Source organism: Helianthus annuus, chromosome 9, assembly GCF_002127325.2.
Source record: "Helianthus annuus cultivar XRQ/B chromosome 9, HanXRQr2.0-SUNRISE, whole genome shotgun sequence".
NCBI lineage: Eukaryota > Viridiplantae > Streptophyta > Magnoliopsida > Asterales > Asteraceae > Helianthus > Helianthus annuus.
In genome coordinates this window covers 172,874,265-172,946,353 of record NC_035441.2, presented here as the reverse complement: position 1 = coordinate 172,946,353, position 72,089 = coordinate 172,874,265, and the positions used below count along the sequence as shown (strand labels likewise).

General features: G+C 37.5%; 4 protein-coding genes across 5 annotated transcripts; 1 reads left to right on the top strand and 3 right to left on the bottom strand.

The window, feature by feature from the left end:
* The first annotated feature begins 35,857 nt into the window (after positions 1 to 35,857).
* Positions 35,858 to 37,572, top strand: LOC110879619 (transcription factor MYBS1). The gene is made up of 2 exons (XM_022128118.2): positions 35,858 to 36,396; positions 36,810 to 37,572. Exons 1-2 carry the CDS (start codon positions 35,981 to 35,983, stop codon positions 37,267 to 37,269), a joined length of 876 nt encoding a protein of 291 aa, XP_021983810.1. The 5' UTR covers positions 35,858 to 35,980; the 3' UTR covers positions 37,270 to 37,572.
* Positions 37,573 to 37,681: 109 nt separating this feature from the next.
* On the bottom strand, positions 37,682 to 43,831 carry LOC110879618 (histone deacetylase 15). Its single transcript, XM_022128117.2, has 18 exons — positions 43,750 to 43,831; positions 43,166 to 43,302; positions 42,065 to 42,238; positions 41,808 to 41,922; positions 41,235 to 41,311; positions 41,043 to 41,118; positions 40,888 to 40,952; positions 40,736 to 40,791; positions 40,498 to 40,621; positions 40,287 to 40,412; positions 40,133 to 40,183; positions 39,968 to 40,036; positions 39,769 to 39,877; positions 39,604 to 39,683; positions 39,418 to 39,500; positions 39,267 to 39,312; positions 38,995 to 39,166; positions 37,682 to 37,942 (listed from the first exon to the last, which is right to left on the bottom strand). Exons 2-18 carry the CDS (start codon positions 43,298 to 43,300, stop codon positions 37,809 to 37,811), a joined length of 1,692 nt encoding a protein of 563 aa, XP_021983809.1. The 5' UTR covers positions 43,301 to 43,302; positions 43,750 to 43,831; the 3' UTR covers positions 37,682 to 37,808.
* A 3,680-nt stretch (positions 43,832 to 47,511) lies between these two features.
* On the bottom strand, positions 47,512 to 49,313 carry LOC110874957. Of its 2 annotated transcripts, none has more exons than XM_022123269.2 (5): positions 49,160 to 49,313; positions 48,906 to 49,068; positions 48,509 to 48,602; positions 48,227 to 48,426; positions 47,512 to 47,804 (listed from the first exon to the last, which is right to left on the bottom strand). In XM_022123269.2, exons 1-5 carry the CDS (start codon positions 49,217 to 49,219, stop codon positions 47,704 to 47,706), a joined length of 618 nt encoding a protein of 205 aa, XP_021978961.1. In that variant the 5' UTR covers positions 49,220 to 49,313; the 3' UTR covers positions 47,512 to 47,703. The 2 variants fall into 2 exon arrangements, with proteins under 2 accessions (XP_021978961.1, XP_021978962.1); XM_022123270.2 differs by having other exon boundaries at positions 48,248 to 48,426.
* An 822-nt stretch (positions 49,314 to 50,135) lies between these two features.
* LOC110879620 lies at positions 50,136 to 54,801 on the bottom strand. The gene is made up of 9 exons (XM_022128121.2): positions 54,524 to 54,801; positions 53,662 to 53,835; positions 52,458 to 52,869; positions 52,114 to 52,367; positions 51,915 to 51,983; positions 51,756 to 51,812; positions 51,610 to 51,662; positions 51,455 to 51,530; positions 50,136 to 51,358 (listed from the first exon to the last, which is right to left on the bottom strand). Exons 1-9 carry the CDS (start codon positions 54,565 to 54,567, stop codon positions 50,410 to 50,412), a joined length of 2,088 nt encoding a protein of 695 aa, XP_021983813.1. The 5' UTR covers positions 54,568 to 54,801; the 3' UTR covers positions 50,136 to 50,409.
* Positions 54,802 to 72,089: the final 17,288 nt, after the last annotated feature.

Here is a 72,089-nt window from a genome sequence, read left to right as displayed (position 1 = left end):
AACGGACCTCGGGGTGACTTAGTGCCCGACGCATAAATCCGCTAGGTTTGAGTCTTCCTACTTGCACTTCACACATATCAATGGCCTTGCAAACCATTGGTGATCTCTTTTTCCTTATTTGCTACATACCAGGATTTTTGATAAATACAAAGGTTTGTTAACTCACTTTCTCATGAACTCGCTCAACATTATTGTTGATTTTTCAACTTACATGTATTTCAGGGAATTAAAAGATCTGGCACGGTATGGCATGTTTTCCGCTGCATTAGTCACCGAGGTCATCCAGGGTTCGGGGAATGTGACTCTTTCCTGGACAAGTCACAGTCCTTGAATCATGTTTATGTTAAGATTGAATTTGTAATGTTTGGTGAACAAGTTTATGGTTGTTAGGGTGTTATCCCGTTAAGACAATGTTATGGTATTTTTATTTTAATGGATGATCTTGCATATTTTTAATTCATATAGCTTTGTTATGATTAAGCTATGGTATTAAGAAATCACACCAAATTAACCACGCTTCCGCAAAGCCAGGGTGTGACAGCTATATTTACTTTTAAAATATTTTCTTTTTTTTCCTTTGTGTCATCTACCTTTTGTTTTTTATAATTTTTTATTTTCTTAAATGATATTACCTTTATCAATTAATTAATATTTTTTTAATAATTTTCGTTCATTAACTAAAAAAAATTACTTAAGTACGCAATTGTGTTTATTTTCCCCATGGAGATTTCGATATAAAGATTGTTAAAAATGAAGTTGTATTCAAACTAGAGTATTTATTTTATATTGTTTTACAGTAAGATGATAAACTAAACTGATTCTAATGTTCTGCTTTCGAAACAATATGCTTCATTTTCAAATATCGTTTGTTTAATATTATCATTTGCCCCGTTTCGCTGCAACATGCAATACTAATAAAACCTAGTTTCTATTTAACCTGATTGGACTTATATAGCACCTAATCAATTTACAAGCTAGGTGTTTTTTTTCAAAACAAAGTTAGTTAAGTAAAAACAAAAGCAAAAGGCTTATATCCTAGATTCTAATCATATTATAGATATTGATGTGTAGTTAGGGGGTAGATTTATAAGTTGTGTGAGTTATATCATTAACTTTAGTTAATATTACTATCAATGATATAAGAAAGCTATTAAATAATGATATACTAAAGAGCAACTATAATAATATAATAAAAATAAGGAAATTGGAATTTAATCCCAACTATAACATATTGGGCCGATAACAATCCTAACTAAGAAAAATATATTGCGACAATCCGAGCTTTTAACCTATTTTCCATTAGCGATTCCACACTAATTAAAAGTTAACCCATATAATTTTTGCTGACGTGAACTATCACATAAGCAGTCCATGTCATCAAAATTTTGTGACATAAGTCGTCCGTGTCGTCAAAACTTTGACTTATCTCCCATATAAGTAGTTCATGCGCAACAAAACTTTTGACTTTTTGCCACATAAGCGGTCACGTCAACAAAAACTAACAGGGTTAACTTTTAGTTAGTATGAATAGCTAAGAGGAAAATAAGTTGAAAATTGAAACTGTCGGCAATATGTCAAAATTAAAATCTTTAAAATCGATTTTTTTTTTCTAAAAATAAGTATGTATCATCCTACCAAGATAATAAGGGAGGAAATAAAAAAAAATATATATATTTAAGAAAAAGAAATAAGAAAAGTAAGAAAAAGAGGGCTGGAAAAAATAAGAAAATATAAAGAATGTAAGGAAACAAGGTGTGGTAAAATAATAATTAACTTACACGAAATGAATCCAGAATCCTATACCCTAGGCTATAATACTGAAGGCTAATCAATGCTTCATCTTAACATTTGTTTCATGTAAATGAAAATATATTTAAGGGTAAATTACACTCTTCATTCTTTATTTTTTATTGAATTGAAGTGGATAACTTTTAATTTTAATAATTACAGATACAATCATGTATTTGAAAAAACTCATTATACCTTTCGTCCTTTAACGCTAATCAGGTTAAAATTTTGAGTTAAATCTAGTCAGATGAGGGTATTATGATCATTTCACGTTTTTATTTAAATGGAAAATGGCCTATAATAATCCCAGATAGACCTTATTGGCCATTAATAATCCCACCTCAGAATATTCCCCTCACCAGTCCCATATTTCACCTATTTTTCCTACAATGGTCCCCCGTTAAAAAACTTAACGGAGTTAAGCTTTTTTCCAAATTACAAACAGATTTTTTAGGTCTTTTGATTACAACGACGATACGAGTCCATTGATGTAAAACTTGTCTCGAAAAGGCGCTCCAAACGATGAAAACGGCGCTTCAATTCGGGTGTTTAAATTTCCAATTAACCAAAATCAAGTCACTTGGAGCACCATTTCGAAGTAAATTTTACATCAATGGACTTGTATCATCGTTCTGATTAAAAGCCCTAAAAAATCTGTTTGTAATTTGGAAAAAAGCTTAACTCCGTTAAGTTTTTTTAACGGGGGAACATTGTAGGAAAAATAGGTGAAAGGTGGGACTGGTAGGGGGAATATTCTGAGGTGAGATTATTAATGGCCAATAAGGACTAGGTGGGATTATTACAGGCCAATTTCCCTTATTTAAATGTTATTAATAAATAAACCTAAAAAATAACATATATACATACTACAGCTTATTTAATCCCCTTTAATCATTTCATCTCATCCCCCTAAAACCCTTATCTCCTCCACTCACTCACACCATGTCATCATCAGAAACCGCCACTAACGGTGTCCCAAACGCCTGCATCATCAACAGCAACAGCCTTAAGGGAATGGTGTTTCATCTTTGAACAGGGGTATCCCCCAAATTGAGATTTCTGAAGTGGGTTGTTCTGGATTAGGTGTAAAGGTTGAATCTTTATTAATTATTGCTTCTTGAACCATGAGTTTGAGCTCATTGAGTGAGAGTTTTTCCAGATGTGAAAGATCTTTGATCATGTTGCTTTCTTCTTTTAAAGAAACCATGGACTGTGGGATGTTGTTTGAGGTTTTTTTTCTAGGTTTTTTGTTAACTGTTCTGGTAGTGGGTGTGGTGGTGAAAAGATGGTTTCTTTGCTTGTTAAAATGAGTGGTAGTGAAAGTGGTGTTTCTTGGTCCATTTCTGGTGGTGGTGAGGCAGTCGCATCCGCATGCCGATCATCTGCGCTGCATCGATCTGTATACAGAGGGTAACCATGATTTCCGATTGAGAAATTTCAGAAAATCTATGGCTCTGATTGAGCATGTTTTAGAGAGAAAGGGGGTGTAGCTCCGATGATGGTGGTGGTGATGTCATAGGCGGTGCTGGCGATGTTTGTAGATCCAGAAAATCTAGGGCTCCGATTGTGGATGAGACCTTGAACCAAACGCCAACGGAGACACTGGTGGTGTTTGTAGATCCGGCGGTGGTGTTATGATTTAGAGAGAGGGGGGAGAGTGGTGGTCGTGTAGCTCTGATGATAGTGGTGGACTTAGGCGGTGGTTGAGTGGTTGTTTTATCAGAGAGAAATAGAGTGTTTAAAGGGATTAAATAAGATGTAGTATGTATATATGTTATTTTTTTTAGTTTTATTTATTAATAACATTTAAATAAAAACGTGAAATGACTATAATACCCTTATGTGACTAGATTTAACTCAAAATTTAACTTTGTTAGCGCTAATGGACGAAAGGTGTAATGAGTTTTTCAAATAAAGGACTGTGCCTGTAATTATTGAAGTTAAAGGATATCTACTGCAATCTAATACAAACATAAAGGACGAAAAGTGTAATTTACCCTATATTTAACGTATACTACTATACTCTATGTATATCCTTCTTTTCTTTTCTGAAAAACAGAGCCCCAAAATTTGATGACCTAAGAGGTCGCATTGTTTTACATAAAGGAAGGTTATATATAGTGTATGGATTAAATATATTTTCATTATCATAAAACAAATGTCACAATTGAGTAGTGGTAAGCCTTCGATATTACAGCTTAGCGTATATCATTTGATTCCTAAAAGTTAGGGTAGTTTGGCAACATTTGAATGGTTAAGTGCTAAACCAGTAAGAGGTCTGAATCATTAAGTGCTGAACCAGTAAGAGGTCTGAACCATTAAGAACCTGTATAATGATTAACCGTTCAGAGGCAAATGTCTGACCAATTCAGATTAGAGGTTTTACCCATTCAGAGTCTGTATAAATCTTAACCATTCAGAGGCAAATGTCTGAACCATTCAGACATCTGCTCGTGAAACAAACAGTCTGAACCATTAAGTGTTGAACCAGTAAGAAGTCTGAACCATTAAGAGCCTCGTTAAGAGGTAAACAAACAACCCCTTAATTTTTATTTCACCACACTTTTTTCCTTACTTTCTTTATATTTATTTTTTTCCAAGCTCCTTTTTTCTTACTTTTCTTATTTCTTTTTCTCATATTTTATTATTTTTAAGAAAAGTTGATTTTAATAATCACAACTTTAACATATTTGCCGACAACATTTCCAACTAAAGAAATGTTTTGTGACAGTCTCAATTTTTAACATATTCTCCTCTCAGCAATCTCATAGTAACTAAAAGTTAACCCAGTTAGTTTTTGCTGACGTGGGCCGCTTATGTGGCAAAAAAGTCTAAGTTTTGTTAACGTGGACTGGTTATGTGGCAAATAAGTCAAAGTTTTGATGACGTGGACTGCTTATGTGGCAAAAGTTTTGATGGTGTGGACTGCTTACATGATAGTTCACGTCAGCAAAAATTAACTAGGTTAAATTTTATGTCAACAAAAACTAACTGGATTAACTTTTAGTTAGTATAAGATCGCTGAGGGAAAATATGTTAAAAGTTGAGACTGTCACAAAATAATTCCTTAGTTAGGAGTGTTGCCGACCAATATGCTAAAGTTAAGATTTTTAAAATCCAATTCTCCTTATTTTGTATTATATTATATTATAGTTTATCTTTAGTATATTATTATTTAATAGCTTTGTTTTATAATAGATAGTATATTAACTAAAGTTAACTAGTATTAAGCACCCCCACGTTGCGGCGGGGGCGTGCACTAATGCGACACTAATGTCAGCGACCACCGACACTGAAGTTGCGGTGTTAATGCGAAGAAATTAAACCGAAAGATAAAACATAGAATAAACTAACTAAGTTGATTTAGGACTTGCGCGTTACGATGAACCCGCATCAATTTTTTCTCGTTTGGCAGGTTCATCGTAATCTATATATAATATATATCATTACCACTGTACAAACCATAATGCATACATTACAACAACCATTGCATCAATATGTTGCAAATTATATTTATACAAGATTTTGGCTAAATTAATTAGATTATTATAAATAATAATAATTTACAAATAAAACAACACAACTTTGAATTGATTAAACCGATTAAATATGGTAAGATAATGAAACCATTATTTGATTAGGTACAACCACTTAAGCACAATTTACAACCATACATGCATACAAAACAGATTGAATTTGGTAAGGTAATGAAACCATTATTATTTGATTAAGGTACAACCACTTAAGCACAACTTACAACCTATATTTGATTAAGGTACAACCAATAAAGCACAAGTTACAACCAAATATGCACACAAATGTTTCAATTTAATAGTATATAAATAAATGATGTAATTCACACACCTTATAAATCTACCCCTAACTACACATCAATATCCATAATTGAAGGGGTATGGTCCCAGATCTCGCGCCAGCATGGCCGCGAGTGACCATTACCCTCATCAAAAATCTCCACCGGCAAGAACTTATCTATGTCCGTGCGGGCACGCGCGAACACAGCGGTCGAATCCAATCGGTCAAGTGATGAGAAGAAGACTTACCTTGTGTACGAAAATGGGTGTACGCATAGCGATGCGGCCTAGCACCGCATCCTATGAACATTTTCGTCACGACAAGAGATCTGGACAATAGCAATAGTCACCACAAGCGGTGATGCGGCCTGGCACCGCATCCCGCAGTCTTCGCCAGATTGAGAACGCGGAAACAACGACAGTTACCGCAGGCAGCGATGCGGCGCAGTACTGCATCCTGCCCACGAGGCAAGTGGGACTGACACCACAGAGCAAGTGGCACCAATAACAGTCGCCTGTCAGCCCATACGTAAGCAACAGACTGACACCGCAGTAGGACGTGGCTTCACCTCCACAGCCGACAAAGCCTGACACACCTGCATAAGGGCGGCACGTCGTCAGTCTGACCACTCAACTACCCTCCTTCACTCCTCGGCTATAAATACCCATCCCAAACCAGGTTTGAGATATCGCTTCTCAACTCTCTCACTACTACTACTACTATCACACACTTTGCTTCACAAGCAAATAACTGATTCTGTCACACCCCGATTTCCACGTGTCTCACCGGTGGGCCCGGTGGGGGATTATCGTGACGTAGTTGGCAACAATATAGTCAAACCACACAATATATGAATGCACAGCGAAAGCATAAATATAAATATATTTCAACATTAACTGTAATATCAAAGTATCACCATTGTTGAAATAAAATCCATAGGGGATCGATAATAATAACAAAAGTATTGTTCAACAGACGAAGGCATCCTTAAGCTTGCGAGACTCTTTTAAGATGCTAAGGAGATATATCCAGCCAATTACGCATAGTACCTGCATTTAGTCTTTTTGGGAAAATACGTCAGTTTACACTGGTAAATACATTCAACCGACACTTTTGAAAAATGTTTATTAAAATTGATTTGAATGCACCAGGCACAAACTCTTTTATAACTTGGGAGAATTATTTAAATATATAATCTTGTGAACGAATTACATGTTCCTTATGCGTTCAGTATCCCGGATCAAGTCCGGGTTAAAGATTAATAGACACACCACAGCGATCTATTTATGCACTGACGAGTGTACGCCTACACTCCGCGCTTAGGTCGTGGCCATTTCGTAAAATGATGTCAGGGATATCCGGGACATGGTCATTAACCCCCCAAAGGCTTTTAAGTAACAAAACTGTTTAAACGAGCCGGTCAAATTTATTCAATTACCCACTTAACTGTGGAGAATTTGATGCCCGATCAAGCGGTATGCTATATACCGTAACCCAAGCCCGTAATACGGAAAATAAGTTAAAAGCATTTACCTTTGCAAGTATAAATCCTTAATCGAAATAAATTGCAGATAGCTTTTACTGGTCTCCTAATCTGGAACGAAGGTTTAAATATAACCTATTAGAATCCTAACGGGTCTTTAATTTAGCCGTAGCTTAGACCGGTCAGTTTCAACGGATAGTTACGGTTTAATCGCGTGAAAGGCGAAAACCGGGAATGGAATGTGATTTTGACCCAACAAGTTTGAAGACTTGTCTTATATGGGTATAATAATCACACTCTGGATTTTGGGGTCAAAACAATATGGTTTGACCTGTTTCGGCTAGTTTATGTAAACTAGTTACATAAGCCGAACCGTGCGCGCAAAAGGCGTAACGGGTAACCGTAAGAGTCCTACACTGTTTTCCTAAGTTAATATACTTTAAATAGGTTGTGGTATCAGTAGGATACCTTCCATAATGCCCGTAACGAGTTTAAGTTCATATTATGCCCCGTAGGGGTATTTCGGTCTTTTTAAAGATTATAAAAGAGGTTTCTGAGTTCTACAGGAAATCTGAGTTTCCCGAATAGTTTATAAAGTCTAAAATTCTTTATTTATTATTTAAAATCAGTAGCAACTGGAATCGGGTCAAAAGACCTTGTAGAACTCAAGTTGTGGCCGAAAATGGTATATTCGGTATTTACCGAACCGTTGCCATAACCGCAGGTTATGAGCAGGTTAAAAATAATTAAAAATCTTTAAAAATCCCAAAATATTATTTTACATCAGTGAGTAAAAGGTTTGGTGTCGAAATCCGGGTTTAGATAGGCGTTATGCTATTTGCGCTATTAAATTACTAAAGTTTCCGTAATTTGCGCTATTTACCATAACTCCTATTCTGGACCTCGGATTGACGTGAAATTTTAGGGACATGCTTAGAAATCAGTAACTAATTCTTTCACATGTCCGAAATTCTCGTTTTAAATCAAAAAGGGCGTTACGGTCAACTTTTAAGCATTTAACGGAAATGTGTAAAAGACTCGGACAAACAACGAACCTGTCACACCCCCAAAATCCACCTGCGGATAACACCCGCTTTGAGGGCGTGACTGACCAGGATCCAGCCACCAATTATACTAAGCATTGAATTAATAGTAGAAATATTTAATATCCAAAGTAGTTAACAACATCGTAGTTTAAGTTCGATAATTAGTTTAACAAAACAGCGGAAGCATAAACCAAAGTAGTTTTAAAGATAGTTCTTAGTTCAAAATAATTAACCCAACACACGGGTTTGACGAACACTACACATCCCCAAGCAGCAGCTCCTGAGTCACTGGTTACCTGCAAAGCATGCAGTAAGGGGTCAACAATAATGCTGAGTGAGTTCACTAGTTGTCCAGTTTTAGTTTACCAAAAACTTAAGTTGTTTAGATAAAGCATTTATAATCACGTTGTGGGGAGCTACCCCATCTGTAAGCTCACTAAACTGTAGATACCGAAACTGTTGACGGAATATAAATTCGTGCCCCGAGTCAATGTCTATCGTCATTGACCATGTTACAAGGTCTACTAGTTCACGCCCGATCTCCCCCGGTCACGGTGTGAGGTTGTCAAACCTAATAGCGCTATCAACTAATAACCCGTTCGCCCCGGCGATTAATCGATACTGTAAGCAGGGACTTAAGGTGATAGAGTTTCGTTTAGCATGGCTAGTTGTGATTTATAAATAGTATCCAAACGTATCTCCCCCGGAGATAGTAATTACCCATTCTGTTTTCTCCCGGAGTAATGGGTCAAAAGTATTTTTCCCAAAGTTGGTAGTTTGTTCGTGTCCCTCCGCGGGACGCATGCTTTTAGTGTGTGAACTCACCTTGGGTTGCTCGGCAGATTGGGTTACTTGTCAAACACGTTGGTCACCACGTCCTAACATGGTTACCGGTATAGGTCAGGTTTGGTGTACAAGCAATCACGTAAAAAAAATCTACACATAACTATCACGTTGCATGCATAAAAATATAGACAGTGGGTTATTGGGCCGGCCCTAGCATTTAAGCAGTCAAACAGTAACACGCAGATCAGTCAACAGGTAGCCCATATCAAGCATACTATGGCCCAATAACCAAAGTGGACAGCCCAGTCGCAACCAGATGGTCTCGAGTCGCAACCGTGTGGTCTCGAGTTGTCACGTTGTGGTTGCGAGTCGCAACCGTCGTAGTCTCGAGTCGCAATCGTGTGGTTTCGAGTTGTCACACTATGGTTGCGAGTCGCAACTGCGTGGTCTCGAGTTGTCATGCCATGGTTGCGAGTCGCAACGGTGCGGTTGCGAGTCGTAATGCTGTCTCTTTCATGTTCACGTGTAGATTCAGATACATCAGTCCACATTGTACTATGTAATCAGGCCCAAATCAAGTAATAGCCAATAAGGTTTTACTAACATTTTTCCTAATCTGACCATTAATAAAAATAGATCAAACTTTGCCATTTTTGAAATCTTCAAACCATATTCAAACAAGTTCATCACAAGTTCATAGTTTTTCTAGGGTTTTCATGTCAACATAGCCTTACATTTTGGACCGAAAATCACATATTTCATTAAGATCAACATGTAAGAATAAAGAAACATACAATATATATCCGAAATCTTAAGTTTAACATCATCATTGCAAGAAACAATGAAGCATAGTATGGTTAGCCATGAATACTCTTAAACTACCATTATCTATCCATCTTTAAGCATGTTAGCAAGTATTCATACATAAGGTTTAGCACACATAGTCCAACTTCTCAAATCACCCAAAAATCATGTATAACACTACTAACCAAGCATTTCTAGTTCATTTAACCCACATAAATCCTATGCACATAATAACAACACTAACCGGTTGAGAAGGAGGAGCCGAAAACAAAGAAAAGGAACCGAGAAAGTAGAGTATCCGAATGATGATGGTCTTGACCGAGATTCTTGTCCGAGATCCTTGAGCTTGAACCGAAAGTTGGAAGAGATGGGATGTTGTTGAAGGTTTCTAGTGAGAGAGAATAGAAGGAGTGTGTGGATGTGTTTGGTAACTAAAGAATGAAGAATGAGGGGGAGGTTGGGTTTATATACAAGGGAGCTCGGGTTGGGCTTGGGGGTTTCGGCCCAAACGGTTTCGGCTCAAGAGGCCCACTCGAGACCGAGTGGCCCACTCGCAACCGAGTGGTTGCGAGTCATGGTCTCGAGTCGTGGTCTCGGCTCTCATATATATATATATATTACATACGTATCACACATATCATGCACAAAGATCACGTTTTCATTTAATATCATATGTATACACAAAAATATTACAAGGTGTTCGTTCGGAAAAACCTAGAGTGTCACATTATCCCCAAGTTTTAAGAACTTTCATCCCGAAAGTTAAGGCAGCCACTGCCAAGCTAGCGTGTTTTAACGGGGTGTCACATCATCCCCCCGTTAGTTTGGAATTTCGTCCCGAAATTCAGTTGTAGCTTCAGTGCTGGGGGTTTCGTTTGGGAACAACTGGGGATACTTAGACTTCATCTGGTCTTCCCGCTCCCAGGTAAACTCTGGGCCACGCCGTGAGTTCCAACGAACTCGCACGAGAGGTATCTGGCTACGTTTGAGGGTTTTGATCTCTCGATCCGTGATCTCAATCGGTTCCTCAGTAAAGTGTAGCTGTTCATCAATAGTGAGTTCCTTGAAAGGAATTATGAGCGTTTCATCTGACAGGCACTTCTTCAGATTAGACACGTGAAAGACATTGTGCACTGCACTCAGCTCTGCAGGCAGGTTCAATCTATAAGCCACCTTACCGATTTTCTCGGTAATTTCAAATGGTCCAACATATCGTGGATTCAGCTTGCCTCGTTTACCGAAACGGACCACACCCTTCCAGGGTGAGACTTTAAGTAGAACCCGGTCCCCGACCTGGAATTCTAGTGGTTTCCTATGCTTGTCAGCGTAGCTTTTCTGACGGTCACGAGCTGCCGCCATGCGTTGCCTTATCTGGGAAATCTTTTCCGTTGTATCTACCACCAGTTCTGGGCCTGTGAGTTGACTATCACCGACTTCCGCCCAGCAGAGAGGTGATCGGCATTTACGACCGTACAATGCCTCAAAAGGTGCCGCCTGAATGCTAGTGTGGTAGCTGTTATTGTAGGAGAATTCCACCAGCGGTAGGTGCTTCTCCCAGTTTTTGCCAAAATCGATCACACATGCTCTAAGCATGTCTTCCAGGGTTTGGATGGTGCGCTCAGATTGTCCATCCGTTTGTGGGTGGTAAGCGGTGCTCATGTCCAAACGTGAGCCAAAGGATTTGTGCATAGCTTGCCACAATTCGGAAGTAAAACGAGCGTCTCGGTCGGAAATAATAGAAGTTGGCACCCCGTGCCTGGAGACTACTTCCTTTAAATAGATTTCTGCTAAGGTAGAAAACTTGTCTGTTTCCTTAATGGCCAGAAAGTGTGCAGACTTAGTCAATCGATCTACTATCACCCAAATAGTGTCATTCCCGCGTTGGGATCTTGGTAGCCCTGTAACAAAATCTATGGAAATCTGCTCCCATTTCCATTTCGGGATTTCGGGTTGTTGGAGTAGGCCTGCTGGTTTCTGATACTCAGTCTTGACTCTTGCGCAGGTCAAACATTTGCTAACGTATGCTGCTATGTGGGCTTTCATGCCAGGCCACCAGTAAGTGGTCCTTAAGTCGTGGTACATCTTATCTGAACCAGGATGTACTGAATAACGGGACTTATGGGCTTCGTCCATCACCAGTTCTCGTAGATCTCCGTAAAGTGGGACCCAAATGCGCCCTGCCACATAGTAGGCGCCGTCTTCTTTTTGCTCTAATCGTTGTCTCGATCCTCGCAGGGACTCAGCCCTGATGTTTTCCGGTTTTAGAGCTTCGGTCTGAGCATTTCGAATTTGGGTAGGGAGATTAGACTGGATGGTGAGTTGTAACGCTCGCACGCGCTTGGGAGTAGTGTGTTTTCGGCTGAGAGCGTCTGCCACGACATTGGCCTTGCCCGGATGGTACTTGATGGCGCATTCATAATCATTCAGAAGTTCGACCCATCGACGTTGTCGCATGTTTAATTCCTTTTGCTTGAAGATATGCTCGAGACTCCTGTGATCGGTGTAAATGGTGCACTTAGTACCGTACAGGTAATGTCTCCATATCTTAAGCGCAAAGATCACTGCTCCTAGTTCCAAGTCGTGCGTAGTGTAGTTCCTTTCGTGAGTCTTAAGTTGTCGAGAGGCGTAAGCAATAACTTTGTCGCGTTGCATTAACACACAACCGAGCCCATGGATGGATGCATCGCAGTAAACCACAAAGTCGTCAGTGCCTTCAGGCAACGAGAGAATAGGAGCACTACAGAGATTATTCTTTAGTGTCTGAAACGCGGTTTCCTGAGCTTCACCCCATTTATAAACCATACCCTTCTGAGTAAGAGCCGTGAGAGGCTGAGCGATCTTGGAGAATCCCATGATAAATCTTCGATAGTATCCCGCCAGTCCCAAGAATTGGCGGACTTCGGTCGGAGTCTTAGGGGTAGGCCAATTCTTTATAGAGTCGATCTTTGCAGGGTCGACGTGAATTCCATCCTTGTTAACCACGTGCCCAAGGAAATGGACTTCTCGAAGCCAGAAGTCGCATTTCGAGAACTTGGCATACAGTTGTTCATTGCGAAGGAGTTCGAGGATAAGGCGTAGGTGCTGTTCATGCTCTTCTTGACTTTTCGAGTAGATCAGGATGTCGTCTATAAACACGATCACGAATTTGTCGAGGTAAGGTTTGCACACCCGGTTCATGAGATCCATGAATACCGCAGGCGCGTTGGTCATTCCAAAGGGCATAACGAGAAATTCATAATGGCCATAACGAGTTCTGAATGCAGTTTTGGAGATGTCTTCATTACGGACCCTTAGCTGATGATAACCTGATCGCAGGTCAATCTTAGAATAGTAGCTCGATCCTTGCAACTGATCGAATAAGTCGTCGATTCGCGGGAGAGGGTAACGATTCTTGATGGTAACCTTGTTCAGCTCACGATAATCAATGCACATTCGGAATGTGCCATCCTTCTTCTTGACAAAGAGTACTGGTGCTCCCCAGGGTGATGAACTAGGGCGAATAAACCCTTTATCCAATAGTTCCTGTAGTTGAGTAGAGAGTTCCTTTAATTCTGCGGGGGCTAGTCGATAAGGTGCACGAGCTATTGGCTCTGCTCCGGGAGCTAGCTCGATTTGGAATTCGACCTGACGGTGGGGAGGGAGTCCAGGTAGTTCCTCAGGAAATACCTCGGGGTAGTCACGCACTACCGGAAAATCTTCAATCCTCTTTTCCTTTTCCTGCGTGTTGGTGACAAGTGCTAAGATAGCGGTGTGCCCTTTTCGTAAACACTTCTGGGCCTTCAAGAAAGAGATAACGCCGGAGATTTCTCCGCCTTTGCCACCTTGTACAATGAGGGGTTTGCCAGAACGACGGGGAATACGAACTGCTTTCTCTTGACAGAGGATCTCAGCGCGATGCTTGGATAACCAATCCATACCAATAACGACGTCGAAGCTTCCAAGAGTAACAGGGAAAAGATCGATACTAAATGTCTGACCAGACAACTCTAGTTTGTAGCCTTTGATAACATGTGAGGCCTCGATGTTTCTACCATTAGCTAACTCGACGATATGATGCGAACTTAGTAACGAAAGCGGGCGCTTAAGCTTCTTACTAATACGTAGGGACACATAACTAGCATCGGCTCCAGAATCAAATAATATAGAAACATAACGATCATCGAGTAGGAACTTACCTGCCACGACATTGGGGTCATTCCTTGCTTCTCCAGCTCCAATCACAAAAGCCCTTCCTCTAGCACCATTCCCAGCATTGTTGTTCTGATCGTTGTTTCCAGCTCCCTGATTGTTGTTGCGGTTCTGGTTCAGTTCAGGGCAATTCTTCTTAAAGTGCCCCTCAGCTCCACACTGGAAACAACCCTTGGCATTCCCGTGATGTTGTTGCTGCTGGTTCTGCCCCACGGGACGTGGACTCCTACAGTCCTTGGCCTCATGCCCCATTTTGTTACATCGCTGACACTGACCTTTCCCACACGGCCCGCTGTGATGTCGATTGCACTTGTTGCACTTGGGGTGGTTACCGCGATAGCCACCCTGTTGTTGAGTGCCCTTGTTGTTTTCAGTTTTCCTTTGCTGTGCTGGGGCCTGAGTGGGGTTAGCATCCCTGCCTTGATTTCCTTCCCACTTACGCTTGTTGTCACTAGAAGTTCCGACAGTAGCACTGATCCTTTTGGGCAACCTGCCCTCTTCTACGGCCTGATCAGTAAGTTTGTGAGCAAGTCGAACGATCGGCTGAATGGTAGTGTGGTTGGCTGAAGTTACATGGCTTCGAATTTCTGGAGCCAAACCCTTGATGTACAGTTCGATTCTTCGATACATAGGTCGAGACATGTTTGGGCAAAGAGCAGCATAGTCATTGGACAGTTTGGTGTAGGTCTCAATCTCTGACCCAACCATCTTAAGCGCATAGTACTCGTTCTCAAGTTTGTGGATGTCATCCCGGTGACAGTACTCCTCCTTAATCATGTCCTTGAAATCCTCCCATGCCGTAGCATTAGCAGTTTCCAATCCAAACATCTGAATTTGCGCCTTCCACCAGGAAAGCGCGTTTCCTTCAAGCGTAGCAGTAGCAAACTTCACCCAATTCGCAGGGGGACACTCACAGACAGCAAAGACAGCTTCAACCTTCTCAATCCAATGCAGAAGACCTATGGCACCCTCAGTGCCGTTGAAAGGGAGAGGCTTGCAATCCATGAAAGTTTTGAAAGTACACACGGGTGGTTGCGCAGGTGCATGCTGACCTGTTCGTGAGAAGCGAAGCGTATAGATTTAGAGGCGAAAGACGATGTGACGGTAGGATCTAAACATCCTAAAACAACGAGCTTACCTATAGGGTGAGCTGCGAAAGCTGCAGCCACTGTGTTAAGCAGGTTAGTGAACTGAGCCTGAGTCATGTTGATGTTTCCTCTTCCACGTCCACTCATTGTCTTCATAACCAGAAAACACAGTATGAGTGTGATGTCGTAATGTAGCGAGAATGAGATAGAAGAGAGAGGTATATCTATCTAATTTAGGCACACCAGTACGTATAGTAAAACAGGAAACATAAGGTAAGCAAACAAGTAAACACTAGTCCGAGCTATGAGGTCAAATGTGTTGAGCCTTGCACTTGGAGTGTAGTGTCGTCGCGAGTCACAGGTTATAGTCTGGTTTTTCTCAAAAAGATTTTCCCCTTTTTAAAACCAAGTTCACTATAACCAATGGCTCTGATACCAATCTGTCACACCCCCAAAATCCACCTGCGGATAACACCCGCTTTGAGGGCGTGACTGACCAGGATCCAGCCACCAATTATACTGAGCATTGAATTAATAGTAGAAATATTTAATATCCAAAGTAGTTAACAACATCGTAGTTTAAGTTCGATTATTAGTTTAACAAAACAGCGGAAGCATAAACCAAAGTAGTTTTAAAGATAGTTCTTAGTTCAAAATAATTAACCCAACACACGGGTTTGACGAACACTACACATCCCCAAGCAGCAGCTCCTGAGTCACTGGTTACCTGCAAAGCATGCAGTAAGGGGTCAACAATAATGCTGAGTGAGTTCACTAGTTGTCCAGTTTTAGTTTACCAAAAACTTAAGTTGTTTAGATAAAGCATTTATAATCACGTTGTGGGGAGCTACCCCATCTGTAAGCTCACTAAACTGTAGATACCGAAACTGTTGACGGAATATAAATTCGTGCCCCGAGTCAATGTCTATCGTCATTGACCATGTTACAAGGTCTACTAGTTCACGCCCGATCTCCCCCGGTCACGGTGTGAGGTTGTCAAACCTAATAGCGCTATCAACTAATAACCCGTTCGCCCCCGGCGATTAATCGATACTGTAAGCAGGGACTTAAGGTGATAGAGTTTCGTTTAGCATGGCTAGTTGTGATTTATAAATAGTATCCAAATGTATCTCCCCCGGAGATAGTAATTACCCATTCTGTTTTCTCCCGGAGTAATGGGTCAAAAGTATTTTTCCCAAAGTTGGTAGTTTGTTCGTGTCCCTCCGCGGGACGCATGCTTTTAGTGTGTGAACTCACCTTGGGTTGCTCGGCAGATTGGGTTACTTGTCAAACACGTTGGTCACCACGTCCTAACATGGTTACCGGTATAGGTCAGGTTTGGTGTACAAGCAATCACGTAAAAAAAATCTACACATAACTATCACGTTGCATGCATAAAAATATAGACAGTGGGTTATTGGGCCGGCCCTAGCATTTAAGCAGTCAAACAGTAACACGCAGATCAGTCAACAGGTAGCCCATATCAAGCATACTATGGCCCAATAACCAAAGTGGACAGCCCAGTCGCAACCAGATGGTCTCGAGTCGCAACCGTGTGGTCTCGAGTTGTCACGTTGTGGTTGCGAGTCGCAACCGTCGTAGTCTCGAGTCGCAGTCGTGTGGTTTCGAGTTGTCACACTATGGTTGCGAGTCGCAACTGCGTGGTCTCGAGTTGTCATGCCATGGTTGCGAGTCGCAACGGTGCGGTTGCGAGTCGTAATGCTGTCTCTTTCATGTTCACGTGTAGATTCAGATACATCAGTCCACATTGTACTATGTAATCAGGCCCAAATCAAGTAATAGCCAATAAGGTTTTACTAACATTTTTCCTAATCTGACCATTAATAAAAATATATCAAACTTTGCCATTTTTGAAATCTTCAAACCATATTCAAACAAGTTCATCACAAGTTCATAGTTTTTCTAGGGTTTTCATGTCAACATAGCCTTACATTTTGGACCGAAAATCACATATTTCATTAAGATCAACATGTAAGAATAAAGAAACATACAATATATATCCGAAATCTTAAGTTTAACATCATCATTGCAAGAAACAATGAAGCATAGTATGGTTAGCCATGAATACTCTTAAACTACCATTATCTATCCATCTTTAAGCATGTTAGCAAGTATTCATACATAAGGTTTAGCACACATAGTCCAACTTCTCAAATCACCCAAAAATCATGTATAACACTACTAACCAAGCATTTCTAGTTCATTTAACCCACATAAATCCTATGCACATAATAACAACACTAACCGGTTGAGAAGGAGGAGCCGAAAACAAAGAAAAGGAACCGAGAAAATAGAGTATCCGAATGATGATGGTCTTGACCGAGATTCTTGTCCGAGATCCTTGAGCTTGAACCGAAAGTTGGAAGAGATGGGATGTTGTTGAAGGTTTCTAGTGAGAGAGAATAGAAGGAGTGTGTGGATGTGTTTGGTAACTAAAGAATGAAGAATGAGGGGGAGGTTGGGTTTATATATAAGGGAGCTCGGGTTGGGCTTGGGGGTTTCGGCCCAAACGGTTTCGGCTCAAGAGGCCCACTCGAGACCGAGTGGCCCACTCGCAACCGAGTGGTTGCGAGTCATGGTCTCGAGTCGTGGTCTCGGCTCTCATATATATATATATTACATACATATCACACATATCATGCACAAAGATCACGTTTTCATTTAATATCATATGTATACACAAAAATATTACAAGGTGTTCGTTCGGAAAAACCTAGAGTGTCACATTATCCCCAAGTTTTAAGAACTTTCGTCCCGAAAGTTAAGGCAGCCACTGCCAAGCTAGCGTGTTTTAACGGGGTGTCACATCATCCCCCCGTTAGTTTGGAATTTCGTCCCGAAATTCAGTTGTAGCTTCAGTGCTGGGGGTTTCGTTTGGGAACAACTGGGGATACTTAGACTTCATCTGGTCTTCCCGCTCCCAGGTAAACTCTGGGCCACGCCGTGAGTTCCAACGAACTCGCACGAGAGGTATCTGGCTACGTTTGAGGGTTTTGATCTCTCGATCCGTGATCTCAATCGGTTCCTCAGTAAAGTGTAGCTGTTCATCAATAGTGAGTTCCTTGAAAGGAATTATGAGCGTTTCATCTGACAGGCACTTCTTCAGATTAGACACGTGAAAGACATTGTGCACTGCACTCAGCTCTGCAGGCAGGTTCAATCTATAAGCCACCTTACCGATTTTCTCGGTAATTTCAAATGGTCCAACATATCGTGGATTCAGCTTGCCTCGTTTACCGAAACGGACCACACCCTTCCAGGGTGAGACTTTAAGTAGAACCCGGTCCCCGACCTGGAATTCTAGTGGTTTCCTATGCTTGTCAGCGTAGCTTTTCTGACGGTCACGAGCTGCCGCCATGCGTTGCCTTATCTGGGAAATCTTTTCCGTTGTATCTACCACCAGTTCTGGGCCTGTGAGTTGACTATCACCGACTTCCGCCCAGCAGAGAGGTGATCGGCATTTACGACCGTACAATGCCTCAAAAGGTGCCGCCTGAATGCTAGTGTGGTAGCTGTTATTGTAGGAGAATTCCACCAGCGGTAGGTGCTTCTCCCAGTTTTTGCCAAAATCGATCACACATGCTCTAAGCATGTCTTCCAGGGTTTGGATGGTGCGCTCAGATTGTCCATCCGTTTGTGGGTGGTAAGCGGTGCTCATGTCCAAACGTGAGCCAAAGGATTTGTGCATAGCTTGCCACAATTCGGAAGTAAAACGAGCGTCTCGGTCGGAAATAATAGAAGTTGGCACCCCGTGCCTGGAGACTACTTCCTTTAAATAGATTTCTGCTAAGGTAGAAAACTTGTCTGTTTCCTTAATGGCCAGAAAGTGTGCAGACTTAGTCAATCGATCTACTATCACCCAAATAGTGTCATTCCCGCGTTGGGATCTTGGTAGCCCTGTAACAAAATCCATGGAAATCTGCTCCCATTTCCATTTCGGGATTTCGGGTTGTTGGAGTAGGCCTGCTGGTTTCTGATACTCAGTCTTGACTCTTGCGCAGGTCAAACATTTGCTAACGTATGCTGCTATGTGGGCTTTCATGCCAGGCCACCAGTAAGTGGTCCTTAAGTCGTGGTACATCTTATCTGAACCAGGATGTACTGAATAACGGGACTTATGGGCTTCGTCCATCACCAGTTCTCGTAGATCTCCGTAAAGTGGGACCCAAATGCGCCCTGCCACATAGTAGGCGCCGTCTTCTTTTTGCTCTAATCGTTGTCTCGATCCTCGCAGGGACTCAGCCCTGATGTTTTCCGGTTTTAGAGCTTCGGTCTGAGCATTTCGAATTTGGGTAGGGAGATTAGACTGGATGGTGAGTTGTAACGCTCGCACGCGCTTGGGAGTAGTGTCTTTTCGGCTGAGAGCGTCTGCCACGACATTGGCCTTGCCCGGATGGTACTTGATGGCGCATTCATAATCATTCAGAAGTTCGACCCATCGACGTTGTCGCATGTTTAATTCCTTTTGCTTGAAGATATGCTCGAGACTCCTGTGATCGGTGTAAATGGTGCACTTAGTACCGTACAGGTAATGTCTCCATATCTTAAGCGCAAAGATCAGTGCTCCTAGTTCCAAGTCGTGCGTAGTGTAGTTCCTTTCGTGAGTCTTAAGTTGTCGAGAGGCGTAAGCAATAACTTTGTCGCGTTGCATTAACACACAACCGAGCCCATGGATGGATGCATCGCAGTAAACCACAAAGTCGTCAGTGCCTTCAGGCAACGAGAGAATAGGAGCACTACAGAGATTATCCTTTAGTGTCTGAAACGCGGTTTCCTGAGCTTCACCCCATTTATAAACCATACCCTTCTGAGTAAGAGCCGTGAGAGGCTGAGCGATCTTGGAGAATCCCATGATAAATCTTCGATAGTATCCCGCCAGTCCCAAGAATTGGCGGACTTCGGTCAGAGTCTTAGGGGTAGGCCAATTCTTTATAGAGTCGATCTTTGCAGGGTCGACGTGAATTCCATCCTTGTTAACCACGTGCCCAAGGAAATGGACTTCTCGAAGCCAGAAGTCGCATTTCGAGAACTTGGCATACAGTTGTTCATTGCGAAGGAGTTCGAGGATAAGGCGTAGGTGCTGTTCATGCTCTTCTTGACTTTTCGAGTAGATCAGGATGTCGTCTATAAACACGATCACGAATTTGTCGAGGTAAGGTTTGCACACCCGGTTCATGAGATCCATGAATACCGCAGGCGCGTTGGTCATTCCAAAGGGCATAACGAGAAATTCATAATGGCCATAACGAGTTCTGAATGCAGTTTTGGAGATGTCTTCATTACGGACCCTTAGCTGATGATAACCTGATCGCAGGTCAATCTTAGAATAGTAGCTCGATCCTTGCAACTGATCGAATAAGTCGTCGATTCGCAGGAGAGGGTAACGATTCTTGATGGTAACCTTGTTCAGCTCACGATAATCAATGCACATTCGGAATGTGCCATCCTTCTTCTTGACAAAGAGTACTGGTGCTCCCCAGGGTGATGAACTAGGGCGAATAAACCCTTTATCCAATAGTTCCTGTAGTTGAGTAGAGAGTTCCTTTAATTCTGCGGGGGCTAGTCGATAAGGTGCATGAGCTATTGGCGCTGCTCCGGGAGCTAGCTCGATTTGGAATTCGACCTGACGGTGGGGAGGGAGTCCAGGTAGTTCCTCAGGAAATACCTCGGGGTAGTCACGCACTACCGGAAAATCTTCAATCCTCTTTTCCTTTTCCTGCGTGTTGGTGACAAGTGCTAAGATAGCGGTGTGCCCTTTTCGTAAACACTTCTGGGCCTTCAAGAAAGAGATAACGCCGGAGATTTCTCCGCCTTTGCCACCTTGTACAATGAGGGGTTTGCCAGAACGACGGGGAATACGAACTGCTTTCTCTTGACAGAGGATCTCAGCGCGATGCTTGGATAACCAATCCATACCAATAACGACGTCGAAGCTTCCAAGAGTAACAGGGAAAAGATCGATACTAAATGTCTGACCAGACAACTCTAGTTTGTAGCCTTTGATAACATGTGAGGCCTCGATGTTTCTACCATTAGCTAACTCGACGATATGATGCGAACTTAGTAACGAAAGCGGACGCTTAAGCTTCTTACTAATACGTAGGGACACATAACTAGCATCGGCTCCAGAATCAAATAATATAGAAACATAACGATCATCGAGTAGGAACTTACCCGCCACGACATTGGGGTCATTCCTTGCTTCTCCAGCTCCAATCACAAAAGCCCTTCCTCTAGCACCATTCCCAGCATTGTTGTTCTGATCGTTGTTTCCAGCTCCCTGATTGTTGTTGCGGTTCTGGTTCAGTTCAGGGCAATTCTTCTTAAAGTGCCCCTCAGCTCCACACTGGAAACAACCCTTGGCATTCCCGTGATGTTGTTGCTGCTGGTTCTGCCCCACGGGACGTGGACTCCTACAGTCCTTGGCCTCATGCCCCATTTTGTTACATCGCTGACACTGACCTTTCCCACACGGCCCGCTGTGATGTCGATTGCACTTGTTGCACTTGGGGTGGTTACCGCGATAGCCACCCTGTTGTTGAGTGCCCTTGTTGTTTTCAGTTTTCCTTTGCTGTGCTGGGGCCTGAGTGGGGTTAGCATCCCTGCCTTGATTTCCTTCCCACTTACGCTTGTTGTCACTAGAAGTTCCGACAGTAGCACTGATCCTTTTAGGCAACCTGCCCTCTTCTACGGCCTGATCAGTAAGTTTGTGAGCAAGTCGAACGATCGGCTGAATGGTAGTGTGGTTGGCTGAAGTTACATGGCTTCGAATTTCTGAAGCCAAACCCTTGATGTACAGTTCGATTCTTCGATACATAGGTCGAGACATGTTTGGGCAAAGAGCAGCATAGTCATTGGACAGTTTGGTGTAGGTCTCAATCTCTGACCCAACCATCTTAAGCGCATAGTACTCGTTCTCAAGTTTGTGGATGTCATCCCGGTGACAGTACTCCTCCTTAATCATGTCCTTGAAATCCTCCCATGCCGTAGCATTAGCAGTTTCCAATCCAAACATCTGAATTTGCGCCTTCCACCAGGAAAGCGCGTTTCCTTCAAGCGTAGCAGTAGCAAACTTCACCCAATTCGCAGGGGGACACTCACAGACAGCAAAGACAGCTTCAACCTTCTCAATCCAATGCAGAAGACCTATGGCACCCTCAGTGCCGTTGAAAGGGAGAGGCTTGCAATCCATGAAAGTTTTGAAAGTACACACGGGTGGTTGCGCAGGTGCATGCTGACCTGTTCGTGAGAAGCGAAGCGTATAGATTTAGAGGCGAAAGACGATGTGACGGTAGGATCTAAACATCCTAAAACAACGAGCTTACCTATAGGGTGAGCTGCGAAAGCTGCAGCCACTGTGTTAAGCAGGTTAGTGAACTGAGCCTGAGTCATGTTGATGTTTCCTCTTCCACGTCCACTCATTGTCTTCATAACCAGAAAACACAGTATGAGTGTGATGTCGTAATGTAGCGAGAATGAGATAGAAGAGAGAGGTATATCTATCTAATTTAGGCACACCAGTACGTATAGTAAAACAGGAAACATAAGGTAAGCAAACAAGTAAACACTAGTCCGAGCTATGAGGTCAAATGTGTTGAGCCTTGCACTTGGAGTGTAGTGTCGTCGCGAGTCACAGGTTATAGTCTGGTTTTTCTCAAAAAGATTTTCCCCTTTTTAAAACCAAGTTCACTATAACCAATGGCTCTGATACCAATCTGTCACACCCCCAAAATCCACCTGCGGATAACACCCGCTTTGAGGGCGTGACTGACCAGGATCCAGCCACCAATTATACTGAGCATTGAATTAATAGTAGAAATATTTAATATCCAAAGTAGTTAACAACATCGTAGTTTAAGTTCGATTATTAGTTTAACAAAACAGCGGAAGCATAAACCAAAGTAGTTTTAAAGATAGTTCTTAGTTCAAAATAATTAACCCAACACACGGGTTTGACGAACACTACACATCCCCAAGCAGCAGCTCCTGAGTCACTGGTTACCTGCAAAGCATGCAGTAAGGGGTCAACAATAATGCTGAGTGAGTTCACTAGTTGTCCAGTTTTAGTTTACCAAAAACTTAAGTTGTTTAGATAAAGCATTTATAATCACGTTGTGGGGAGCTACCCCATCTGTAAGCTCACTAAACTGTAGATACCGAAACTGTTGACGGAATATAAATTCGTGCCCCGAGTCAATGTCTATCGTCATTGACCATGTTACAAGGTCTACTAGTTCACGCCCGATCTCCCCCGGTCACGGTGTGAGGTTGTCAAACCTAATAGCGCTATCAACTAATAACCCGTTCGCCCCCGGCGATTAATCGATACTGTAAGCAGGGACTTAAGGTGATAGAGTTTCGTTTAGCATGGCTAGTTGTGATTTATAAATAGTATCCAAACGTATCTCCCCCGGAGATAGTAATTACCCATTCTGTTTTCTCCCGGAGTAATGGGTCAAAAGTATTTTTCCCAAAGTTGGTAGTTTGTTCGTGTCCCTCCGCGGGACGCATGCTTTTAGTGTGTGAACTCACCTTGGGTTGCTCGGCAGATTGGGTTACTTGTCAAACACGTTGGTCACCACGTCCTAACATGGTTACCGGTATAGGTCAGGTTTGGTGTACAAGCAATCACGTAAAAAAAATCTACACATAACTATCACGTTGCATGCATAAAAATATAGACAGTGGGTTATTGGGCCGGCCCTAGCATTTAAGCAGTCAAACAGTAACACGCAGATCAGTCAACAGGTAGCCCATATCAAGCATACTATGGCCCAATAACCAAAGTGGACAGCCCAGTCGTAACCAGATGGTCTCGAGTCGCAACCGTGTGGTCTCGAGTTGTCACGTTGTGGTTGCGAGTCGCAACCGTCGTAGTCTCGAGTCGCAATCGTGTGGTTTCGAGTTGTCACACTATGGTTGCGAGTCGCAACTGCGTGGTCTCGAGTTGTCATGCCATGGTTGCGAGTCGCAACGGTGCGGTTGCGAGTCGTAATGCTGTCTCTTTCATGTTCACGTGTAGATTCAGATACATCAGTCCACATTGTACTATGTAATCAGGCCCAAATCAAGTAATAGCCAATAAGGTTTTACTAACATTTTTCCTAATCTGACCATTAATAAAAATAGATCAAACTTTGCCATTTTTGAAATCTTCAAACCATATTCAAACAAGTTCATCACAAGTTCATAGTTTTTCTAGGGTTTTCATGTCAACATAGCCTTACATTTTGGATCGAAAATCACATATTTCATTAAGATCAACATGTAAGAATAAAGAAACATACAATATATATCCGAAATCTTAAGTTTAACATCATCATTGCAAGAAACAATGAAGCATAGTATGGCTAGCCATGAATACTCTTAAACTACCATTATCTATCCATCTTTAAGCATGTTAGCAAGTATTCATACATAAGGTTTAGCACACATAGTCCAACTTCTCAAATCACCCAAAAATCATGTATAACACTACTAACCAAGCATTTCTAGTTCATTTAACCCACATAAATCCTATGCACATAATAACAACACTAACCGGTTGAGAAGGAGGAGCCAAAAACAAAGAAAAGGAACCGAGAAAGTAGAGTATCCGAATGATGATGGTCTTGACCGAGATTCTTATCCGAGATCCTTGAGCTTGAACCGAAAGTTCGAAGAGATGGGATGTTGTTGAAGGTTTCTAGTGAGAGAGAATAGAAGGAGTGTGTGGATGTGTTTGGTAACTAAAGAATGAAGAATGAGGGGGAGGTTGGGTTTATATACAAGGGAGCTCGGGTTGGGCTTGGGGGTTTCGGCCCAAACGGTTTCGGCTCAAGAGGCCCACTCGAGACCGAGTGGCCCACTCGCAACCGAGTGGTTGCGAGTCATGGTCTCGAGTCGTGGTCTCGGCTCTCATATATATATATATTACATACATATCACACATATCATGCACAAAGATCACGTTTTCATTTAATATCATATGTATACACAAAAATATTACAAGGTGTTCGTTCGGAAAAACCTAGAGTGTCACAGAACCGGTCACAGAGGTTTATACCATCATGTAACCTGGTCCTAAGAGAGTCCTAAGGCCTATCTAAATCAAACTTTAATGGGTCAGAACTGAAGTCAAAGCAAAAGTCAAAGCTTTTGCGACTTCCGGCTCCGAACCGGGTCAAAACAGTAAATGGTCGGATCAGACAAGCTTAGACTAGTTAATATACTTATTATCATGTTTTATGAGTGTTTATGTCACGGCCCCCGACCCGGTTTGACCCGTTTCAGGAGCCGCGGGACAGAAATCCTGCGGTATTTAAATTTTAGGCGACAGCAGAAGTCTTTTTAAAACAGGATCTTTTAATAATTCAAACTGCCCGTTTTATAGCTGAGGGATAAAATCCCATAATTTATAATAATATGATTTCTCCGGGAAATCTTTATTTTCAAAACATGTTTCTATTATTTATTTACAATGAGCCACTTTTCTAAGCTGGGAGTGCTTCACGGCACTTCTCTTTCTTTGCTCACAACATATCACCTGAAACATGTTTGAAAAAGGTTTTGTCAACGGGAAATACTGAGTGAATCATTCATTTTACTAAAACGACACATTAGTTATAATTTACAGTATTAAGAGCGATTACAATGTTTCTGATTATCAAACCAACTACCCACGGTACTTTACCACTCGACCCACTGGCCCACCTGTCCAGTGGTGTCTGTGATTATGGTTATATCACCCATTGGCTGCCCCAATGTTGAAGATTATCAAGTAATGTATACGAAACCCCACATACCGGCTGTAACTTGGTGATTACAAAGACTTAATCCCTGTAATTATAACTTTGAAAATAGCTTGGAGTTTTGTAAAACAGTTGATAAAAAGAGAATGACTCACATTGTAGATTTTACGAGCAGAGTTTAACCTTACTGATTTGCCTGTGATTAACCCAATTTAAATAAAATGCACACACACAAACGGGTTAGTAACTAATTCAGCAGTTACGTCAATTCACGAGATTAAACCCTCACATCGATTAACAAGTGCGATACTTAATAATTCAATCGGATTCACAACGAATAACAGAGCATAGTCCGAATTCGAACAGCACTCAAATATTCAAGTCGAAATCACGACGAATAATCAAAGTACAAGCTCAATTTGAGCAGCACTCGGACAATCGTTGGATAGTTATAATCGATCGGACGTTGAATCGTAATAGCGATCGAGTTATTACCCTGATTGCGGCAGCACCTCGTGATCGTGTGTGTTTAATTGTAGTATAACGATTCTAATTTGACGTACACAGAGAATCTGGGCGTCGTTTTCAGTGTTCTGTTCATGTCCCAATGTCTGCTATTTATACTAATTTTTGGGACTCCCTTACGGACCGTATGCCTGATCCCTTACGGTCCGTAAGCTAAGCAGTCTAATTATAGGCTGCCTAGGCTCGGGACTAGGCTTGCTGAATCAACTAATTTAACAAATCAGATTGTCCCAACGTTTTATTTAGATAAACGTCCAACTAGGGTTTGCCCCCCTCGAGTTTTAGGGGCCTTGATCCTGATTCCGATTGTTCTGAAAATTTTAGGGCTAATGCAGAATTACTTGGGTGTCTCAATTAGGGTTTTCTTATTGACTAATTATCGTTCTAATTATTAGTGACAGTTGTTACAGTTTAAACAGGTTACATATCATCTACATTACTGATTATGCAAGAAATCGCAAAATAGCATTTCTGTTGACTTTTTCTAAGCACGTTTGACTCGACATTTGGACTAGTTAGAGTGGGAATCAGAGGGTGCCCTTTTAGAGGTTTAAAGCCCACATGATTACCAACATATAACTATCTTTGATTCGACAAACCACTGGACCATTTGTGATTTATCGCAAAGTCAATCGTTAATTACGACGGATTGACTTTTAAGCTAAACTAAGCAAAAACTAAGCCACAAAAGGGTAGACACACTTACAGAAGCTTGGTGCACTACTTAGGATGTTAGAAGAGTGCTTGAGAGCTCCAGAAGTGAATTAGAATGCAGGTTTGAGGTGTGATTCAATTGTGTGCAATGTAGTGCCTTTTATAGTGAAAAATTGGGCTTAGGATCATTACAACTCACCCTACAATGGATCATGGATGATCAGCAGGTGGCCCTGGGTGCTAGGGGTCATGTAGAGGGCGCCCATGCTTCATTAATTGCCTCAATGATCGTTCACAAGCTCAAACAGCAAGTCTGTCCGAGTATTCTGCATCTGTCACTTTCACGCGGCCCGCATTAGGATTCAAGCAACTCACACGCGGGCCGCCTGGATCCTAATGTCAGAAACCAAATCTACAAATGGCGTGCGGCCCGCATCAGCTCATGCATATCTTCAACGCGGCCCGCCTGAGGGCTAAATTCCAAGATTTTCAAATCTTTTGTAATGATTAACCTGACCTTTCGGTTTCGAAGGGGTAACTTTGCGATTTGGCCCTCGATTATTTACAATGAAGGGCCTCGTGACTTTTACCCGCATTGTTAAGTCCCCGGTTAGTTTAATTACTATCCGAAAAGCCTTAACTTTTATTGTTGACGCTTCTAACCCCTCGCGTACGAATTTGATCATAACTTTCTCGTTTTAAAACGGAACTTTGTGAAATTTACATAGTATATTCTAGTGAGCGTATTTTACTGTTACAAAGCCTCGGGTTCGTCAAAGGGTCACTCAGAGGTATAAATTAAACATGTTGACACAATTAACCCCTGTAGCTTGTAATCTCTCACTTTCTCCCGCGTTTCGCCCCGTACGATCCATGATTTATTCGTTTGAAGGTACGAGCATCGTTTAGGGTTACTATACAGTATATTTACCCTTCGTTGACATTTATAACCCTCGAATTTACATACTTTCAAGGTTTGTCAACTTTAGTCCTTTATTTAATATTTAATGCCACGTGTAAACTCATGACACGTGTTAACACATTATTGGACACAAAATTTCGAGGTGTTACAGATTCTCACGCCGGAGAGTGGTAACAAAGAGCACCCCCACCCCTTCCTCCTTGTTACGAGTCACGTTGTGTTTTCCTTGTGCATGAGACAACCTAGCTGACGGTCCAGTCACCGATCCTCGGAAAGAAGGGATTAACCCTACTTGACGAGACCAGTGAATTAACCACTCTTGGTTAACCACTGTTTAATCAATAATATAAGGGGTACCATTTTGGATGATGTTAGTTGATGTGCGTGTAGTGTAATATATTTTTGATGTATATTTTAAGCCCTTTTTACACTTTTAGCCACGTTTTAAATTTATAAAACACGATATTTACTAACACTAAACACACATATGGGCAAGTGCACCCATCGTGGACGTAGTATAGTGTTGGTAAGATACCGAGGTCGTCCAAGGACACAAGAGCTTTTAGTACCGGTTTATCCTCAACGTCTAATCAAATCAAAATGTTAGAAAAGGTTTTTAAACTAAGAAAATAAAAACTAACTAAATGCTGAAAAATAAAAATAAAGTAAAAACAGATAGACAAGATGAATCACTTGGATCCGACTCGTGTATTAGTATAACCTTTGATTATTTTCGCACTTTTGCACTTGTTTAAGAGATTATCTTAGTTATTGTAGTAGGCCCCTCTTTTGAAGGAGACGTTACCCTCAACCCAGTAGTTTGAGTCAGCAAGGATACAATCCTAAAGGGTTGGATTATTGGAAGATAATGAATTAAGTTATTAATGCAAATTATGGTAGGCCCCGCTTTTGGCGGTGACGTTACCCTCGACAAAGTAGTCTGAGTCAGCAGGGATACAGTCCTAAATAGCCGGGTTATAGTATTAATAGTAGTTAACTTATGAGGGGGTCAAAGAGTTTGGATCCCCGTCATCCAATACCTATGGGCATTGAAGGAGATCCTACTAAATTTGACCCAGGTCCCTTGCAGGACCTCTAAACGCTGAACAAGGGCAAGACCCTTACCAAACTGTTCCCTTAACCCCCGACCAGGTAGCCAACATACCTTCATATAGACCGTGGAGATATGAATGGTGAAAATCTTTTATTTTATATAGACAGTAAAATAATGCCAAGACACCACGGACAAACGATAAGCAAAGATCACCTTCAACATAAGCAACTAGTTATTAAAGTCATTAATACAAAACCAAATAAAAAGTGCAAAAGATTAAAAATAAAAAGTATTATACTAAACACTTGTCTTCACCAAGTGATGTAAGAGACTTAGGCAAACATGGCCTTGATTGTCAAGAACTCTTACGATCAATCTTGGATCCCGAGACGATTCACACACTCTATGATGGACAATGGATGATGGTGGTGGATGATGGTGGTGGATGATGGTGTTGTGATGGTGGTGGGTGGTGGATGAAGTGTGAGAAAGGTGGTGTGCCAAAGGATGAGTTGCAATGAAACCAAGCACTCCTATTTATAGACTGAACAGAAGGCTGGGCACGGCCCCGTGTCCGCTGGACACGCCCCCGTGCCTGTCTGACACTCTCTCTCTTCATTAATTGTAATTCGCAATTACAATTAATGCGTCTGCTGTACTTTCGCCACGCCCCCCCCCCCCCCCCCGTGTCTGCTGGACACGACCCCGTGGTGGCCAATAGAAGCTTCTATAGGTTTGTCTTTTCTGCTGCTTCTTGGGCACGGCCCCGTGCTGGCTGAGCACGGGGCGTGTTCAGTCTTCTGCCTTCTCTATTTTGCTTGGAGGATGATGTTGAGGGGTCGGGCAATCCACTTATGTTCATTTTCTTGTATTTATGTTAGATTTAGCTGTCTTTTTGCTTCTTTTGTGAATTTGAGCTCATTTAATCCTGAAAAATACAAAAGGAAGACAAAAACACTCTTTTTCCAACATTAGTACTTAAAAAGGGTTAGTTTTATGCCTCATTTGAATTAATTTATATGTTGCATTTTACACACATCATTAGTCTTACATTTGTTGTTCAATTCGTCATTGAAAACTAATAAGTATAATATGACGTTTATCAGTGTTAAAAACACACCAAACACACAATATTTGATATTGGCTTAATGTAAAGATATCATCAACAATTTTAATAGTATTTTTTAGTTTGGAGTAAACTAGTTTTTGCCCCGCCCACGTTGCAGGGCACTAAGTCGAATATTCCTCTCTTATAACATGTACGTCTGTTTTTGGGTTACTTGTACATACTACTCATAACATGATCTCAAAAAAAATATATATATATATATCGAGTCAACCAATTAAAACAAAACACTAACATACTTTTGCTAAAAAAAAATTAAAACGATGGAAAAATTACCGCTTGACACGAATAAAAATTACACCGAGCCAACCACTCAAAACAAAACACTACCGTAGTTTTGTCACAAAAAAACTAAAACGATGGCTTGTCTGTAATTTTACACCGGGGTAAAATCGTAATTTGACAGAGAAAAAAACAAAAACAATGGCAAAACTATATTTTTTAGTTGAGGGTAAAATCGTAATTTGGCTGGGAAGAAGGAAAAACAAAACCAATGGTAAAACTGTAAATTTAAACAGGGTAAAATAATAATTTAGTTGTACCAAGTCTGGCACTATTCCGCCATTTGCTTCATGGTAAATGAAAATATATTTAATGTACACTATATGTATAACCTTCTTTTTTGAAAAACAGGGCCCAAAATTTGATGACCCTAAGCGGTCGCATTGTGTTACATCAAGGAATGTTATATATAGTGTATGCATTAAATATATTTTCATTATCATGAAACAAATGTCACTTATTAAGTAGTGGTAAGCCTTACATATTATAGTTTAGCATATTTGAAATGATTAAATAGGAATAACACGAAAAAAACAAGGGAGTCCATAACATATTAGTCTTTTTTTTTTGAACGTCCAACATAAGAATCGCCGGGTACTCCGTACGCGGCACCCATTGGCCGAAAGGTAGCCCGCGGCAGCCCAACCTGCACGCACGGAGCCCCTAGCCCACCATGCCACCAGTTCCGGGGAAAACCCGACCCTGCACCCGCCCGAGGGCACGACAATGCAAAGCCGGTAAAACCCGGGTGGATCAGGAATCGAACTTGAGACCTTTCGGTCAAAAGTCTTCCCTCATTTCCATAACCACTGAGCAATAAGCCCAGGGTTCATAACATATTAGTCTTATAACTATAGATCTAAAATCACACATTTTTACACTTCATCCCCATCACCACTTCCACTCCACCAGCCATCATCACCACCACCACTCCCACTCATGCCGACTGCCCACCGCCACCACCCCACACTCACAACCACCACCAACTCCGTTTGTTCACTGTGCTGTTGTGTTTACTGGAGGAATAAATGCGACGGCTTTGAAGTGTCAGAAGACGACTAGATCTAGGGTTTTCACAAATGATGAAGTGGTGGCAAGGGGATAACATAGGCTAAGTGGGAGGTGTGAGTAAACCTTCTTTATATCTAAACTTGCAACTATTTATCTAATCCCAACTTCATCCATTATGTTTTTAATGTTGAAATTGTGTTTAAGAGTGTTGCAGACCTTTTTAGAAGACCTTTTCATAAAACACAATTGGTTGAAGAAAATGAAGAAAATGTTTGACTTTTATCCATACTCCATTTTAAATGTTTCACACCTTTTGGAAATCGTAATTTGTGGAATAAAGGGAATTCTTTTTTACAAGCTATTCGTTTAACCAGTACTGAAGGCCTGAAGCTTGAAATTTTTTACGGGGGGTCGAAAACATATATATCTAAAAATTTCTATAGAACCGGAGGGTCGAAAACATATATACCAAAAAATTTCTATACGAAAACTATATATATAACTACTGGTCGAAAAGTTTGGGGGGTCGGGCGCCCCTCCCGACCCCTTCAAAGCATCGCCAGTCTTTAATCACACTAAGAAAACACATTAAGTTACTGTGTAATTTTATATTGCATTTTAGGGTTTTTGAAGCGTATGAAAACGCATTGAGAAAGCACAATGAGGAAAAAACTCAACTTTTAAATTCTTTTTCCCGCCAATCTCTCATACTTAATTACATATCATTATTATTTAGTTGAATCTCTTCTACTTAATTATAGATAATTCTCCTATTAAATTACAGATAAGTATTTTTTTAGTTTAATCATTTTCTACTTAATTATAGATAACTAGTATTAAGCCCCCCGCGTTGCGGCAGGAGCAGTAAACCGTGCCAAGTAGTACTAATATATGCTACACCACTACCAGCGACCAACAACACCAGAAAAGTTCGTAAAAATAAAAAAATAAAATAAAACCAAACGAAAAGCAGACGTAAAATCGTTGAACCACACATACTCATTGCGGCGTTTTAATATTAAGAAATTAGACCGAAGCGTAAAACGTATAATAGAATAACTAAGTCAATCTAGGATCCGCGGGTTTCGACGAACCTGTCAAACAGATAAAAATAGACGCGTTGCGGCGAACCTTTGAAACAGGAAAAAGTAAACAAAAAAACGGTGAACCCCACACGTACGTTGCGGTGTAAAAATAGAAAAGAATAACTAAGTCGATTTAAGACCACACGCGCTGCAATGAACCTGTCAAATAGGGGAAAATAGACGCATTGTGACAGACCTGTCAAACGAGAAAAAAATAGACGAAAACCGTTGAAGCTCACATGCATGTTGCGGCGTGTTCACTCTTAAAATTAGAACAAAACGTAAAACGAAAACTTTGCAAAACATGAAAAATATGGGGGATCAAAGTTGAAAATAAAAATGTGTTGGGGTTAAATTGCAAAACATTGAAAAGTTTTGGTTAAAATGCAAAAAATGAAAACCTTTAAGGTAGAAGTGAAAAGTCAAATTTTTTTTAAACTCCCTATACTTGAAGTACAATCCCATGAAGCACCAAGATGTTTCTAATTTATAATATGGTAATTATATATATTGTTGTTGAAGGACGATAAATAGTAATTTTAAATTTAAAATATTATATAGCTTTTTTAATATTTTATTATTATAATATCTTAATATTTTAATATTTTATTATTATATTTACTTTCAACATATTTCTTTTTTTTTCTTTTAACCACATTCCCTTTTTTTATTTAAATTTGTTTTTCATAATTTTTAGTGATATTACCTTCATCAATCAATTTAATATTTTTTAAAAACTGTCGTATGTTAATTAAAAAAACTTAAGTATGCAATTGAGTTTATCCCCCCCCCCCTCCCCTCGGAGATTCCGATAGAAGTGTTGTTAAATATGAAGTTGTATTCAGACTAAAGTATTTATTTGGTATAGTTTTACGGTACGATAATAAACTAAACTGATTCTACCGTTTGGCTTTCGAAATAACATTCTTCATTTTCAAATATCGTTTATAACATTATCATTTGTTCCATTTCGCCGCAACGCGCGATAAATAAAAATTAGTTAGTATTTAATTTAGAATTAATGTATATCCTTCTCATTTATAATATTGTTTAATAGATTTTCTATAAAGATGTCATGCAACAGTGCAACACTACAATTTTTCGTTTCCTTTTGCCCAATTCATTCTTTATTTTTACGCCTACTTTTTTATTTACAATAAACAAATTTACTCCTATTCTTTACAGTGATGTAATTATCTCTAATAAACTAAAGGGTAAATTACTTTTTGAGTCGCTGTGTTTTAGTGGTTTTAACCATTTGAGTCCAAAATCAAAAAGTTTAACGCTCTGAGTCCCTAGCCATTTATTTTATAACGTTTTGAGTCCAATTTTGTTCATTTTATAACGATTTGGGTCCAAAAAAATTGGACTCAAAAGGTTAAAATTTGGACTCAAAAGGACTCAAATGGTTAAAGAAAATGCTTATAGGGACTCAGGTCGTTAAACTTTTTGCTTTTAGACTCAACTAGTTAAAACTACTAAAACACAGGGACTCAAAAAGTAATTTACCCTAAACTTCAAACTTTTACCATAGTATATATAATTCTAGACATAAAACTGAAAAAAAGTTTGGATGGCATCAATAACATAACACACGATATAATGATATGTATAATATTAACTTTTTAATAAAATAATACCAAACAAAAGTACAAATCTAAAATCATTGATTTTACTAACAACAATAACACAATCTTATTTTTTTAGAATAATTCAAAAAAATATATAAATAAGATCATATTACATTATATTACAGTTAACCCTATTTAACCAGACAAATTGTTTGTTCTTTTATTTATCATCACACAACCTCTCATTAACTAAATAAATAATAAATTAGTATTAAATCTTATTCTAATTTAAATGTCGAATAGAATCCTTCTATTTTCTAATAAAATATTATCCTTAAACTTAAATTGTTAATTTAAGATATTTTTAAATAAATCAAATTATTTATCACGAAAACCAAACTTGGTATTAAAATAGTATTTATTTTTATTTAAATTAAAAAAATATTATATCGATTTTAAAACATATTTTATAAATCAAATTGTATATAACTTTCAGTATTATTTGATAATCATAAAACCTCCCAATTAATCAATCATATTATTTTTTTTCCTTATATTAACTAAATAATATTAAAATTTTATTCTACTTTAAATGTCGAATAGAATCCTTCTATTTTTCTAATAAAATGTTATCCTTAAATTTAAATTGTTAATTTAAGATATTTTTAAATAACCAAATTTATTCAAACTGTGTAATATGTCGCGGGGGGGGGGGGTATTTAAATATATCACTTTGTATTAATTAATTATTTATTTTCATTATTAAAAAATATATCGATTTTATTACATAATTTATAAATCAAATTGTATATAACTTTCAAATTATAATTTGATATATAGAATTAGATTTATTAAAACCGTGTAAAATACGGGGTTTTTAAGATATAACTTTGTATTAATATATTATTTATTTTTATTTTCATTATTAAAAAATACATCGATTTTATTACATAATTTATAAATCAAACTGTATATAACTTTCAAATAATAATTTGATATATAAAACTAGATTTATGGTTTAAAGATTTAACTTTTTTATTATTTGGTATAAAAAATTACATTTTTTCAACCCGTGTAATACACATGGTTTTTAAAGATATATTTTTTTTATTATTTGGTATATAAAATTACATTTATTCAATCCATACAATACACGAGGTTCTTAAAGATATAATTTTTTTATTATTTAATATATAAAATTTTATTTATTCAACTCATGTAATAAATTAGGTTTTTAAAGATATATTATTTTATTATTTAGTATATAAAGTTACACTTATTTAACCCGTGCAATACACGGGGTTATAACATAGTTCTTAACATTCTTTAGTAGTTCTATATTTAGAGAGAATTTAGTTCGTTAAGAAAAATTCTTTGAATATAAGGCGTCTTCAGAATAATGTTTTTCCCCTGAATCTCTATATTTAGAAATTAGATTATTGTTTTCCCCCTAAATCTCTATATTTAGAAATAGAGAAGTAATTTAAAGGCTTCAATGAACTGCAAGTAGTTTAAATATGGGTAACCCGAGTTCCGTACCAATAGTTCAGATATGGATAATTCTAATATCATACATAGATTAGGCACCACGTCTCATACTCAATGGAAACTCGTTATTATCTATCGGGTTCACGGGTGTACTTATTTATTAGCAAAATCATTTCATGAAATCAAATAACAATAATAATAATAATAATAATAATAATAATAATAATAATAATAAAATAATAATAATATACCAATTTCAATGAAAATTGTGGACAAGTATGAATTTGTGGAAAAAAGTCTAGCAGCTGGTTGGAAGTATTATTATTAGTTTAAAAATGACAAAAAAGCCCATCCCTTCAACTTCAAAGTGGTCCTATTCCATTAATACAATTGATACCCAATTCTTATCCTTCACCACCCCCCTCACTTTTATTCTACAAACAAACACCCTTTGGCCCTTTCTCTCAACCCAACACCTTCCTGGTACAGGCACTAAAGCATAAGGTACAACAACCATGTCATCATCTAAAGTTTGGAGCAAAGAAGAAGATAAGGCCTTTGAGAATGCCATTGCCACCCATTGGAGTCAGGATTCCAAAGAACAATGGGATACAATTGCCTCACTTGTACCTACCAAAACCATTCCAGAGTTGAAGCAACACTACCAATTACTTGTTGAAGATGTTGATGACATTGAAGGAGGCCTCATTCCAATTCCCAAGTATCTTGGAGAGGAATCATCTTCTTCTTCTACCAACCCACAAGGTAGTGGAGGAGGAGGATTAAACTCGAATCGACGCTCGTCTTGTAATTATAGCAACGGGTTCTCCGGTTTTGGTCATGATTCGGCTGGCCAGAGCGGCGGAAAAGGGAATTCCAGGGCGGAACAAGAACGCCGGAAAGGGATTCCATGGACAGAAGAAGAGCACAGGTATGTAACTACCAAAACTAACAACTTTTCCATTCTTTTATAGCTCTAAAACTATTTATTTATAATTTCATATAGCCAAAACTCTTAGACTAATTTTAAAAATAACACAAAACTTAGAATGTTATGTTACCATTTTTTAAATTTGAGAAAGAATTCATTTATTGTTGTTACTTTAATGATACAAGTACCATGTTCATGAGTAAACAATGATTGTAGAATTTAAGTATAGACAGTACAAGTTGTGGCTGATATGACCATTGGGAAATGTATTTGTCAGTGACCAATTATTGTTGACATGAGTGTAGTACAACTCATGTTGCATAGTGTACATGAGATCTAGCCTATTTTAAGAGTAACCATAATGTTGTATTTTGAGCTTGGTACAACTCCTAATGCATGTTGTACAAATGCAGGTTGTTTCTACTGGGATTGGACAAGTTTGGTAAAGGAGATTGGAGAAGCATTTCAAGAAACTATGTGATTTCAAGAACACCAACACAAGTTGCAAGCCATGCTCAAAAATACTTTATAAGATTGAACTCCATGAATAGAGACCGACGGCGAACGAGTATTCACGATATTACGAGTGTTAACAATGGTGACGTGTCGTCCCACCAAATCCCGATCACAGGCCAGTCAGGTAGTACAAACCCATCAACAGTTGGTGCACCCATGAAACATAGGCCCCACCAACCGAGTATGCCGCCAGGTATGGGTATGTACGGAGCACCAATGGGTCACCCGGTAGCCGCTGCACCCGGTCATATGCCATCGGCAGTTGGAACGCCAGTGATGATGCCCCACAGCCACCATCCACCATATGTTATGCCGGTAGCGTACCCGATGGCTCCACCACCAACAATGCATCAATAAAACATCAAATCTTGAAAAGTTTATTTTTTACCTTTAATGAAATAATTCTCCTAGTCATAGTGCTAGCTAGCATTTGACAATGAATGCAGTGGATCCAACTTATGAGCTTTTCTTTCACAAAAATAGGATTGTGAAAGGTTCATCAAGACAAAAAGGACCAAAAGCAGCTTTTGAATGATTAATTTCTGTTGGTTAAAATAATTTTTACCAACTGTTGTACATTTTTTCAATCTCACAAATCTTTCTCATTTGCAATAATTTGTACCCAAAGAAAATAATGAAAAAAAAATGATTAATTTCTAATGGTTGTTTGTCTTCCAACTTTGTGAGGTCCAAAATGTGACACAATAAGAGGTGGTGATTGCCAAAGTTAAGCTGTCAAACATCATTGTCTGTGGATGTCAAAAAGATATGAAAAACAAAAAAAGCATCCTAATATCTTCAAAATTAAATATTAGTCATAATCCCCTCAAAATATAACAAATACTACTATTGGTAGAAAAAAATATGGTACAAAATGAGGGTGACTTGGAGAATTTTTAGAGCCATAATGATGATTTTATACGCTTTCTCGCGTTTAGACGCAGCTGCTCCGAGAGGGTGTGATGTAGAAACTTTTTCCGTCCCAACTTCCACCAAAGGGGCACCACAAATCGGCGTTTTTTCTTCTTCTCTGCAAAAGAAAATCATAAAAAACGTTACTTGAAATAAAAAGGGTTGAACCGATCAAAAAAGTAGAGATGGAAGGCCATTTTAATGCATACAACCTAATTAATGAAATTGTTAAGAATATTATAATTAACTACTATGATTATTATACTATATTTTTCTAAACACAAATTATTTTTAACTTTTATAGAATTTTGGACAACGTGTTCCGATTAACCCAACCCGCAAAAGATTGTACTTCTACAACCCACCATGACATCTCATTTCACACCAATATATGAGATGCAGAAAATGAAAACGTTCAAGTCTTCTAGTGGAATTAAATAAATGTTTTAAAAAATTTCAAAGAAATTGCCAGAATATCTCTTATTTCCATTTTACGATGTAATTTAGACTTGTAAAAGGACTTTTAAGTGGTCCGGTCCACACAACACCAAAGATTCCTTCCTCGGATCATTTTCAAGAATATCATGCAAAGGGATATCACGAATACGTAATAAAGGTCGATAACAATTTTATGTAAAAACCTTTAGTTTTATAGAAGAGCAATATGCCATTTTCATCCCTGAGGTTTGGCCAGTGCGACTTTCGTCCAAAGATTTGTTTCATAGCATCTAAATCCAAAAGGTATGAATTTGAAATCTTGTCATTTTCATCCGGATCGTTAATTCTATCCATTTTTCTCCGTTAAGTTAAGTCAGAGGTCTTTTTCGTTAACTTAAAGGACAATTCGGTCTTTTGAATACTTGTACATAAAGTGAAAAAACCGAATTGACCTTCAAGTTAACAAAAAAGACGGAAATACCTCTGACTTAACGGAGAAAATGGATGGAGTTCACGAGCCGAATGAAAAGGCAAGATTTCAAACCTTTCGGATTCAGATGCGAAATAACAAACTTTTGGACGAAAGTCGCAAAACTGGCCAAACCTCAGGGACAGAAATGGCATTTTACTCTTTATAGAAGTTGGTTTTAGAAAAATATCTTTATTAAATAATAGCTAAAATAATAATAATAAAAAAAGATGGTATGGGACAGAGGATAACAATGAACTCACTTATTTCCTGAATAGCATAAGATCCCCACCGCGATTGCAGATCTGAAAAGATAGGGCCTAGAATAGGCCAAAAATTGTTCTGTATCTTCAAAACATCTAGAACCGTCCGCAGTCCAGATTTAGACGGTACAACATTCTCCAACATGCTTTCGGGTTTTTCACCAAGCAATACCTTCAACACAAAACAAATATATTTATTAAATTTATTCTCTAAAGCGTAATATATATATATGTATGCCACTTGTCAATAAGATTATGCTTGGAGTACCAACCTTGATTACTGCTGTAGCTGATGATGATATTGAACGGAGATTGTAACTGCAAAAAAACATAAATATAAACTTTTCGTGTTGACTGTTGACGCTTCTTAATCAAGAAAAAATAGGAAATTAAAAAAAAACTGAGAAAAACGAAGTAACGAACCCGCCCTCTAGGATAACGAGCAACTTTCCTTTAGATAAAGAAGTCAGCATTTTTGTCATTTGTGCATAACCAACAGGAGTCACCTACCAGATATAAGATTTTATTAATTACATTAGAAATGTGTAAACATATACAGTAGTTATACACACATGCACAAATAGATGGATAAAAAATTAAGAAGCTTACATCACAGCATCCAAGTGGATCACCCCTTGCAGCATCAAATCCAGCTGAAATGATTGTAAAATCAGGAGCAAACTCACGGGCTGCAATCAAGTGAATTCCGAAAGTGAGTACATGTATACACATCCTAAAAGCAATAATATATTAAGATATATAAACAGAAATAACCTATTGGAAGCACGATATGCTCAAATGCAAAAATATAATCGTTATCTCCGACTCCGCCCCGACTCCATGGAACGTTTACACAGTACCCTTCTCCACCCATGGAACCAAACTGCCAAAAAACGTAACACTCGCTGTTATTAGATAACATGAAAATATTCAAGTAAAATTATATCGTTGGAAAAAGCACACAAAAACATACCTCATGGGCTGCACCAGTACCAGGATAAAAATTTCCACCTTCATGTCTATGTAAAGATACATACAAAACCTGTACAAATCAATATAATTGGAAACAGATGTTTTATTTAATATAGCACATCATCAATGAGCTGAAGAAAGTAACATCATTGGTTGCAAGAATCACCGTTTTGTTCTGCTCGTATATTTCCTGAGTGCCATTTCCATGGTGTACATCCTGCAAATAAATGTGGTAAATCAGTAAATATCATACTTTAATATCACTTTCAACTAATACAGGTGTTTCATAAACAGTGAATAAACTATCATTAATAAATTACCCAATCAAGAATTAAAACTTTTTTCGCTCCTGCAGCCTGAGCGGCTGATGCAGCAACTGCAGCATTGTTGTGAAGGCAGAATCCCATCGCATGTTTTACGCCAGCATGATGACCTGGAGGACGCACCTGCCACGTCACATGCAGATAAGTTAAAGTGTACAAAGGTGAGTTGTATTCACCAAAGTCGTCAAAAGTTCGAATTTTATTTTACCAGAGCAAACCCATTTTTAGCGCGCCCGGAATATACGGCAGAAGCAAGATCAGCACACAATCCCGCTGCCAGCCTTGCGGCGAGTGCTGAATCTTTGTTTGCATAAGTATCAGGTGTGAAATAACTGACATACAAGCAAGTGTAACCGGCTTAATAATCGTTACTTAGCGTACCTAACAAACACAATGAGGCAACGCTAAATGTAGAGGTTATTATTAATTGTCACTGTTTAACATACCTAGCAACGCATTGGCTTGAAAGTTGGACGGAATTAATATTTTCATCAGAGTGAACCTTAAAACAAAGATCATAACACATAAATTGTTTATACATCCATCCAATAACGGATCGCTTACAAGCTCTGTATAATTTAATATGGAAAATGCTTACCCTCAGCAGTTCTTCTCGCGTAATTTCTCTTGCTGAAATCGAACGGCATCTTCCAGGAAATATACCTACGAGGATTTAACAAACCAAACAGGTTCGATATTAAATATAACAGGTAAAGTATAGAAAATTAGCCAAAAATGAAAAGGATCACACACCTGCTGTTGCCAGGCTGGCAGCAATTGCTCGAAGACGATCTGGTCTTTCAGGATGGGGATGTGACTTCATTTCAACCTACATTATAATAAAGACCAAGTATGTGTATCCAACTAATTACCTTTTGAGCTACATGAACATTGAGAAAATGATAAATAATCATGGGCAATGATTTTTTAATAAAAAACATTTACCTCAGAGTGAAGCAACATTCTCTCATCAAAACCCACAGCTGTTAGTTTATGTGGGGCCATAGATTGTGAGCAAGAAGCTACATTAATAGAATAAAGATATCATGAAGATGAAAACATATGAATTGAAAAAAAGAAGAAAACATCAACACTTTATTAAGATTTGGTTGGCACTCCGAAATTCTCTGATGTAATATTAGTATATAACCTAGAGAATATCATTTAGTAATTCTTTCTTATTGATGTCTTCTTTCCTTGTCTATTGTTGATAGCTTCTATAGATTTAATAAAAAAATCCAACTGAGTTAGGGTTAAAGGACAAAACGTGTAACAAAATTCCTATAAAGGGCAAAACCTGTCAAAATTCGTTGAAAATTCCTATAATCTACATGAACTGATGTTATTCCAAAATTTTGATTCATAAAAAGAAAAGATTATAATTGAGCAGAGTTTTCTTTTCCAGGACTAAATAAACAAAAAACAATGTATAACCTTTTAACGAATCATAATAAAACCTCTAATGCAACAGTACTTTAAAAAAGAAAAAACAAACAAGAAAAAAGTTATGATTTACACCTTCTGATTTCCCGTTGCGTTCCAATGATTTATTTGTAACCGAATCTGCCTCATGTAAAGACGATGCAAGAAAGCCATGCCTAAGGATTCCAGATTCTTTATGCTCTCCACATATCTGCACATAAAATATTTTGCAAATTATTGACAAGTATCCACATATCAGAAATACATCTTATATTATATCATAAATATATATAATATTATATATATATATATATAAACAAGTTGCGTCACAAAGGGATTTGATATGAACATACATGGCAATAGATAGCACCATCAAGGTTCACCAGCGTACAGTTAACACAAAACCATGTGGGAACTGTTATATGGTTTTCTAAGGGGTCCCAATCACTGTCATCTTCGTCATCAAAATCACCATCTTTGGCGTACATTTCCTCAAGAGTCATGTCTTCATGTGTCCCTGAATACTTCTGTAGTTAAACCATATCATGGATTAAATGGCAAATTATCCGAAAAAGTAAGAAATAACATATAAGACACCAGTCATAGCTAAAAAAATCCAAAATCAAAAGCCCCATTTATTACAACATCCAAATATGGATTGTACTATTAAATCAAGTATATTCCTTTTCAAACTTGATCAGAATCAATTGTTACTTTCTTACTATTTGGTATTTGTTAATTGGTACTTTTACATGGTTCAATGCAGTTATTACATTTAAATCTTCCTTTTAAATTAGATGAATACTATCAAAACAGAAGCTAAAACAAGATTAACATTATTATAATGATATTACACTAAAAAGTGAACACCTTTCTTAGGTACAAGAAAATTGAACGAAAATAAATTTAAACTAGAAAAACATGAAATCCCATTCACCCAAACACCAACTAATATTTTTTATATCTTTATTTAGCCTATGTCCGTGTACAATATCTGGTGTATAATCTACATGTCTCTACTAAAATAGAAAACAAAATGGTAACAAAGCAGTAAGAAACGTCGCCCCATGTCATCAAATAAGTAAACACTTTTAAGTTATAAAAAACCAAAGGGGACATTCGCCGGAACCATCTTAGAGCTTATATTAATACCATAGAAGTGGAAGTTTAAACAAGACTAGCATCAAGAGTTAAAACTAAATCCTTTCGACCTTTCCTTTTCGTATAACAGGAGTATATAACATTTATTAATTGCAAACTAAACGAAAACTACCAACACTTATTTATAGTCGTTACCAAATGAACAGAACATAATAAGACAAGAATTTCCATGCGGGGCCCTAAATTAATGTTAAGAGGAGCGAACTCCTTTTAAAATGTTAAGCTACAAGCATTGTAGTAAAAAGAACAAATATATCAAAAAAACAGAAACTCAAGCTACAAGGGTTGCTTACTTTGCCAGCTGTTACGTCAGTTACAACAACTTGATCATGACCGTTGTTCTCCGTCACCCCATTTCCTAATCCATTAACTTGCATAGTACTCGAAACCGATTTGTGGTCAGTGTGACCACCTTCCAACACAATCATCCCTTCATTAAAAACAAAATCATCAGCAATGAACCAGTTACACCCTAAATGACATAAACAACACATCAAAACGAAAAAAAAGCACCTAAGCATAACATACATCAAGAAACACAATCTCCTACACTTAATGTTTCCCCTAAACCCTAATATTATACCAATCAAAAACACAAACACAAACAAAACCAAGCAAGAAGCAAAAAAACCCTCATAAACCCTAACAGATACATAAGCACAACTCCAACTTTAACAATGCAAAATTAACAAGATTGTATGTGTTTCTTGTGCGCATGATTATGTTCACTACATCAACTTCCAGAAAACGAAAACAAAAACAACAACGGTAACCTAACGATAAACATTTTTACTATCGGACATACATTTGAGTGGTTGCGATGAATAATGAGGATGAAAATTGCAAATTAGAATGATGATTTAGTGGATGAACTGACCTGATTGAGCCGAAAACGGCGTTGAATCCGACTTTAATTTCGACTCGTTGGATTGATTTTCGAATTTGGGGGTACAATTGTTTTGAGTGACGAGAGGTGAGGGGAGCCGACTTTCTATTGGCGGGATTTTTGCCTAAAGGTCCTTGTTGTTTGATGGTTTTTACTGTTATTACCCCGGTATTAGCACGTTGTTTTTAGTTAAGGCCAAACTCTTTTTGTGATACCTTGGGAGACACGGATTTGACGTACTTCATTCCATGTATGTCTATGTTAATATGTTATTATGGGTTTTTTTTTTTTTAAATGTTATTTTTCCCTCTCTTTTTTTTGTCTTTTTTTAAACCAATGTACTGTGTTTAGTTTTTTTACGCTAATTTTATGGTTACATTTTGCTGCTTAAATTTGTTATAATTTGAAGGAAATGATGATGAATGGTCGGTTCAATTTTCGTATATCATATACAACTATTCTCTAAATACTAAGGTGTTGTTTGTTTTTTAGAGGTAAAACGTCTGCAGTATGCGAACCACATCTATAGCAGAAGAGGTAGACCAAACCTCTGCAGTCTGCAACAAGAAGACTGTTTATTTTTAACTTCTCCAAGCTGCTGAAGTAAACTGAAATATAAATAAACTGATTTATTAAACTTAAAAGAGTTTTCAACATTTATAAAAGCACAATAATAGTTATACAAGCGCTAAATCATCAGAAAAATTAACATCAAACAGTCATAACAATTAACATCAAACAATCTAAAAATTCAAACAATCTGAACAATTAACATCAAACAATCAAAAAATTAACAGCACAAAATTAAGATCATAACATAAAAACACAATAATAGTTTAAGTTTCAAATGTTACTGCATAAATTCATCCTAATGATACTTCGATGTTGATGACGATTGACGACTATGAGATGACATTTTGATGAAAGTTGAGGCAAAACTAGCCCAATACATATTCAAAGATCTAACTCTTTGCAGCGGTTTTTTCTTTAGTTGACCATGACTGAAATATGTACAAGTAGGTGACCATAACTGAAATCTGCAGCAGAATGGATGAGATAACATACATACCAGTAGAGATGAGTCGCAGTGAGACTCTCCGGCCCCAAGCTCGTCAAAGGTAGAGAGAAGGAGTGGTATCAGCGGCGGTGGAGGTAGTAGGGGATGTCGGCGACGGTGGAGATAGGGGATGTCGGCGACGGTAGAGGTAAGGGGGTTGTCGGCGGTAGGGAGAGGAAGGGGCGGAGGAGAAGAAGGTGCTAGGGTTTGTGTAAGAGGATATGTGTTTAGAAGAGGAGGAAAAGAGGTTAGAAGACTTGAGTCCACATCTGCCCCAAAAAGAGGATGGGCAGACATTTTTAATAAAATCACCTCAAGAAAACAAACACACTGCAGACTCAAACGTCTGCGCGTGGTCTGCGTGGTACAGACATAAGAGGTCAAGAAGTGCTTTTCACAAAAAACAAACACCCCCTAAATAATAGTTGTTTCTTTTCAACAGTTCTTTGTCCTTATCTTCATTAGTTGTTTCTTTCATCAATCGTTACTTTGGGGAAAACAGTTCTTAGTATCATTGACTTGAATCTTTAGTGTGAAGAATAACTGATACTAATTAGTTGTTTGGTTTTATATCATGTGTGATCAAGGTTACTTAGTTTCTGTGTCGTGTGCAACAACCTTGACTATCACAAGGACCAGCCTTTTGCATCATGTATGATCAGTTACCTAGTTTTCATCATGCCTTGGAGTCATTAAGTGACCGCAACTCCATGTAACGGGGGTGCCTGGAAGCGTAAACACTTTTGACATGCACATATCATTAATCATCATAGTCTTTCAAAAGATAAGGAGTGAAGAGCATTTACATCCCCTCCATCACTTTCTGCCTTATAATTTAACTAAAAATCATAATTTTCAAAATTTATTTCTATTTTATAAAACCTCTCACGTCCAATCCACCATTTTTATCTTTATCTTAGTCACATACATTTATTATATTATATTATATTTCTCGTTTTTATACACTCATAATAATTTGACGGACGATGAATAGTAGCTTTTATATATGAAAAACTAGTGAAACAATTTTTCAAAATATAGGGGTGGGGTAAAGAAGTGGTGGACGGGTTGTAGTGAGTTTTAGTAGATTTTTTAAAATTTTAAAGATAGAGGAGGGGTTGATGGATGGGATATGAATGCTTAGACTATTCTCCATCCATATGATCAAGCATATAAGTTGATCATAGGGTCGTAAGATTTAATCTGATCCGATCAAATCTCATTTTGTTTGAATTAGTATCATCCCAATTAACAACTATAACCATATTGACCAACAACTAGAAATCCACACTGAAACTAACAACTTTATAATTGAAACTATGATTGGCAAAACAAGGAGGTAGTTGTGTAAAGGGTCAAAATAAGTTGGTCAAGCTAGGTTCCGGTTAAAACAAGTTGGGCCATAGAAGATTCACCCGCTATATTTAGTTTATATTTAATTTTATGGCGGCTAGCCGGTTAGTGATGGTGTCAGTAGTGGTGGCAACATCCGTAGTAGCGGTAGCGCCGCTGACAATGTTGGTGGCGGCGACGTCTGTGTTGAATGGGGCGGCGATGGTGACGACTTCCACCTGGTTCTTCAATTATACTTTGTTTTTCTTTCAGTCTCACCCATGCGAATATTACATACGACCAATTTGACCCAAAAAATTATTAGAAACTAAAACTATGTAGCCTAAATCTAATTATGTGGGTCCATATTGGAGCTCTAATTTGAAAGTACGGAAAAAAGTTGAGAACCTGCAAATAAACTTAAGAATTTTGTTTTCGCCGATAGTCTACGTTTTTCATCCTTAACGCAGTTATAAAAATAAATAACAAGTGTGTTGTATGTGTGATTGGGCCTATTGTGTTAATCAGCATAAGAAAATCATAGAGACTGGTTTGAACTGTCAATGAACAAATATCCTTTTGTATGTGTGATTTGATCAAGATAAATAGGTATATGACATCACAAGAATGACACTGTTGAGAAGTTATCACTTATTACTTGTAGCCATGACCGACACTTGATTTTGACGATTATACACGATAAAATTCTATTCAGCCTCAAGCGTTATAATCCTCAACCTATGACGAACGGATACAATGTAGCCGCTTCGTCACATCAACAAAATCATCACTAAACCACATTTACAAAACAACTGGATAACATTAATTATCTAGACAGGACAGGACAATCCTTATGATATACTTCACATCAATAATCTCATGACACACACAGACACAGAACGAGATGCATATATGAAGGGGTATAGTTGTTTCTTGTTTGCAGATTTACTCTCGAGACATCATCAGTCATTGATTAGAAGAGATTAAGGATTAACCCCCTTGTCGAGACTACCTCTTTGGTTCTAATCCCGCACGGATTAGAACCGGTGTTTCTTCAATATACATACCAAACCAAGAAATATGAACAAGAGTCATCCAGACCAAGTACCATTCGAACAAGTTGAGGTATTATACTAATGCCTAAAATATTAACGCTTTATGCTCAATCATTCACAGACAATAAGGAAGGTACACACGAAGGAAATGTGTGTAAAGAATTAATGGTGTAAGTCTAGCATAATGTAGCTAGAACCAGACTATTTGAAGGCTTGTAGAAGGTACCCATGTATTACACCTGGTTGAGGCCCGGTATATGCATCTCTCATATATTTTTATTTCCTCAAACATATCTTTGTTCTATGTTCTTTATGTTCTATGTTCACTTTTTAAATCTTCCTCCGATTTTGAAACTTTGAGGGTGAATGTATTGTGCAAGACTGCAAGTGTCAATTATCATATCTACTTTCTATACGTTTTAAACTGTCAAGATGTACAGGGAAAAGCATCTCTAGGACTAGGAAACAATGCTACAATGCTAATATTACCTTGTATGACTGTCATGATGACATTGTTGCAAGCAATGTGGCCTTCAGTTCATTAATTTCTTTAACCAATTTGTCGTTCTCAGAATTACCACTCTCTACCACAATAGCCAATTCTGCATTTTACAAAGTAAAAAATCATCATAAGCAGCTTCAAACACATCAAAAGTCTAATTTTTTAAGTAGTAAAAAATCATCATACTTATGTAAAAAATCATCATAAGTAACCAATTTGTCGTTCTCAGAATTACCACTCTCTTCCAAATACATTTTTGCACTTATAATTACTCAATCTCTGCAAAACAACATTTTTACTTATCCCTTCCTTTCTTGCAAGTTCTTTCATTTTATATATTTTTTCTTTTCCTTTTTGCAGGAACCCCGAAACTACTATTTCATCAATATTAACCAGACTACAAGAATAAAAGAAATGTATAGTTGCTATATGTAGGGTAAGTCGGTCCAGTCTACGATTAGTAACACATTTTCATTACTTTATTTAGATATAAAAACTTTGAGGTCACAAAGAAAATATTACCTGAATTATAGGCATCAATACCTTCAAGTATCTCTTGAACAAAATCTGACATTGAATTTTGCAATGAACTAATTTTCCTCCCGAGAAGACGAACTTCATTCTCAAGGTACTCTTTCTCCGCCAACAACTTCCCTACTTTACCATGTCCTTCCTCCTCAACCCCCTTCTGAAATTCCAGACACAATGTACAGAAAGTTTCCCTGTGTGAACGTGAAAACAAAATAAAAAATCATTATAGCGTTCCGTTAGCAATTGAGTTTCCTAAATGAACTCAGTAAACACCTTTTGCTTTTGATTCTTACAAGTATCTCGTGTTGCTTCATTTTCATGCAAGACAGCTCCTTCTGTAGGCATTCTCTTCTCGCTCTCGATTCATCTAATATCCGATACATACACATCAGACAGATTAACAGATCATCAGTAACTGAATATATTAAATATATACTATCATTATCAAATGATGCAAGTATTAAGCCATATAACAGCAGACTAAATCTTCAAACATAAATATACCAACTCATCTTTTGTTTACATTTTGTTAATTGCTTGTGTCTATCCAAATCAAATACAGATCATAGACTTACTACTATTACAGATCTTAACGAAGCCAAGTCACAAATGTATGCTCGAACGATTCACAAGGAATGAAACATTAAAAAATTAGAAAATATCTCGTTACCATTCATGGCCATGAGTCCTTTTATTTCAAACTGAAGCATGTACATCGTCTTCATCAACTCCGACTCTCGAACAGCTAAAGTTCTCTCGAATTCGGAACACTTGACGATTTCTGATTCGATATCTCTGGTAATTTGGAAATTCGCCTCTATTTCTTCGTTCACCTGAACGGATCAAAATCAGCAAAAACCTAATATTCAAATCGATTACATATGAGATTATAAAATTACGAATATAATAAATTGGATAGCGAACCTGATCAAGCATATCCTTAAGTGCTGATAACTGACAGAGAATCGCACCTGAATCGTCCATTTTCTTTTCTTCGATGTCGATTTTCGAACTCCACGAGCTTTATATTATGTTATTGCCGCCCGGATGAGTTGGGCTTTTAAAATAATTTTTTTATTGGTTAAGGCCTTTTAAAAATTAGAAAATTTAGATATATTTTATTGGCTAATCTGGGGTTAGCCCACCTGGTAGAGATTTTTGTCTCTTAAGGGGAGGTTTTGGGTTCAACCTCAAACATGGAGTAGTTTAGAATTAAATTTGGTGTAAATTAGGAGTGAATAAGCATTATCATTCAAAATAAAATATATATATTTTATTGAGTGAAAGTTGAAAATAATTAACCCTTTTACGCTTTTGTACTTCAACATGGTCTAATCCTTTAATCTCGAGTTGTTAGCCTGCTACGTATTGTTTCAGAAAGAAGAAAAAAAATAAAAAAAGAAGATCGAATAACTCCGTTTGAAATCAATATATTACCATTTCATTTGGAATAATCACGTTTAAGTATATGAGGTTTGGTTTGTTGCTTCTTTATTTACATTTAGATCCTAAACTACTAAATAGTTAAAGACGATACGATATGGTTCGTGAAAGGGGGGTTGGGGGGGGGGGGGGGGGTTTGTGGAGGTGATGTGGCATCATGGCAACTACTAACACCCCTTATTTCTGTAATTTGTTTTTCACATGAGCTGCTTGATGACAATTTCATTAATGGACCACTACTATGAGCTTTTTTAACTCAAAGCTATGAATGGAATGTGGAGATCTCCCAGCCTTCATGGGTTGATCTCAAGTAAGTTACTCATGAAATCGAGTAATAATGCATCGGAAACTCTTCCAACGATGTTACTTTCAACTTCGCATTTTTACCTCAGCATAGTCTAAATCTTTTCATTAATGGACCACTATCGTGAGCTTTTCTGTCTTTATGTGGATATAATAACAAAATTGCTCCAACATAATGATAAAAGTGACAAAAGACATCCAATGTACAATTCCATGGTATCAAACTGGGGAATACATTGCCAGTAACACACAATATATCATGGGCTTGTTCTCTACTTCTCCAACTACCATCTTCATATGGCACTATAAAATTCACATCTAACAAACCCAACCTCACTAATAAAAGGGGTAACCGGGAACTCGACACCAAGTATATACATTATCCATCTAACATCTTATACAACACAACATTCACGGAACAAACATGATCAAGAAATGGCCTCTTGCTTAGCAACCACCTCTCCATCTTTCTTCTTCAATCTCAGAGACTTCGGCTTTGCGTTGGGCGCCACAAGAAGCAAACGCGACATCACATAACCCAAAAGTTCTTCACGATGCGAAAACGTAAAATCCAAATGAGCGTATTCAAACTCATTATAAGAAACATCCACACCCGCTTCCCTCATTAACCTATAATGTTTCCTCACCATTGAGGGATGGATCACCCTGTCTTTCCTCCCTGCAACAAGATCCACAGGAACATCAATGAGCCCATAATACTCCCCCAAATCCAACGGTTCTCGAGAACCGTACGCTCGCATGTTAGCCGCAGGACTCCCATAGTCGAACATCCTGAATTTACGTGCATGTTTCATTTGAGCTAAATGAAGTGCTATACCAAACGAAACTCCAGGCATGTCATTCATGTTGTAGTGGGGTAAACCCAATACTCCAACCCAGTTAGAGCTGTCACCACCCAATAAGTAACCCATTAGGGTTTGAACCACCCCACCAACAGCAGGATAATTATGGAAATCCCGAGCTAATTTGTTCACCAACATGCGGAAAAACCTTGTGGGTATGTAGAAACCGGGGATGAGAGGCTGTAAAACTGGAGCGAACCAAAGGAGGAAGTGTGCAAGTGCTGTGAATGCAAAAGTCGAGTCATGATGGAAGCCAGCTGGCGATAGAAGGATTACTCTTGATAGACGGTGAGGCTTTTGTTCAATTCTGCGTGTTATGACGTACATGAGAATTGCAGCTCCACCTAAGCTGTGACAGATGGCACAGAGTTTATAAGGTTGCTCGGTGTTTGCTTCTTCGGTGGTATCACGCTCTGAAAGAGACTTTAATTCTGACGTTTTCACTTCGTGAATTTTTTCTATCATCGCTGGTACATCTTCGATCCCATTTTCATTGATGGAGTAACGCCAGTATCTGTTCAAGGAAGATATCGTGGGCCCCACAGGTATTAGATAGACGCACTATTTGTATAAACATAACGTTACATTTCACGAGCCGAAAGGAACTTACTCTCGTGAAGATATATTTTTGTTAACATGTTCTCTTGAAACTAGACCACGAAAATTGCCCAGGAACACATCATAGCCTGCAACAGGAAAAAAAATACTCATATTAACTTGTTAAATACAAAATGCGCCTATTGGACAAAGAATATAAACGCAAACCTTGATCAAAAGCTGCAAAAGCTGGAGAGCCGACAACTCCGTTAGACACCCATCTGGAAAGAAGTATAAGGAAAACAAAGTTGGCATCAAAAGCATCATGCACATGTGTATGTAGTTTAATGAAGTAATAAGCAGATACTACATACCCCATAGATGAATCAAATACGCCATGTTGAAGATAAACCGCCTTTCTAGCATCACGTCTACAAGGAGGAGAGAATCATATTCAGGATAAACTTCAATGCAAAATGCAAACCTCAATACAACAAATAAATTTAAAATGTTAATACAAGAATAACTTCTACCTCGGAATCCGTTCCAAAAGGAGAACATATCCATCATTAGTAACCACTCTGATAGCTTCATACGGATACCTAAAAAGTAAAAAGTTTTTTGGTGTTACAATTGATGCTTCTAGTGTGACGATATTAGATGCCGTAGTCTTTCGCAATAAATACTTTTGAAGTTAAACTATGCAGCTTTAAAATAACAAATAGAACTTACCCGAGCTCTGTAATGACGTCTTGACATGTTCGAGCATCTGTATTCAACGAACTATTCAATCTAGTTTTCCTTTCTGTCGGAGTAGGGTCGTCTTCAGCCAGAGTTGCTGTAGCCACATAGGCACTTGAATCATCAGCAGAAGACCACCTGAATAACGCCCTAAGAGACTCAATTGGAGAGAGAAAACAAGCCGCTATCTTGTGAATACCATCAAATATGGTTTCAATAAAAATTTCCATTCCAAGGTGTAGATCCTGAAATTAAAGAATTTAACAATCTGAGATGGTAATTTCAACCCATTTACATGTAAATTTATGATGGCTAAGAATTAAATAGATATTAACCTCTATAACACCACGCCTTCTATCTGTAGCCAGTTGAACAACATGATCCAGTGCTTTTCTGCCAGCATGGACATGTGAAGTCTGGAGTCTTCCGGGGCTGCTAGTGGGCCCCTTTGAGCCTCTACCAAAAAATATGCTATACAAGTAAAATGGTATCCCGAGTATTAGCCTGGCAGGAAGCAGAAGCCACACAAACATGGAAAAAACCAAGTGGGCCCAGTTCTTCCGACGCTTTGTGTAGCTGCTTGCCCTGGAGAATCTAGAACCTTGTGATGATGGAGATGCAGGAGATATGTCACCGTCGTCATCATCATCGTAATCTACATCTTCTCCAGATGAATAATCTACGCTTGATGCTGAGTCAGAGTCCATTGAGAGTTCATGAACAAACTGGTTAAAGGAAGACACCCCACTACCCAAAAAAAAAAAAAAAAAAGAAGAAAGCATGTCAATAAGAAAAATGATGTGCAGAATATCTTGCAATAGTATTTGAAACTAAAAGAGGGAAGTATTGTCACTATAGTAGTGTATTTTGAGAGATTTAAAAAAATATTAGATGTTAAACTAAAAATGAAAGCTTGCAAGAATAAAACAAAATTGGATCAATACAGAGCAGTGTTACTTTCTTCTGTATTTTTTAAGGATGGTTTATTTGCAACAAAAAAGTAAGTATGATGATTTAAGAAGGTAATAGATTTTGTGTACACCAATGAATGTGTGCCCTATTCACATTTAATAACTAGTTATCGTATATAATATTGTTAGGCAAAACAACACATATCTCGAGTCTCGACTATATAATACAAGGGAATGTTCCTTTGAACCCGAATCCCAAAGCAACATTTGATCTAATTGTGAAAAGATCACAGATTAAAGCAAAACTTATTTCAAATGTCATGACTCATAAGACGCAATCAGCCAATCACGAATCTTGAAGATAGTTACTAAAGGAGATACAATGGCACATGTTGGGACATAAAATATTCATGGATGAAATATACAAAACAAGTGAATATGACACTAAATATGCAAAGAAATGTGTACACTACTGACACGTAAAAGTTCCGAATCACTACTAGATTAAGAAACAAAATGGAACTAAAGCATTAAATGGAAACAAAATGCTGCCTCATTTTCCCCAAATTTCTAGGTTTTATCTTTATTTAGAAAACCCATGTTAGGGAGGAATAAGAAAAAGGCTTACTTCTCCATCCAACGAGGAAGCCGGGGTCCACGAAAAGATGGTCTCAGCTCCCAACCATGAATACCTTCAAGCATCTTAGTCTTGCCAGGCATTATAGCCAACAACATTGCTGATACTCCATTTATTAGCCTCAAAATGATATTCAACCACTCGTAACTAATCGTTTTCACAGACCTACATAACACAACAGATCTTTAAGACAAAGACAAGTGACCAACATACATAATTGCACATCAACATGACAAATTATTCCCTGTTTACAACTTTAAGATCATATTTTAGGGACAAATGTTAATCAAGTTCACACATCACCATCCTGCAATGATTTCAATCACAACAGAACTCCAAAACTATCATGTTCTTAGTTACAAAACAACTAAAAGATAATTTTCATACAAATAAACTCAATTCAAAAAACCTTTGCAGAATTCTTCACGAATATAAAATCAAACATATATTAAATAACAAATTCTGCATTATCCACTAGGGCACAATCTGAATGTTCTACGGTCCTCATTCCAACCCTAACTAATTCGAAAATTCCAAATTACAATCTAAAACAAGAATACGACAGACACAAGCACCAAACCCTAACAGAAACCACCAAATTAGTCTTCAAATCTTATCTAAGGCATCCTCTTAACCATCACGAAAATCTAATTCCGTTTTCGCAAGTAATTAAACCCTAAATTCACCACAATCGTCAACCAACCCCAAATTAAACCGATCACACACCAAACGGTTACACAGATCACAATTAAAACATCTAAACCTTATATCGATTCACAAACAGTACCGAATTTCAGTCGAATGTGAGAAAAAACAAAACAAAACAAAGCAAAAATAAAATTAGGAAACTAACTCTTTTGTGACAGCAAGGAAGTTGTCAACGAGCCGTTGCATCATTTATGTATGTATAATTGTATATGTATATGTATATCAGATTGAATTGGTGGCTCTGAGTAACGGTAGTATAACAAACAGCAGATCCAAATCGAAATGAAACCCTAAAAAATCGGATTTTCTAGTCGATGATTCTAGAGAGAGAGAGAGAGAAAGAGTATGATTGTAGAGAGAGAAAATAGATAAAACGTGGCGGAGGAGAGAAGGCATGTGTCTGTATAAGTTACAAATATAAAAGCGATGCCGGTTTATCGTCTGGGTGAGTCGGCGAAGGAACAACTGAAATGGGACCCACACGGATTTCAAAATTGGGAAAGGGACCCACACACAGTGAAGGTCTCATCCGTATGACGTGGAACTGTAATAAAGTGTGTGGACGGAGCACGAGTGCCACGTGTAAAATGTGTCGTCGTCTTATTTTGATTTTTGCGATTTTTATGTGGTATCCGTATGACTTATAATAAAGTTGTTAATGTTAATAAATATTTTAATTTTTAACCATAGGTAAAACGAAGAGGAAAAGAAATAGTTATACGGCTGGACTGAATCTAACGAACATGCGTCTTGAAACACTATAAGATGTATTGTGTTCATCAAATTCAAATTACTAAATCAAAACATCTTAAATAGATTAAAAAGTTGTTTAAGGTGTAATCATGCATGCTGATAACAGTTCCTCACATTCGGGTTGCCTTAGGAGATGTAATTAAACCTTCTTGACGCGTCTTTCTCTCTCCCTCTAACCTCCGGCCGCCGGACGAGCTCAACGAGGAGGAACATATCAAGATAGTGAGTGAGGTAATCTCGGTTGTGTGCTTTGAGTCTACCTTCCCCCCTATTTAGGTATTGTTGTTGATTCCATTCGCCTTCCGGGGACTGTATTTCAGATTGCCAGGTGTGCTCGACGATGATGATGTGAGGTTTTTTCGAGTACTATTGTTAGTGAATCTCGATCTCACCTTCCATTCTATTAGGCTCTCGAATTCATCCATTCGCTTCCTGGCTCCTCCTTTTGTGGCTCCTGAGTGTCCCGTTTATGTCAACGACTAAGGTTATTAAGTTTTTTGTAGCAAATATTCCGGATGGGTGTAGGCCTTGGGATTTGGCCACGGTGTTGAAAGATTATGGAGACTTGTCCGGAACGTACATTGCTAGAAAGAGGAACAAGGAAGGGCTCAAGTTCGGTTCTGTAAGCTTTAGAGGTGTTTTAGACTGGAAAGAAATGGAGAACAAGATGAAAGGTATTAAACTTGGGAAGAATACGCTTAAGATCAATCTCGCTAGTTTCGCTAAGGAGAACGGTCCGGTTGAGATTGGAGGTCACACCAATGGTTATGGTCCAGTGACAGACAGGAGAGAAGGTCAGTCCGTTCTGAAGTACCCGCTCAATTTCACTAGACCCGGGTGTTCGTACAGCATAGCTCTTAATTATGAGAAACTTAAGGTTCCTGTAGATGAAGAGATAACGGTGAATGCTGGTGTCAAAGCCTTTGAGAGTCGTCTTCATCGATCTGTCCTAGCCAGATGCCGAGATTTTAACACTTTGGTTTCGGTTAAACAACTTTTGATGACGGCAGGGATTATGGACGTAGATCTACAATACGTGGGAGGATTTAATATGTTGCTAGTCTTCTCCTGTAACGTTGCGGCTGTGGATTTTCTCAGTCATGAAGAGGTGGCTTGGCTTTGGAAAGTTTGGTTTTCGCATGCGGATGTGAGGATTGGGCAAGCCATTGCATACGAAAGGGTGGCTTGGCTTCGGATTCATGGTTTCCCTCTTCACCTTTTCTGTGATGAGGTGTTTTTTTGACATATGTAAGCGGTTTGGGGCCTTGGCTAAACCACCACAAATCTCAGAAGATGACGGAGATCTGTCGATGGCGTGTGTTGGGGTTCTAGTTGGGGAAGGTAAAAGGATTATGGAGGAAGTTAGTTTAATTTGGCAAGAAAAGAAATATAAGGTTTGGGTTTCAGAGGATCTGGGGGACTGTTTACCTGATTGTTTGGATGAAGATGGGGTTTCGGTCGAGTCGAACAACGACAACTCGATCTTTGTTTCCGAGGTCAAGCCGTCGGAATCGTTGAAGAAGCCAGAGGATCACTGGAATGAAGAAGCTTTGGCTCCAAATTTTCAACAGGAAGCCCAAAGGGTGCATGGGGACACTCAGGCGGTGCACGAGAAGTCCCTAGATCCAGGTAATTATGCGGGTCAGTCTCCCATGCACGTTGGGGATGATTCCAACATTGGTGGAAAATTCGAGGAGGCTGGGGTGGGGTCAACGCCGCCTCTTGTTACTGGAAATATTCAAGCTAAAGGTGTTGGCAACACTGGTGGGGCCAATATGTTTGGAAATTATTCTGAAAGTTTTGTGCTGGGTACTGGTAATGAGAAAAGGTCAGGTTCTGGGAAGCCCAAAGTTTTGGCCCAAAATCGTACTCACAAGCCCACTCGGGATTCTCCTCGGCTGAAGCGGCCTCTTAAGAGACCAAGACAGAACGATGATGTCAATTTCTGCTACCCGCTTCCTGGTTCCTTTGTGGGTTCCGATAGGAATACAGGGGTTATTCGGGAGCCTGTTTCTTCTCAGCTCAAAAATTCGTTGGATCTCAATATCAGGGCGTCTTCAACAGAGACTCTGGCGGAGGATTCTCAACCTTCGGATTGTCAGGCTAAGGGACCTAACGAAGGAAATCAGAATCAGGGTGATGTCTCCGAGGAAGAAATTGAAGCTACAGTCGAGGTTGGTGCTCAGGTGGTGTCACAGCCCCCGACCCCTACCCTGGGAGCGGAAGCCGCGAACCAATCAGGTGGTATCGGTGTTTATTAATTTGGCAGCGGTAATTTTCATCAGGACCGTAGTTAGGAAATATTTTATCAGAGTAAAATACCACATTTTGAATAATAATACATACATGGGAAAAACCCAAGTTTCCATTATAAACGTGTTTTTAGGGATAACCCTAATGATTGAAAACAATTCTCCTTTTTAATTTGGTAACTTTTATAGCCACTTTTCTAAGCCTTCAGTGCTCTCCAACTGGCTTTTATTGGCTTCACACTAAGTTACCTGAAACACGTGTTTAAAACATTTTATCAGCAAGAAATACTGGTGAGTGAATCCCAGTTTAATCAAAACAAGTTTTATCAGTTTACAACATTGAGGCCGATCGTGTAATTACATTTGTTTCCATCTACCTTAATTACCACCCAAGGTACTGTCAACCCGACTTGTGGTCATGTTACTACTCACAATGTAGTAACAAATTTTGTATACAAAACCCCAACATACCGACGATAATTGTAAAATACAAATACTCAATCACTGTTTAATATAATGTTAATCATTTGAGGTTTTGTAAAAACAGTTTTCAAAAAGAAGATTACTCACATTGCTACTTTAGGTATTTCCTTTGTGGCTTCCTGGTTATAATTTAGTTAAATAAACAATGCACACGCGTTAGTATAATAACCCATAATTACATTAGATATACTCTCCCCGAGACAGAACTCCAACGACTACGTCGGGCAGAGCCTCGACAGCCGTTACGGAGCACTAGATCAATCGGGCAGCGTACCTAATACGTAACCGGGGGTTATAATACTTACAACGAGGCAGAGCTTCGCTATTTGGGGGGGGGGGGTATAATACCCGGTATAATAATTTCTATTCAGAAATTGAGAGAGATGTGTGAGATTTGAACGTAAACAACTGAAGCTCATCGATCCTATTTATAGTGCCTAGCTGACACTTTTTCGCGGCCCGCGACGGAAACAGGGGAAGGCTTCGTGGCCCGCCAGAGACCTAGAGGCGGCAATGGGTTGATGAGTCATCGACACGTGTCAGCCTAAGGTTACGTCGGGTGTTTGAGCTGTCGCGCCCTGCGGAGATCTTAGTGATCTCGTTCGCGGCCCGCGAGCGACTTGTGGATTTTGTTTTTATTTTATTTCTATAAAATTAAAGGTATTCGGGATCGTTTTTCGTATATGGGGCATATTTTAGGACGTGTAGGGGTGTCAGGGGTGTTTTAGGAAGGTTGTTATATTTTGGGTATAACTCCTGACTATTTAATAAAATATATAAAGCACTCGCGTTAAGTATAGTAACCCAATTTCACTTTATCCCTACGTTACGAGACAGAACCCCAACGTACTTAGTCGGGCAGAGCCTTGACATGCGTTGGTGGGTCCTAAATCAATCGGACAGGGTATCGACTTAGTGATTAGGGGTTAAAACACTTAAAACGGGACAGGGCTTTGTAGATTTTAGGGGTGAGTTACTAAAAAGGAATTTATTAAAGAGACATAGAGATCGAAAGGAAAGACAGAGACTGAGCATTTAGAAAGTTTGAAGGTATCTGCTATATATACTAAAGTTGTTAACTTAGAGTCCACGCAATGATTTTTCTGGCCTTTCGAAATTGAGCCACGTACACTATCCTATAATTCCTTTCATTTTCTTTTGACATCCACGTAGTGATATGCATTCTACATATTCATGTTTTGAAATTTTCATAACTTAGTTTTTTTTTTCTTTTTAGTTATTATAATCTTATTATTTTATATATTATAATTAATTCAGCTGCTTCACATGTTTGGCGAGTATAACTTCTAAAATATGACGTTTTATAAAACAGTGAATATGTCATTAAAACGGGAATATCTGTATCTACATTTTGAACCAAGTTTCATTAAAAACGGAGTAAGTTCAAATATAATGTATTTTTATAATTTAATTATTAAACGGTTCCTACGCTTGCTCAAAATATCTCATATTTCCATTAGTCAACTTACCCATGATGCATCCTTTTAATAACATAAGTTTTTATATACTTTATTATTATTATTTTTTTATAAATAAAAATTTTGGAAATGTTACATCCTCCCCACCTTGTTTTAAAATCTCGTCCTCGAGATTCACTGAAACGTGGAGGAATATCTTTAGTTTGTCATTGATCCTAGTATATTCTGGTCTTTGCTTTGAACTTTGACCAGAACTATTCTCTATGTTTTGAGATTCTTATCTTTTCAAGAGCTCTTAATGAAGGTAAAAATTACTCTTATTAGATATTTTGTGTCGTAGCAAAATTTTTAATTACAGGTTTCCTAATGCGTTAATAATCGCAAGGGGAATTCTTTATATTTTTTATGACGTCCCAACTTATTGGGTTCCCGTCGTTCATCTTGTCACACAAATTACGAGACGGGTGATCAAACCGAAATAATGTTTGATATCAGAATTATAGATGTTGTACGAGAGATTCCTGATAATTAAATCTGAAATTTATTATTGACACACCGGTTCGGATTTATACCTAATTGTCAATTATTATGATCTGTGGATTTCCTTATAGATATACATATCTATAGAATCATATACTTCACATATTATAATATACACACCATTCATAAGGTCAATGTATTTAGCAGATTCATATTTTCAAAAACAGGTCAGACATCAGGTCATGGTACTCTATTTAGGGAATTCCTTTAACATAACATATACCCCATCTAACCTGGTCTCACCGGAGAGGTACCCCCATCTTACCCGGACAAGCTGGAGAGTCTACTACACCATACCTAGTCTTACCGGAGAGGTAATTATCATTGTATTTCCCTTAAATAGAATTTCTCTCAAATCATGATTTAAAAAAAATGCATCATTTGTTATGGTTCTTTTCAAGAAACAAGGAAATTAGTATTCTCATGATGGATCATATTCTAGAACCGAGTAGTACTAATAAACAAGAAAAAACAGTGGCCAAGTGTTATTGCTTATTTATTATACTTGCACTGTTCTAGTCATCATCCTCACGGCATACCAACATCCATCACATTTTATCTACGTAAGTAATTAGCTTATCTTGAAGCTTATACTAAGGCATTTTCCTTTGGTTCAAGTCTAAATACTATCCTGGGTGTTTACCAGTAAATATTAAAATCCTAACTTTTTTCGTTTAAGCATAAGTATTATTATGGTTGTAACTTTCTTTTGTTTGAAAAAAGGAATTTTGACAGAAATATCATTGTCTCCATTGACACTATGGGTAGGTTCGATGTGATGAGTATACTTACAGCTAACTCTATTTATGCATATATATAACCCTAGATTCCGTTGCAAGGAATATTTTATTGAGACATATGAATATATATATATATATATATATATATATATATATATATAGAAATGGGATCAGAAGAAAACGCTCAAAAGTGTGAGAACGGTGAGAACGCATCCTGGCCCAACACGTGTCCCGCGGCATAGAGAAGGGCGGAAGGGCTTTTTTGTCTTTTCATTCTTCTTTTATTTTCCCTACGCGGTATGATATTTTATGGCGTCTAAGTTTTTTTTGGCGTTAATTATATTTTTTAAACTTTTTGGCGTTGAATTAATTGTTTTTGTGTCTGTAGGATCGTGTTGCGACCTGACGAGTCGATCAGAAGAGCGCTTAGACAGAATCAGAGGCGGAATTCATTGATTCGGTCTTCGTAAAGCTTGATTTCACTATTTAACGTCTCGTTTATTGATTATCTGACAAATATACAAGATCCGGAGACAAACAGGCAGAGCTTCGCCGTTACACCTTCAAAAACACACACTTAGATCCGCTCATATGGCATCCCTATATATAGACATATGGGTTCGCTTTTATGGACATGTCCGTATAAGCGGACCTGACATAAAAGCGGACCTACCATGTCCGTATAAGCGGACCTGACATAAAAGTTGACCTCCTATGTCCGTATAAGCGGACCTACATGATTTGTCCATATAAGCGGACCTATCATGATGACACATAAGCGGACCCACTCTTTGACACATAAGCGGACCTATCACTAAAACATGATTTCTCGATTTCCGTTCACTATACAATCAGCCCTAGCCTAAGACTCGAACTAAGATGTAGTCGACAGACAACTGCACCAACAGACTCCCCCTTGAATGTTGACGGAATCTTCAGTGAGATCTTCAAACATTACAGCTCTTCACTCTTAATCGGTCTTCTTCAGGAACTCTGCCTGGAATCATATCTTCTTCAGGAACTTCCTCCTGGAATCATACGCCTGGATCTTTCACTGGCTCTAACTTTCATCAGACTCCCCCTATCATCAAGCTGGGATTGCCGTCTGGCATTTGTTATCACCATTGAAATCAAATCCTGGCTTTATCATTTTAAGCTCTCCTCAGGTTCTGCTGAGCCTCCTGGCTTTCCGTAGCAACAGGATCAGAAACCTGCAAAACTCAATCACTCTATAACAAACCAAAATAATTGCGATTCAACTTAATAAATCAACTAATCATTTGAGACTTTTCACAATTAAAACTTTTTCAACATTTGACACATTCCAATTACTGATTCAACCTAATGAATCATTTTAAACATTTCAAACCACTTAACCAACCTGTCTGTTCATCAAGTTTAGCCTTTGAGATTTTGAATGTCAGATTTTCATCATCATTTGTCGAAAATCTTTTTGGATTTTTCAAAATATGAAACGTAAATGCAAAGACAGAAATTAAAAAAATAAAATGCAAAACAAACATGTTTTTGTGAGATTGTGCAAGAGGATCATATCAGTTTTTGAGACACATCACAAGCACCGTTAAGCTTTTAATCGTTTTAAGTTCTAAACGATTCACGTAGATCGACGATATAGTTGTCCTCTTAAATTTTCATACAATTTTCAATCTATTCAGGATACTATTTAAGTGTTTTATGAACTTAGTTCAATTCATGTGTCCCACCTCTTGAATATACTCCCGTATCCAGAATCCCAATATTCAGTCTTATAGGTATGAATACTACAATGATATTTGTACATAAATTAGGGGAAAAATGCGAGAACTGAGGGATCTCAGGTCAGAACTTCCGTTCAGCAGAGAGATATCAGCTTCGACTTAGCAGTGTGTCCCCTTTAGAGGATCTTTTTAGCTACAACATATGATTATCAATTTTATTGTCTAATCAACTGAGGGCTTTATGCTATATTTCAAGCATTTTGGATAAAGTATTAGCCAAGGACTAGGTCAGAACTACCGTTCAGCAGAAGTCCCGGAATAATACCCCAGACATCATAGAGTATAAACACCTAGTATATCAGAATACGAGACCTTTCAAACGAGATTTCAGGGGTTACCTATATATCCAAGTAGTGTTCCCCACGAATTTCACAAGTTTGAAATTTTAGGTTTATATCCCGAATAAATCTACTAAATGTACAAAAACCTATCGTCACATCATCAGTGAGACCGTTTATCACATTTGACATTACATTTCTTTAGCGTGCTGTGATAGTCCACTGATTTACTATCATTTCCTCTTATTTCGCAACAAAACTCATTTTTCAGTTTTATCATGTTTTTGTCTTTTTCAAATTTTCTGATTTTTTTAAATTTTTCTCCCCCTAAAATCAAAATATGTTTCAATTTTGATTTTCTGGGAAAATTTGAAACAAACTGTACAAAGTTAACAACTTGATGAGAATCGCATCAATTCTCCATCCACATGGCGTAAACAATCAGAACTCCCCCTCACAACAAACTATTTTCCCATTGTGATTTCAAAACACTTAAGTTTGTTTTAATCAAAATGGTTTTTCCGGAAAATTAGTTTGTTTACCAATCATTTGTAGATTCTGGGGATCAAATCATGTAGTTAACTCAAGTTCAATTTAACGACCTTGATTAACCACTTGTAGGATTGATCTGATTCAAAATCTGAACCACTTGAATCAATCACAAACAAACCTTTTACCTTTTGAATGAATGACGTTAACGAATAAAATTTTAAGAAAGATGCCGATTCATGCTCCACGCTTACCAACCTGGGAGCTCCGGCAAGTCAGGTTTTTCATTTAAAAAGATCCACCCAAGCCCGACCATCCTTGGGTGTTTTCGACAATATTACCTCAACCAATGGCTCCTCTGGCTTTGACGAACCAGAATCATTTCCTGCAGATGGCTTGTCTGACTTTGATGAGTCAGATTCATCGCCGGGAAGTGAAAACTTCACTTTCTTTTTCTTCTTATCCTCTTTAGTCCTCAGATTTATATCTGATGAATTCATCTTGCTTGACTTTGCAGCCGAGGAAGTTGATTCATCAGAACTCTTATTCGATCTGTCCGGTGAACCCGAGGACAAAATCTTCTCGAGATACTCTCTCGCCTTTTTCCTCTTTTTCCTCAGTCTGTCTTTCTGCCCCTGCGAAAGCTTCACTTTCGTCTCTTGAACTTTCTGTTCTTGAACTTTTGGTTTTTGAACTTTTGGTTCTTGAACTTTCAGTTCTTTGGGTTTGACCTTGACTGGAATTCTTGCCACTTTTTGAGATACAGCCCTCGATCTTTCATTTGATCTCCTTGGGCAATCTCTGGCAACATGACCTTTGATCTGACAATCGTAGCATCTTCTGGTCTCATAACTCCAATTCCGGCAGTTAACAGCAATGTGTCCTTGATAACCGCATCTGTAACACATCCTGTTATCGTACCGGTTATCATTTTTTTCACACCAAATGCTCAGATCATAACATTGTGTAGCTTGGTGGTATTCCTTCCTCAAGTTTACTGATTTTGACGTTTGAGCACTGTGGTCCGACCTGCACCACTTATTAACTACAATTTTTGAATTTTCATTTTTCATTTTTTGTAATTTTTTATTGCGATTAGATGATCGATCTGATGAACTTTTATTATCTTTTTGTTTCTATTCCACTTTCTTCTTCAAAGGTCTTTGTTTAGAACATCACCTTTTTCAGTCGATTGTAGAACAGTTTTCTGAAAATTTTCTTTCAATTTTAAAAACAATTTTTGTTTTTCTAATTTTTCTTTTACATCATCAGATTTTTCATCGCAATCTTCAACTTTGACATTGTCAAAGTTTGTGACATCGTCACTTATTGGAATTGAATTGATAGGTTTTGGACAGGGGATAATCAAAAACTCGGATGATGTCACAAAACCTTTCAATTTCTTTTCAAGTTCCTCAATTTTGTTCCTCGAATTCTCAGCTTCACATTCAAGCCGAGATATTCTCCCAAAATGAGTCTTGATTGTTTCTTCATTCTCATTCTTCAAATTTTCAAGAACAGATTTTTCACTTTCCAAAACTTTTATCTGTTCCTGAAATTTTGATTCATTTGCTTTTAGATTCTTATTCTCAAGCTTTATCCAGAAATCTAAATCTTCTGAAGATTTCTGTTTGCTTTCAAGCTCTTTTTCCAACTCTTTGATTTTCCTTTGAGCACGTTCACCTTCTTTTTCCAAATTTATAATTTTCTGAAGATGAGAATTGATCAACTTTTGCTTCTCAATGTTATTTTGACTAAAAACATTTGTCTCATCTTCAAGAATTTTCATTTGGTTTTGAAATTCTTTTTCACTTCTTGATTTTTCCATTTCAAAATCCTTAATTTTTCCTTCAAAAACTTTTTCTTTTTCTTTCAACTTTTTGTTTTCAAATGTCAAACTGTTCATGTTACTTAACAGTTTGTCATTTTCAGCTTTCAACTTCTCACAATTTTTCTTCAAAATAAGAATCTGCTTTTCATCAGTTTGTTTTTCTTCTTTCAACTTCTTGACTTCTGATGTCAAATTATCCGCATCCTTCCAGAGTTTGTCATTTTCAGTCTTGAAGCTGTCACATTTTGAGCACACTGATGCAGAACTTGAAGAGTCATTCTTCACAGATTCTTCAATCTTTGATTCTTGATCTTTTACTGTCTTGTATGTTCCTGCACCAAAAAGTTTAACAAAATTAAAAGGATTCATACTTTCATCTATATAACATTTCCTTTTAATATCATATTTCAGAATCCTCTTTATTGCAAGACATATCCGAACTCTTTTATCTATTTCTGTAATCACATCTAATTCCAATTCTTGTAAATTTTTTCCTATCTCATTCAAAAATTCCCTTCTTTTCGTTTCTTCCTTACGACATTCTGCATAAACTTCATTAAAGAACTGATGTGGATTAAGCTCTTGGAAAAAATCTTTTCCTTTTAGCTCAACCATGAATTCATCCCATTTAGCAGGTAATGCAGTTGTCAATTTCAATATATGTTCATTAGTTGACATTTTAATACCCATTCTCCACAAATTGTCTGTTAGAACTTTAAATCGTGCTTCCATCTCATTCAATGTTTCATCCTTTTGACATATGAAAAGTTCAAAACTTTTAACCCAAATGTCTGTACTCACATTCCTATAATTGGTATCCACAGTTCTCATATACCAATTATTCAGGCTTTCAAGAGAGCGCTTAGACAGAATCAGAGGCGGAATTCATTGATTCGGTCTTCGTAAAGCTTGATTTCACTATTTAACGTCTCGTTTATTGATTATCTGACAAATATACAAGATCCGGAGACAAACAGGCAGAGCTTCGCCGTTACACCTTCAAAAACACACACTTAGATCCGCTCATATGGCATCCCTATATATAGACATATGGGTTCGCTTTTATGGACATGTCCGTATAAGCGGACCTGACATAAAAGCGGACCTACCATGTCCGTATAAGCGGACCTGACATAAAAGCTGACCTCCTATGTCCGTATAAGCGGACCTACATGATTTGTCCATATAAGCGGACCTATCATGATGACACATAAGCGGACCCACTCTTTGACACATAAGCGGACCTATCACTAAAACATGATTTCTCGATTTCCGTACACTATACAATCAGCCCTAGCCTAAGACTCGAACTAAGATGTAGTCGACAGACAACTGCACCAACAGTGTCACATATATAACTTTTTGACGTTATAGCGTTTTCTGGTTAATTTTTTGGCGTTTTTGGCCTTTTAAAAATTCACTTCGAGTCATTAAAATTTGCATAAGATTACAGAAGACCAATTTTTTTGGCGTTTAGTGAATTTTTTGGCGTTTAATACCCCTTTTTACAAGGTGCTTTGCCAGCAGTTGTTCTCCTAGTTTTCATACTACCGGCGTTTTGGTGTTTGTAGTTTTTGGCGTTTTATATAATAATGTATTTTATTTATATAACAAAACAACATATAACTTGATATCAAAACAATGTAAAATGAAAATAAAAATAATACAAAACGGTAATCTAATTTTTCTTCTGAATCTTCAATGTCATCAGCCTCTTCTTTTCTTGAATTTGTTTTTGGCGTTTTGAACCTTTTTGAATACTTTAGCGAGATGCCAACTTTCCTTCATAAACCCCGTTTTTTTAGTAGAACAACATAACATGTTTCATTTGTCACACCCCGACCACGTAAAACAACAAAACGTGGCGGAAACGTCGGGGAGTGTTGTAACAGAATCATTGTTTCACAACCATGGATTAAATAATTTCGTTTTATTGAATTATTGAACACATTGTTTCATTACAAATCAAATAAATACAATTATTGTCTTTCAAGTTTTAAAGTCGCTAAGGCACGAGTCCATCCTATGTATAGCATGTATCAACAATCATCACATAACAGCACCTGAAACATGTGTAAAAATAGGTACGTCAGCATAAAAATGCCTTTGAGATACATAGGTTTTATTAATGCATGATTCATGACTTGCAAGTTTAAAAGAATGTTTAACAAAAAGTAGTCATGAACTTAAAAATGTTTTCTTTATAAATCATGCGAAAATTTATAAGAAATTTGATGATATAAAAGAATGATGCATAGATAATTAAATAACCAAGTAAAAATGAGTTTGTATAAAATATGTTGTTTGTAAAACAATGTTTTGATAAAAGGTTTGTAGTATATATTAAAAATATACTTTGGTTTTAAAAAAGTCGAATAAGTAATATATTAAAATATATTTCAGTTCCAAAATAGTTAAACAGATAGTATATTAAATATACTTTACTTGTCAAAATAATAGTTTTCAGTAGTATATCAAAAGTATACTTTGGTTTTATTAATAACATATTAAGCTATGCTTTGGTTTTATGAATAACATATTAAACTATGCTTTGGTTTTATATATAACATATTAAACTATGCTTTGATTTTATAAATAACATATATAACTATGATTTGGTTTTCTAAATAACATATATAACTATGCTTTGGTTTTATAAATAACATATATAACTATGCTTTGGTTTTATAAATAACATATCAAACTATGTTTTAGTAATTAACAAAATATATGTTGTTTTGTACAATATCACATATGAGAGCATATCAAACTATACATTTGGGAGTATAACAAAATATACAACAAAAATGCTATTTTAGAATTCATCCAAACCTTAGTGTATCAAAATACACCTTTGAGACTATAGAAATACCACAAAGGCAATCCCTATTTGGATAAAATATCGGTTTCTGACATTCCATACAACAGGAATGGGGTGTCAAATCCTATAGCGCTATATCATACTACCAACCGGTCTGGTGAACATATAAAATAAGTACAATCCAACAATTAATTTTATAATCTTTGAAAAATTAGTGTTTAAACCATAAATAATCATTCAGTTTGTCAAAAGATAAGTACTAACATGTATAATCAATTATACTTTTGAAATCATGAACATAACAATTAGGTACACATGTTTCACCCCAAAACATTGAAAACAGTAAAAGAGGGGACTATGTACTCACTTGAGGATGCTTAGAAGTCTTGAATAACAACCAAGCAAAGCTAGAGGGATCACGAAATCAAACGACACCTAATAAAGGTAACTATGTAAATAAACCGGACCTAAATCGGAAGATCGGATAGGATGAGGTTTCGTAAACCAAATGAGTATGGAAACTCATGTAATATGGTTTAACAAAGCCTACATCCTTTAAACGGAACCTATCCTAAGTGCTTATGACCCATTACGACCCGTTTAGGTAGCTTACGCTACTTTAACGTGTCATTCGCGTAAAACGCGTTTGGACCGCCTAACTAGTCCTATGACAAGTAATATATGCCTTAACATGTCTACTAATGTTGCCTAATCAGCTTAGATGTCAAAATTTATGTTACATATGCTTAAAATGAATTTATGCGTAAAAAGGGCATTTTGGTCATTTACCTAAGGCATATAAACTACCTATCATACAACTACTTAAACGAAGTGACCATAAGGTATAACCTCGGAAGGTTATTCCCTATGCAACTATGGTCACAAAATATGTTTGGTCGGATCCTAATGATCGACCAAACGGGTCTAGTTCAAAAGTCTAAGCGGTTGTCAAGACCGCTTGACTTACGACTCTATATAAGCACTAAACTAAAAGTGACGAGCTAAACATGTTAAAACGTGTTTAACGAAGTTTGAAAACAAGTTTGATATCAAGAAAAAGGGTCTTGATACCCAAAAATAGTTTGGTTGCAAAATACGCAAGAATACGCATTTTGACCGAAACTATGACTCGTCACTACACCTAAATAATGTGGTAATCAGTAGGTATAGTCACAAGAGACTATAACCATCGTGATTACGCTTACGTTACGAGGTTCAAACGAACTTCGTGTTGACCATAAACTGGTCAAAGCTGAAAGTCAAACACTTGTTTGACTTTCACACTTAAAACGCGTAAAAGAACGAAAAAACACTTACAAGAGTTCCAATAGGAGGTTTGATCTAATTATTCTCAGGTATGAAGTGCAAACACTCCAACTTAGAGAATGAAATCAGATCAAGTGTGAGGAGCAATTGAAATGGAGTGGGTATTTATAGATTTCATAGAACCGTTAGAATCGTTTCTCGTAAACCGAGCTTAAATCTTGGCCCTTCACTTGGGCCCATGGTTTTGTAATACAATGGGAACATAAAAACCATCAAATGGTAGCCCAAGGTATTGAAAATATTACATAAAAGCCCCTGAAATTCGACCAGATTACTAAAAAAAGGATTCTGTGCAGAAGGTCTGTCGCGCCCCGCGTAGCCAGACTCCCTAGCTTACGCGGCCGGCCTAGAATGTTTGGCAAAATTGCAGAATTGGCCCCTGAACTTGTAAAACTTGTATTTTGATGCATATTTGACACGTTTAAGCCCCGTTAACCACATTTCAAAGCTCTAAAATGAAGTTAAAGTATAGGGAACGTAAAATATGCTCAAAAATATCTTGGATGTCGGTTCGTTTGGCCGACGGTTGCGTTGTTCGGTTAATTACGACGAAACACGAACGGACGCGAAAAACGATCCAAATCATGCGACGAATGGAATTTTATCAAGACAATCACTAAAATAAATTATTTTAATGATTACATAAATTTTTGGATGTCCGGATATATTCAGAACGTAAGATATGCGCGAAAATGCAAACTTATGCACTTTTTGACGCTTTTAGTCCCTGAATGACCAAAAAGTTTATTTTAGCATATCGAACACCTCAAAGCCTATTTCTATGTAAAGGATATTTATGGTATGTTTAACTTATGATCAAGTTCCAGAATGTTCGTTACCACACAAATCGGCATACTTTCGCAGTTTGACACAAATAGTCCATACGATCGAATAAACTTTATTTCAACACACCAAACCATCCAAAACTTATTCCTAAGTTTTGTAAAGGTTATTTAAGGTATTTTAAGCCTATGTCACTGTTCCGGAGTGTTTGTTGCATTAAACTGGTTATATTTACGCATCAGTTCGCGTATAACCTTCCAGAAAGCGATTTAGTGCTCGAAATCGAACAAGAATTGATATGTGCAAACGATACACATATTTATACAAATCCCAAGTATGAAATAAAATATTTCATTGGTTTGGTATTTGTATGATGGTTGAAGTGACACATGTGTCACAATTTTTATATGACTTCATATCTTTATAAGAATCACCAGTGCTATTTTCTCTTATGTTTATCTTCAGAAGTTATTTGATTATTATATTGTGTATACCATCAAAAGATTCTATTTTGTATATACATATATGTGTATATTTTAGAAACATAAAATTTCAAATCTCTAGTTAATATTAAAACTTACATAATATATATGTATACACACACAGATATATAATACTAAATTATTTTGCAATATATATCCGATAGTGCCAATCATCAAGCTTATTTCCACAATTTATTTACCCTTATATAAAAGTAGTATATTGAAATAAATTTTTGTTAAATTTATTGAGTCTAATATTTTGAAATTAAAGAAATAAATTATTCAAAATATAAATTTTCTGGATTTAGGGAAACAATTTCATTTTTAACTAGTGGGTTGAACCATATTGATTTAAAATATTAAAACTTAACTCTTAACTTATTGTATATTACATTATTTATTCAAAGAAGTATTATAGTCGGTAGTACAAAGTTTGACGTTTTCTAAAATTGATTCTAAATATATTAGGTAATTAAGTAATATATGTGTATCTTAAACAATAGTAATAGTAATTTGTTTAAAGATATTACAATATTAAAATTGTAATTTGATTTTTAAAGGAAGCTATATAAAGGACAAGCGTATTAAACACACATTTGAGTCAATTATTTTTATGTGGGGCATCCATTTTAATTTTAGTTTGAAAATGAAGCAATAACTAGAACGTTCGGGGAATTTTTAACGTGCAAGGTAAAATAATTATATAATTAATAAATAGTACACTAAATTATTAATTTAAATCGAGTAAGAAAAGGGGTTTTCATTTTGTAATTTTTTTTACTTGTAAAAATCAATTATTTATTCTCTTATACATATATATTGATTGTAGGAATCATCAGACCCATCTTTTCTGTTCTTTTATAATATATCATAAAATAAAAATTATTACTTCTTTTAATTTTTTTTTCTAGGGTGTTATAACTATACCATCGTAAAAGAAAATTTTGTATCCAAAATTATTAAATAAAGAAAGAACTTGAAGGAGTACAGGGAAGGTTTCAATTTGATTCTATTCAAATATATTGAAAAATCTTTTTAATTGGTTCTTTTTATACAAAATATTATAACATTAACTATATTTGTTTATAGAGTTTTTTATCGATATAAAATAATTAATAGTATCTTTCAACATTATATTACTATAAATATATTTAATATACTAGTAATAATTAACCTTTATTTACTAGTATATTTTAATTTAAATTTAAACTTAAAATTAATATAAGGATAATTTAAACTACTAGTGTATTAATTTAAATTAGCAGTTAACTATATATACTAAAATATGTTTTTAAATGGTTAATTTTAATCTTATATAAATTTATGTATACTGACATAATTTTTTGTATATTCATGTCACAAAGTGAAAGATTAACGAACCCTTGTCCTTTACAAAACTACGTTTAAATAATTCGTTTTTTTTCATGGGTGACTTAAATATAAAAACATTTTTCTGTTAACCATAGGTAAGTTATAGGTAAAATTCACCCTAGGTACTTTAATATAGTAAAGTTCTTATAAATATAGGAAATATAAATAAAATCACACTACTTTCTCTAGTATATAGGAGTATTATACTAATTAGGCTCCGGTAGAAATATTTAACTTATATTAGAAATAACACAATTTATCTTATTATTTTAAAAATTTTCTTCTTATAATTATCCAATATAAATTCCAAAAGTTTAGTCAATTCCAATAAAATATATATAGCAG

Excerpts from the sequence above, each read along its gene's own strand:
- LOC110879619 (XM_022128118.2), top strand. The coding sequence starts at position 35,981 with ATGTCATCATCTAAAGTTTGGAGCAAAGAAGAAGATAAGGCCTTTGAG. Across the intron at positions 36,397-36,809 it reads TGGACAGAAGAAGAGCACAG|GTTGTTTCTACTGGGATTGG; the intron begins GTATGTAACTAC and ends GTACAAATGCAG.
- LOC110879618 (XM_022128117.2), bottom strand. The coding sequence starts at position 43,300 with ATGATTGTGTTGGAAGGTGGTCACACTGACCACAAATCGGTTTCGAGT. Across the intron at positions 40,622-40,735 it reads TCAAGCCAATGCGTTGCTAG|TTATTTCACACCTGATACTT; the intron begins GTATGTTAAACA and ends CTTGTATGTCAG. Across the intron at positions 40,037-40,132 it reads TATACGAGCAGAACAAAACG|GTTTTGTATGTATCTTTACA; the intron begins GTGATTCTTGCA and ends TGATTTGTACAG.
- LOC110874957 (XM_022123269.2), bottom strand. The coding sequence starts at position 49,219 with ATGGACGATTCAGGTGCGATTCTCTGTCAGTTATCAGCACTTAAGGAT. Across the intron at positions 48,603-48,905 it reads AGGACTCATGGCCATGAATG|ATGAATCGAGAGCGAGAAGA; the intron begins GTAACGAGATAT and ends ATCGGATATTAG. Across the intron at positions 48,427-48,508 it reads GTAAGAATCAAAAGCAAAAG|GGAAACTTTCTGTACATTGT; the intron begins GTGTTTACTGAG and ends ACGTTCACACAG.
- LOC110879620 (XM_022128121.2), bottom strand. The coding sequence starts at position 54,567 with ATGATGCAACGGCTCGTTGACAACTTCCTTGCTGTCACAAAAGA. Across the intron at positions 51,984-52,113 it reads GACGTCATTACAGAGCTCGG|GTATCCGTATGAAGCTATCA; the intron begins GTAAGTTCTATT and ends TTTACTTTTTAG. Across the intron at positions 51,663-51,755 it reads GTATTTGATTCATCTATGGG|ATGGGTGTCTAACGGAGTTG; the intron begins GTATGTAGTATC and ends ACTTCTTTCCAG.